Source organism: Trachypithecus francoisi, unplaced genomic scaffold (assembly GCF_009764315.1).
Source record: "Trachypithecus francoisi isolate TF-2019V2 unplaced genomic scaffold, Tfra_2.0 Lachesis_group15, whole genome shotgun sequence".
Lineage (NCBI taxonomy): Eukaryota > Metazoa > Chordata > Mammalia > Primates > Cercopithecidae > Trachypithecus > Trachypithecus francoisi.
In genome coordinates, this window is record NW_022681460.1 from 111,774,212 (window position 1) to 111,825,352 (window position 51,141).

The window sequence follows — 51,141 nt, forward strand, 5'->3', positions numbered from 1 at the left end:
TCTCTACTAAAAATACAAAAACTAGCCGGGCGAGGTGGCGGGCGCCTGTAGTCCCAGCTACTCGGGAGGCTGAGGCAGGAGAATGGCGTAAACCCGGAGGCGAAGCTTGCAGTGAGCTGAGATCTGGCCACTGCACTCCAGTCCGGGCGACAGAGCGAGACTCTGCCTCAAAAAAAAAAAAAAAAAAAAAAAAAATTCCTAACTCTTTTGTGTAACAAGCTGTTGTTCCTATGATACTAAATTTTTAAGTAATTTTTCTAATGTTACAAATATTTAATTTTGTCTTTGTGAACAGTAAAGATCCTTTACTTTTTGATTGTTTCAAATGCTTTGAAATCATTCAGTTGATTGTACAAATCATGGACAAATGCTTAGTGTGAAAATTACGTTGGAAGTATATCTATTGGTTTTAAAAATTCAACAGTAAGGATCAGTAGCTGCAACACCAGAAAGATGGCGGAGCAAGAGCAAATAAAAATCCCTTTGGTTCCAGAAAATCTCCTGAAAAATAGGAAGACTTAAAGAAGGAGCAGTGGAAAGGAAAAGGGTTCAGGTTTAAGCGACTGGAATCATTCCTACATGATTCCAGAAATGTGATAATGTGTGTCTCAGATGACTAAAGTGAAACCTCGTGCCTTGGAAGTGCCAGAAAAACATTCCTTGACCTTTGTTGTACGCATCAAAAGGATTAATGGCGTGAACTTACTGGTGCGGAGAACCATTGCAAAACTTCGCCTAAAGAAAAATTTTAGTGGTGTCTTTGTAAAAGTCACCCCCCAGAACCTAAAAATGCTGTGTTTAGTGGACACTTATGTGATCTGGGGATTTCCAAATCTGAAGTCTGTCTGGAAATTCATTCCGAAACATGGACAAGCCAAGGTCAAGAATAAGACCATCCCTCTGACAGACAACACAGTGATTGAGGAGCACCTGGGGAAGTTTGGTGTCATTGGCTTGGAAGACCTCATTCATGAAATTGCCTTCCCAGGGAAGCATTTCCAGGAGATCTCATGGTTCTTGTGCCCTTTCCACCTCTCAGTGGCCCATCATGCTACCAAAAATACAGTGGGCTTCCTCAAGGAGATGGGCACACCTGGTTATTGGGGTGAATGCATCAATCAGCTCATCTGCCAGCTGAACTAGACCCAGGTGCCAAACTACAGTAAAAAAAATTTTTTTTTTGAGATGGAGTTTTAGCTCTCGTTGCCCAGGCTGCAGTGCAATGACACGATCTCGGCTCACCGCAACCTCCGCCTCCCAGGTTCAAGCAACTCTTCTGCTTCAGTCTCCCGAGTAGCTGGGATTACAGGCATACACCACCACGCCCAACTAATTTTGTATTTTTAGTAGAGACGGGGTTTCTCCATGTTGAGGCTGGTCTCGAACTCCTGACCTCCGGTGATCTGCCCACCTCGGCCTCCCAAAGTGCTGGGATTACAGGCGTGAGCCACCACGCCTGGCCAAAACTGCAGTAAATTTTTATCAATGAAGTGGAAGCATGTGTGTTTGTTTGTTTTGAGATTCTTTATCAAGTATCTTCAGAGATTATTTCCTGCTTTATCTTCAAAAACTGGAAAGGAAGGGTTAAAGAAAAGACAGTAGCTTATGTTCATGGCAAGTACCTCTCATCACAGTCCAGTTCCAAGGAAAAATTCCAGCGTTTTCTACATTGGCTGCCGCCTTGTCTGCTGAAGGAGCCCTGCTTTGTTGCATCTTCCATCCTAGGGTTTAATGTTGGTAAATGAGTAACTCTGGCATTTGTACAAGGCTCCCTAAGACTCCTGGAGCACTCGACCAAGCCCGGGGACATAACTGCATCTGCAGATTCCTGGGGACTTGTTTTGAAAAAGACTTGAAATACACAGGAAGGCCCAAAAATAAATGTTAAATTGTCAAAAAAAAAAAAAATTAAACAGTAAGCTTTCTTAGTTTTTCCTAAAAGGTGCATCGTATCCAAACACTGTAAAGCTTAATTTTTAATGTTAGCACTAAGATTGGTGCAACTCAAGATTCATTATCCGAACTGTGGCAGAAATGAAAAGTGATGCAGATAGTTTTCCTAAATGTGAAAATCTGAAATGCAGTGCAAGAGGTAGCTTGCTTAATTCCTTTCACAGGAGGGATTCGGACTAGAGGAACTTCTTTAGGCAAAGTACATGCATTATCAGATTTGGGTGAATTGTACAGGAGAAAAGTCTTACAGATGCTTGACTGAAGAAGGCATTTCAGTACAGCCCATCTACCATTGCCCAGTGGAGGATTAATACATGAAGGAATCCTAGGCACGTAGCAAATTTGGTTGATGTTTCAAACAGTGCCCTCGCGTTGGTCCCCAGTGAACCCACACAAGAAAAAGCGACAAGTGTAGAAAAGATTCAGAAACAAAAGTATGCTTTTTGTTTGGGTGGATTTCAACTGGGACGAACAGTAAAAACGTGAAGTATGGGCAAAACTTTGTTTCCCACTTGAGGGCACTTCAGAGAGTCTATACAGGAGAGAATTCAGTCCACAGAAAGAATGTGGGGAGAGTTTCAGCAAGTATTTACGCACTAGAAAACCTCTAAGAGAAAAATAACAGGGCAGCCTTCATTATACATGACAGGGAGGAGTAACCAGGAAATGCAGGAGTAAATGCTTCAGTGGCATGACTCAACAAATATTTGGAAAATCCTTTATGAACTCCAATCTTTTGTTACCAATTGTCCATTTGGATAAAAGAGGCTGCTGGGCATTCTTCCACAGACTCACCTGGGACATTCAACACTGTTCTTAGTAGTTTCAAAAGTTAACAGAAACCCTAGGAGTTTTAGTTTTGAGATTTAGTTTGATTCTAAGCCCTCCTGTTCTTCCCCTCCATCTGAGATATCTGAGGTTGGGCATGGTGGCTCATGCCTGTAATCCCAGTACTTTGGGAGGCCAAGGCAGGAGGATCACTTGAGCTTTGGAGTTCAAGATCAACCTGGGCAACACAGCAAGACCTCGTCTCTACTAAAAACAAAAAAATAATAACCCAGGCATGGTGGCACATGCCTGGAGTCCCAGATACTCAGGAGGCTGAGGTGGGAGGATTGCTTCAGCCTGGGAGATTGAGGCTGTGGTGAGCCCAACCTGGGCAACAGGTGAGACCCTTGTCTCAAAAATAAAATGTATCTGAGGTTCTCAAGGTGAGCTCAAGGTTCCAGTCTGCTTAAAGGCAGGGAGAAATCTAGGTCTGGGATGGTCCCAGCACTGTACTTAGACTAGTGCAGGGGAGAGGTCAGGAGACTAGACGGGGTCAATGATACAGTTCTCTGAAATAACCGTGAAGCCACGGTGAGGCTGCTATCTGAACATGCTAAAATAAAGCATCCTTCTTGTTTCCTGGAAATCATCTGCTGGTTTATGGAGGATATATTTGTGAGAACTTTAGTACTAATGTTTAAGGCTAAACCTAGGATTATGTGTTTCTCATATTTCATTTTTAAAGCAAGCCTCAATAGATTTTAATATCATAGTGTAAGTAATCTGTTCTCATATCATCTGATATCATTTTAGTAATCCAATCTCATCTCAAGCTACAGAAAACCCTTCTTCCACTCCCCACCCCACAAATTCCAAGGTTGTTATGAGACATCATGTTATGCGCAGCAGCTGAGTACTGGCTAAGCTATGACTTTCCCCCTGGAGGATTTTCACTCCACAGTTGGAACTGTCCTGCTCCTGCCTCCCTGCCCAAGTTTCTCCCCAGTTGTCTATCATCCCTTAGTCCAGGAAGACAAGACACCTTACTGTCTACACTGATCTGGGCAAATTTGCTTTTGCCCTGTATCTCATCTGTTTTCTGAGGCACAACTCACTGAAGATATGACAAAGGTAGTTAGCAAACCATTCTTTGAAATCTGCACTCACATGAGGGAGGCAATCCCTACCCCCTACCCCCAACACAGCCCATTCATCAATAGAAATGCCTGTTTTGTGCATGAGGCAACATGCCGGGAGACAAAGAATAAGGGAAGTGGGCCAGATAGGGAAGGAGGGTTGTCTTGTCCCCTTGAACTGACCTCCCGTAAGGTTTGTCCCAGACAGCAATGTCTTTCTTCCCTATCATCTACAATCTTGGGAGCTCCTACGTGGTCCCATTAGTGTTGCATCAGCTCAGTTTAGCATCCGTGGGAAGCCAGATCTCTTTTGAGGGTCAAAGGCTAGGTAGAATGAAAATGGAAAGGTTCCAGAGCTCCAGCAGAACAGTCACTCCCCCAACTGCCCTTTTCTAAGCTCTATTAAGATAGGCCAGGTTGGCTAGGTGCAGTGGCTCACGCCTGTAATCCCAGCACTTTGGGAGGCCGAGGCGGGCAGATCACGAGGTCAGGAGATGGAGACCATCCTGGCTAACAAGGTGAAACCTCGTCTCTATTAAAAATAAAAAAAATTAGCCAGGCGTGGTGGCGGGCACCTGTAGTCCCAGCTACTCGGGAGGCTGAGGCAGGAGAATGGCGTGAACCCAGGAGGCAGAGTTTGCAGAGAGCCAAGATTGCGCCACTGCACTCCAGCCTGGACAACAGAGCAAGACTCCATCTCAAAAAAAAAAAGAAAAAGATAGGCCAGGTTATGCTACAGAAACACACACCACCAATGTCTCAGTGGTTTAACAGAACAAATGTTTATTTCTTGTTCTCACAAAGTCCATTATCAGTCTGGAGACTCTCGGGAATAGCCGCCCTCCATGCAGTGGCTCAGTGTTCTGGACTGCTTTGATTTCATGGCTCCTCTCTCTGTATGTGGTTCCATGATTAAGGCAGGAAAGGAGAGCACTGGTCTTGTACCAGCAAAAAAAAGAAGAAGAAGAAGAAGAAAATGAAAAGCTTCAGCCAGAAGTGAGGCTTCTTCTGCTAACAACTCATTGACCAAAACTATTTCATAACCTCGTCTTAGTGCAAGGAGCAGGAAAGCAAAACCATTATTTTTACTGTTCACAAGTTCCATGAGGGGATGTAATTTTGTCTCTTGGCCACTCCTGTGTCCTCAGAGTATAGGACAGTGCCCGGCACATCATAGGCCTTCATTAAATTGACCAGAATGAATGAATGTAGTGCCAGAAAGCAAGCCACACATGATCTGGGAGAAGAAACAGACTCCTGGAAGTCACAGGTTAAGAATGTGTTGGGGGCCGGGCGCGGTGGCTCAAGCCTGTAATCCCAGTACTTTGGGAGGCCGAGACGGGCGGATCACGAGGTCAGGAGATCGAGACCATCCTGGCTAACACGGTGAAACGCCGTCTCTACTAAAAAATACAAAAAACTAGCCGGACGAGGTGGCGGGCGCCTGTAGTCCCAGCTACTCGGCAGGCTGAAGCAGGGGAATGGCGTGAACCCGGGAGGCAGAGCTTGCAGTGAGCTGAGATCCAGCCACTGCACTCCAGCCTGGGCGACAGAGCGAGACTCTGTCTCAAAAAAAAAAAGAATGTGCTGGGTAAGAGCTATGCAGACCAGAGCTCCAGAGTCGGCTGTACTTAAGAAATAATAATTAGTATAGGCTGGGCACGGTGGCTCATGCATGTAATTCCAGCACTTTGGGAGGCCGAGGTGGGCGTTTGAGGTCAGGAGTTCAAGACCAGCCTGCTCAACATGGTGAAACCCCGTCTCCACTAAAAATACAAAAAATTAGCCAGGCGTGGTGGTAGGCGCCTGTAATCCCAGCTACTCTGGAGGCTGAGGCAGGAGAATCACTTGAATCTGGGAGGCAGAGGATGCAATGAGCTGAGATCACACCATTGCACTCCAGCCTGGGTGACAAGAGCAAAACTCTGTCTCAAAATAAATAAATAAATAAGCAGTTTGGAAGAGGTCATTTAACCCCTTTCCTGATATACTTAAGAGCTCTAAAAGGAATGCACCTGAGTCACTGCTGTAGCTAAATAAGCAAGTTGTAAGAAAATCCATAGGCTATACAGACTTTTGGCAATCCATCAAATTTATCACCTGAGGCTGCTGTTAAATGCTGTGCTGGAAAGCACAAAGACAGGTAGAGCTTACAGTGTAGGACAAAACAACATGGATGTGGATTTGCTTATCCTCGCCCAACACTCAGCACCAGTTCCCAAACGCTTTATTTAGGGAACCGTCTCCTCCTGTCTAGATGCCCAGGTCTCCATGCCAAATGAGCCACAGGATCCTGTCTGCAGCACACACACTCCAACTCCCATACAAACGTTGTCTTTTTTTTTTTTGAGACGGAGTCTCACGCGGTCGCCCAGGCTGGAGTGCAGTGGTGCGATCTCAGCTCACTGCAAGCTCCGCCTCCCAGGTTCATGCCATTCTCCTGCCTCAGCCTCCCAAGTAGCTGGGACTACAGGCACCCACCACTATGCCCGGCTAATTTTTTGTATTTTTAGTACAGACAGGGTTTCACCGTATTAGCAAGGATGGTCTCGATCTCCTGACCTCGTGATCCGCCCACCTCGGCCTCCCAAAGTGCTGGGATTACAGGCCTGAGCCACCGTGCCTGGCCAAGTCTCTCATTCTTAATAACAAAGAAAAACCAATTAAAAAGTAAATAAATAAACAAAATTCTGAGTTGATCTTAATTCCCACTAATTTTCTTTCAGGCCTTGGGCAAGTACGAATTTTTATACCTGCTTTATCCTACTGACATTGCAAGTCTAGTTTCTTTTATTGCAGAAAATTCTTTACATCTTATGTTCCATGGCTACAAATTCCAACCCGTTTACCCATGATTCCACTAGAGATGTTTTCTGTTTTCCCAACATCACCAATGAGAGAGGCACAAGTTAGTGCATTAATAGTTCATCTGAAGATTCCCTAGTGGTGAAGTTAACATGATTTCATCACTGTGATAACAGGATCCAAGAGCAGAAGTTGCCAAAAAGTTCAAGAAGGAACTCAAATGATGTTCAACTTTGCAAACCGTGTCCAATGACTAAAGAAAGAAAATCCAATTTCATTCTTGGAACACTTTACATTGTAATTCATTTCTGCCTCATGAGACTATTGAAATTGGTAAGCCTGCTACTGTAAAGAGAATGGTATGCAATTAAACATGCATGTTATTGCTTTTTATTTTGGAAGACCACGCTACAAATTCAGCTATTGGATGTGTTCAAGAATGACTGGAGAGATCAATGCAAAACGAACAATGTTTACTTCTGTGACCACAGAAAACTACTGAGTGGCTGCAGACCAAGTCTTGATTATTTTCTGTGAAACATATGTTTATCCCCCCCATTTTCTGATGTAAAATTTTTCAAGGTTTGTGATTTTTGTTTTACATAAATTTTAGTGTCAAGCTCCATTTGGTGAATGTCTTCAGAATGACACTGGACAAGCTTCTCTTCACAGGTGGAGTTTCTGGTGTCTAAGAAGGCTTGACCGCCTGCTGAAATTTCTCCTGCATATGCTGCAAGTATATGGCTGCTCACCTGTGTGGGTTCTCCGGTGTTTAATAAGGTGGGAGTTCTGACTGAATTTTTTTCCACATTCATGACATGTGAAGGGCTTTTCTCCTGTATGAGTTCTTTGGTGTGTATGTAGATTTGTATTTTGACTGAAGCTTTTCCCACACCATGAACATTTATATGGTTTTATTCCTTGGTGTGTTGTTAAGTGCTTATTAAGATCTGAACTCCATCTAAACCTCTTATCACACTCTTGACATTTATAGGGTTTCTCTTCAGTGTGAATTCTTTGGTGCTTAATCAGGTCAGAGCTAACTCTGAAGGTTTTCCCACATTCCTGACATTTAAAAGGCTTCTCTCTTGCACAATCCTTTTTGTGACGATCCATAAGTTTGAGCAGCTCTTGTTTCCAGGTTGAAAGTTTCTTTCTTTTCTTCACTGGAAAATCTTGGGGCCATTTCCCCACTCTGTGCACATCAAAATGATTTTCTTTGCCTGCTGTTTTCTGGGGAACTTTTACTTTGGCCTTTTTTGATATGATGTCTGTTGATGCTTGTATTTCTAAGTCAGAAAGAGATACAGGCTGATGATTTTCAGTGTCATTTTTGAGCTTTAACCCTGTTGGAATAAACATAATCATCCATCTGTATCCCAGAACAAGAAAATCACAGGAATAAGAAGAAAAATTCAATGATTTTTTTAAAAAAGGAACAAAATCTTAAAATGTTAAGCCCTTGCAAAAGTTCGTATCAAGGCACATTTCTCCACTTCCCATGGTATATTTACCTGTAGGAGATTTTCCGGCACTATCCTTAAACTCCGGGGATACTTGAACCCATGGCTCTTCCCCTTGCTCTAGACAGGAGATCACTTTAGGTTTGGGGAGTACAAACAATGCTGTCAAATGGACAAAATGAGGTCAAGGACTGGTAACTTAACAGTGAACTGGTCCACTAATCCCAGACTGTTTCAGGACGACCAAAGGCATTTTACAATTTGTTACTGCAAATGGTTAAATGGATAGACTCCAAGATCCAGTATCATGTTTATACTGTGCTATACTTATAGGTAGCTATGCAAAGCAGAGACTAAGAAATAAACCTATGGTAGATCAATGAAAAGGATATAGGGAATGGGAATCCAGTACACATTTTCCCTCTTTTGCCATCAATACCCTATATCCAACCAAGGGGGAACCAAGCTCCAGAAGTTGCAGGGAATATAAGCTGGTCTTATTAACTCTTTAGAAGGACTCAGCCTGGATAAGACCAGGTATGGCAGAGCCAATGTGAAGGACGCTGACTTGAGTATCATAAGCACGAGTGATTACTATTATAATTACAGTTACTTTTCATTTAGCCTTTATTCTTTAGCCACAGGCCCTCAGCTAGGATAGATTTCTGCCATTCCTATAGATTACTGGTTCATATGCAGGTATAAGAAATAGACCAAAATCACTTTGTGAAATTTCTCTAATTACGGATTGCAAGGTATGAAACTGTCACTCATGCATTCAACAAACATGTATTGAGTGCCTGTGGTGTGTTAGGCACTGCTGGAGGGCTAGGGATATAGCAGTGAAGAAGACCCCTGATTTCATGGACTTTACATTACAGTATAGGGGTGGCACAATCAATCAATAAACAAAATAATGTCAGGGAGTGATACATGTTTTAAAGAAAACTAAATCATGGTAAAGAGTATTTAAGATTCTGCTCCTGGGAAGCTATTTTAGATAAGGTCCTGTGGGACACCTCTTTGAGAAAGTAATACTTGAGCAGAAACCTAAAAGTGAGTTTTGCCGCATGGCAGAAAAGTATGCAAGGCAAAGGAAAAGTAGAAATGAGCCTGGCGAGTTCAAGTAACAGAAAGATGACCACTGTGGCTAAAGAGGACTGAGTGCACAAGCGCACCAGTAGCAGGACACATGTGCAAAGAAGTCCATAGCAACCAGACCATGGAGGGTCCTGAGGCCTTGGTAAGAAGTTTAGATTTTTCTCCAAATATGGTAAGAAGTAACCACAGCCTTCTGAAGCAAGGAAACGCAACCATCTGATTATGTTTTCAAAAAATCAATCAGGGTTCTGTGTAGAAAACAGACTGTGGGAGGACAAGAGAGGAGGCGGGGGACCTGTTAGAAAGCTACTGACACTGACCTGCTTCAAGATGACACTGGCTAAGATCAGGATGCTGGCAGTGCAAGGAGCTGAAACATGGTTGCAGTCAGGATATGTCAAAGTAGAGTTAAGAAAACTTGCTAATGAATTAACAGTGGGGTATGATGGCAAGATCAGGGTAAAAGATGACAGTACTAGCTGGGCACGGTGGCTCAAGCCTGTAATCACAGCACTTTGGGAGGCCAAGGCAGGCAGATCACAAGGTCAGGAGATTGATACCATCCTGGTTAACATGGTGAAACCCCGATTCTACTAAAAAAATACAAAAAATATTAGTTGGGCATGGTGGCGGGCACCTGTAGTCCCAGCTACTCAGGAGGCTGAGGCAGGAGAACGGCGTGAACCCGGGAGGCAGAGCTTGCAGTGAGCTGAGATGGCGCCACTGCACTCCAGCCCGGGTGACAGAGCAAGCCTCAGTCTCAAAAAAAAAAAAAAAAAAAAAGATGACAGTACTTTGTTCGCCCTGAGCAACTGGATAATGGTGGTGCCCCTTACTGAGATGGGAAAAACATGATGGAGAAGGTTTGGGGAAAGGGAGGGAAGGGATCAAGATCTCCACGTAGGATAAGGAATGAGCATGTCCATTTGGAAAAAACTCCCCAGGTGATCTGGATACACTACCTACACCCTCCCCTACACTGTCTAGTTGAGAATCAGGCCGGGCGCGGTGGCTCAAGCCTGTAATCCCAGCACTTTGGGAGGCCGAGGTGGGCGGATCACGAGGTCAGGAGATCGAGACCATCCTGGCTAACCTGGTGAAACCCCGTCTCTACTAAAAAAAATACAAAAAACTAGCCGGGCGAGGTGGCGGGTGCCTGTAGTCCCAGCTACTGGGGAGGCTGAGGCAGGAGAATGGCGTGAACCCGGGAGGCGGAGCTTGCAGTGAGCTGAGATCCGGCCACTGCACTCCAGCCCGGGCGACAGAGCGAGACTCCGTCTCAAAAAAAAGAAAAAAAAAAAAAGAGAATCAACCAGCTCCTGGAACAGTGAGACCCCCTCACAGGGGTTCATTCTCAGTAAGCTGGGAACAGATTACTCAACTTCTACACAAAAAGAAGGGAGAATCTTTACCTAGAGAGATGACAGTCTCATAGTTTTCCTGCATTACATCATTGTAGAGGGCCTTCTGAGTGTATTCCAGTAACTCCCATTCTTCCTGGGGAAAATATATGGCCACTTCTTCAAATGTCAACAAGTTCTAAAGAAGAGAATGGACTTCAGCTCCGAACTTGCCACTGCAGAAGCAGCCTAACTGGGTATGAACTGCATGGTAGGCCAGGCGCTAAAGAAATTAACAACACGATTTAAGGAGGAAAAAAATAAAAATTAAAAAAAGGCAGGGGAGAAGGTAGAAAAAAGGAGCCAAGGGGTCAGCAAACAGCCTAGGAGGTACCCAGTTCCCTCTGGGCCAAGCCTAATTGTCCAGGGTAGAACCTCTGGGGCTAACATGCCTCAGGGCACATGCTGGGCAGTATGGGTCTTGGGCAGCAGGGAAAGGCAGATAAGGTCATGCTCAGGTAGCCCTACACTGCTGGAAAGCACAGCTCACCTGGGATTGAGGCAAGAGGAGCTCAGGTGCCACTGTCCAGTCTTTGGTGTTTGTCTGCTCAGGAAAGACTAAAATCTGTTGAGCAGGCAAGGCTGTGGGTGGAAAAGAGCCAGAGGGCATTTCTCTTGTTTCTATGAACATCCGTAGCTCATTTCTAAAATATAGAAGATCCTGATTCTTTCTGGAAAGACAGGACACCTTTTTAAGGGTATATATGGTAACCACTTGGTTCTTTGTAAATTAGAACCAAGTGTCTACCAACCCCTAGAACCGGTTCCCCAGATGATTATCCTCGGTTTTCATGAGGAAAGTTAATAAAAAGAGATACGTATATATATATATATGGTTTTTTTTCCCCTTGCATGATATAAATTGTTCTGAGTTAAGCAAAACTTAGAAGTACTCAATTTGAAAATGAAGTACTCAGGAAGCCCAGTGTGCCAAATAAAATTAAACAAGAGGGTAAAAATGAACTTGACAAATTCAACTAACAGCAAGGAGACCAGCTAAGTGGCTGATAAGGACTGAGCAAGGGCTTGAGTAGCAGATGAGGGGAGACAGGTGAGCAGGAACCAGACGGCAGAGTGTTCTGGAGCCCTGATAATATCAGACTTTTTTTTTTCTGAATGTAAGTGACCACAAGCTCTGGAGGCAAGGAAATGTCATGATCTGATTAGGTTTTTAAAAGATCAATCTAGCTTCTGTATAGAAAACAGACTGTGTAAAGGCACAAGCAGACCTGTTAAAAAGCTACTCACGGCCGGGCGCGGTGGCTCAAGCCTGTAATCCCAGCACTTTGGGAGGCCGAGACGGGCGGATCACGAGGTCAGGAGATCGAGACCATCCTGGCGAACACGGTGAAACCCCGTTTCTACTAAAAATACAAAAAAACTAGCCGGGCGAGGCGGCGGGCGCCTGTAGTCCCAGCTACTCGGGAGGCTGAGGCAGGAGAATGGCGTAAACCCGGGAGGCGGAGCTTGCAGTGAGCTGAGATCCGGCCACTGCACTCCAGTCCGGGAGACAGAGCGAGACTCCGCCTCAAAAAAAAAAAAAAAAAAAAAAAAAAAAAAAAAAAAGCTACTCACTCATGTACGCCTGGTTCAAGATGACACTGGCTTACACCAGGATGCTAACAGTGCAAGAAGCTGAGACATGGTTGGAGTCAGGATATGTCAAAGTAAAGCTAAGAAAACTTGCTAATGAATTAACAGTGGGGTATGATGACAAGATCAGAACAAAGGAGGACTGTTACTTTGTATGCCTTGAGCAACTGGATAATGGTTGTGCCCCTTACTGAGATAAGAAAGACATGGAAGAGGAAGTTTGGTGGAAGAGAGAGGGAAGGGATTAAGAACTCCATGTAGGATAAGCAATCAGCACGTACATTTGGAAAAAGCTCCCCAGGTGGTCTAGATACACTACCTACACCCTCCCCTACACCATCTAGTTGGGAATCAACCAGCTCCTGGAACAGTGAGACACCCCTCACTGGGGTTCCTTCTCAGTAAGCCAAGAATAGAGTTTTCAACTACATAAAGGGAAGGGAAAATCTTTACCTAGAGAGATGACAGTCTCATAGTTTTCCTGCATTACATCATTGTAGAGGGCCTTCTGAGTGGGATCCAATAACTCCCATTCTTCCTGGGAAAAATACATGGCCACTTCTTCAAATGTCAACAAGCTCTAAAGAAGAGAATGGACTTCAGCTCAGAACTTGCCACTATACAGAAGCAGCCTAGCCACCTGACTGTGAACTGCATGGCAGGCCAGGTGATAAAGGAATTAACAGAACATGTTTCTTTTTTTAAGTGAGAAGGCAGAAAAAAAAGGAGCCAAGGGGTCAGCCCACAGCCTGGGAGGTACCCAGTTGCCCAGAGAACACCCGGGACTAACACACCTCTGAACCCCTCCTGGACAGTATGAATCGTGTATAGCAGAGAAAGATAGGCCTAAACAGCTGGAAAGCACAGCTCACCTGGGACTCAGGCAAGATGTGCTCAGGTGTCACTGTCCAGTCTTTGGTGTGTGTTTGCTCAGGAAAGGCTATAATCTGTTGAGTAGGCACAGCTGTGGGGGGAAAAGAGCCAGAAGAAATCTCTTTTATCCATAAAATCCTGAGCTCATTTCTAAAATACTGATCCTGACTTAAGTACAGATAGGACACCTTTACACATGTGTGGTGCGTGTGATGCCTGAAGCAGTCTCTTTTTAAGTAAGAACCAAATGTCCACCAGCCCCTAGAACCAGTTCTCCAATTAACCATTTCTTCAGTCTTCATCAGAGAAATAAAAGGGAAATCCCTTTTTCCTCTCATATTTTTCTGAGTTAGGCCAAAATTTGATATCTTAAAATGAAGTACTAAGGGACTCCACCGTATGGTAGGAGATGAAGTTTTTTCTCTTTTATTATGTTTTTCCTGGTACACAATTGTTTTCACATTCTGCCACTAATAGCCCATCTGATCCCAATTCCTTCTGTATTTTATGAGGATGAGGTGACCCCCAAGCCTTCTCACTCCATTTCTTTCCTTCCTCTCCACTTTTCTAAAAACAGAGTTCATGCTATTATTACCAAGAAGAGTTCTGTGGTTTAGCTATTTCTGTTCCCTAGGCCAACTCCCACTTTCATCCACAGTTGGCATTTCTACTGCTGTCTGGAAGGACATCATAGTTGCTATCAAAGCTGGTTTTACAAATCCACAGAGCACGGTATTCAAAAAATGCCCATGACATTTTGGGTGAATAAGCTATTATCACAGCTCCCAGAAGGAAATTATCATGAAGCTCCTTACCCCTCTCATACACGGGCTCAGTCTCTTTATGAGTATTCCTGCTGAGCTGTTCTTGCAGACCCTGGTATGTATTCCAAAATTCTTCATCTTGGGATACGTCCACTGGTTGGGACTCTGCTGGCTTCAGCCTGAAACTTGAGGCGTCTGCTGTTTCTCCCAAGAGCACTGCCTCCTTTCCCAGCTGATGGACTGCAACCTAGAAATAATTCCCATCCTTGTTACTAAAGAACTTACTTTTGGTTTGTGGGGATGGAGGCAGAGCAACAGGTATACAGCCCACATTGTCGGTAGTATAAGACACTAAAAAAAATGACAAAGGCTTAAAGACACTGGGCCACCAATGTTCCACAAATGTCTATACACAAATATGAGAAAACTAGGGTAAAAGGAAACAAACTGTGGTTCCTGCCAGCCCTTCAACACAGCAGATTCTACTCCTCTGTGTATGGTCTAGGTCAGGCCACTGGCAGGGTTGGGCAGGCCACTCATCTTTTTTTTGTTTGTTTTGTGATGAGTTTTGCTCGTTGCCCAGGCTGGAGGGCAGTGGCATAATTTCGGCTCACTACAACCTCTGCCTCCTAGGTTCAAGCGATTCTCCTGCCTCAGCCTTCCGAGTAGCTGGGATTACAGGTATGCACCACCATGCCCAGCTAATTTTTGCATTTTTAGTAGAGATGGGGTTTCTCCATATTGGTCAAGCTGCTCTTGAACTCCCGACCTCAGGTGATCTGCCCACCTAGGCCTCCCAAAAGTGCTGGGATTACAGGTGTGAGTCATTGTGCCCGGCCGGGCAGGACACTCATTCTAATGCTGTCTTGTCAGGCCTTTTCTCTTGACTTCAAACCCACAATTGTGGTTTTCTATCTTCTACTTTTCACTAAAATTCAAAGAAATGAATTTAAAAGTTTTCCTGTCAGCCTAATTATCCCTATAGCCACACGTTTTCAGAGAATTGGGACAGAATGGAGAAAAAAGAGGAAAGAGTGGCTCCAACCTACCTCCAGATGATTTTGACACCGAACATAGGTCCTGCCCTGTATTCTTCCCAGCAGACCTGAGGTCAGCAGATGTGTCGCCACCCACCAAGGTCATACCCTGGCTCCCTACTTTCAGCAGAGCCAAGGAACAACCATTAAGGGAAGGCAGTAGAGGCTTTCATCTACTGTAGGGAGGACATTACCCATCAGTGCATTTCTTCTCCTTGGCTATTCTGTTCGGATTTTTTTTTCCAAATCTTGGTTTCCCTTTTTTCTATGTTTTCTTTTCTTTTGCAGTCTTCCCCTGGTTATTTTTCTTTTTTTTTTTTTTTTGAGACAGGGTCTCACTCTGTCACCCAGGCTGGGGTACAGCCATGCAGTCATGGCTCACTGCAGTCTCCCACCTCAGCCTCCCGACTAGCTGGGACTACAGGCACACGACACCACGCCCAGCTAATTTTTGTATTTTTTGTAGAGACAGAGCTTCACCATGTTGCCCAGGCTGGATTTTTCCTAATATTTAAAAACATTTTTTTTTGAGATGGAGTCTCGCTCAGTTGCCCAGGCTGGAATGCAGTGGTGCGATCTCTGCTCACTGCAACCTCTGCCTCCTGGGTTCAAGCCATTTTCCTGCCTCAGCCTTCTGAGTAGCTGGCATTACAGGCACATGCCACCACGCCCAGCTAGTTTATGTAATTTTTGTAGAGACGGGGTTTCAGCATGTTAGTCAGGCTGGTTTCAAACTCCTGACCTTGTGATCCATCTGCCTCAGCCTCCCAAAGTGCTGGGATTACAGGTGTGAGCCTCCGTGCCCAGCCTAAAACATTTTTTTTTTAAGAGACAAGGTCTCACTCTGTTGCCCAGGCCAGAGTACAATGCTGCAATAACAACTCACTGCAGCCTCAAACTTCTGGATCAAGCAATGCTCTCACCTCAGCCTCTTGTGAAACTGGGACTACAGGCATGTGCCATTAGCCTGGCTTCTTTTCTTTTTTTTTTCATAGCAACAAGGTCACATTACGTTCCCAAGACTGGTCTCAAGCGATCCTCCCACCTTGACCCCTAAAGTGTTCAAAATATAGGCATGAGCCACCGAACCTGGCAATTTCTCCTTTTCTTTAAATGTCTTTCTTTTCCTGTGTTCTCCTTGTGGATCTGCCCTTTTTTTTTTTAAGACAGGGTCTCACTCTGTCACCCAAGGGAGTGCAGTGGTGCGATCTCAGCTCACTGCAACCGCCACCTCCTGGGCTCAGGTGATTCTCCTAACTTAGCCTCCCAAGTAACTGGGACCACAGGTGTGTGCCACCATGCCTGGCTAATTTTGATGTTTTTTGTAGAGACGGGGTTTCACCACGTTGCCCAGGCTGCGCTCAGGGGATCTGCCTGCCTCGGCCTCTCAAAGTGCTGGAATTACAGGTGTGAGCCACTGTGCCCGGCCCCCTTTTTTTTTTTTTTTTGTGAGATGGAGTCTTGCTGTGTCACCCAGGCTGGAGTGCAATGGCATGATCTCGGCTCACTGCAACCTCCCAGGTTCAAATGATTCTCCCTCCTCAGCCTCCAGGATAGCTGAGATTACCGGCACCCGTTGTCATGCCCAGCTAATTTGTTTATTTTTGTAGAGAGAGGGATCCACCACGTTGTCCAGGCTGGTCTTGAACTCCTGACCTCAGGTGATCCACCCGCCACAGCCTCCCAAGTGCTGGGATTACAGATGTGAGCCATTGCACCCGGCCTCCCTGACTCTTTATTACCTTTTATTCTTTTTTTTTTTTTTTTTTTTGAGACGGAGTCTTGCTCTGTCGCCCAAGCTGGAGTGCAGTGGCCAGATCTCAGCTCACTGCAAGCTCTGCCTCCCGGGTTTATGCCATTCTCCTGCCTCAGCCTCCCGAGTAAGCTGGGACTACAGGCGCCCGCCACGTCGCCCGGCTAGTTTTTTGTATTTTTTAGTAGAGACGGGGTTTCACCATGTTAGCCAGGATGGTCTCGATCTCCTGACCTCGTGATCCGCCCGTCTCGGCCTCCCAAAGTGCTGGGATTACAGGCTTGAGCCACCGCGCCTGGCCTATTACCTTTTATTCTGTTTCTAAGTACTTAAGTCCTGTATCCTTGGCCAAGCCAGACTAGGCCCATCACCCTCAATTCACCCTGGCTCCAAAGAGAGCAAAAGCACCTCTCTTTCTCTAAGACCAGGGAAGTATCTGCCACAATGTCTGAAACCTGTGAATTTTTCTGTGGGTCTGTAGTTTCAAGTCCCACCTTAACTGTCCTAAAAAAAAAAAAAGTGACCGAATCCATCTAATTTCTCAACTAACTGCCACCATCGCTACTATATCCACCTGCATCCTATTTCACTGTACATGCCAGGAATCTTTCTTCTCACCCCATTCCATGTTTGACCAGATTCCCTCTGCAAGTGTTCTACCAGAGCCACAGCCTCCTCAATGCTCTGTGGATGGTGCTTCTGCATCTGGGTCTGTGTCTCCCTGGGCAGAACAGTCAGGAACTGCTCTAGCACCAGCAGTTCCAGTATCTGCTCTTTTGAGTGGATCTCTGGCCTCAGCCATAGATGACATAATTCTTGAAGTTTGCTGACAGCCTCACGAGGTCCAGCTGCTTCATCATAGGTGAAGTTCCGGAAGTGCCAGCAAGAGCTGTTAGGATCGAGACTGTCCATTTGAGGAGATTTTTCACTCTGACCGGAGCTCTCTCTTGCAGGTTCCTTGGTCTCCCACAAAGCCCTGATCTGAGGGTCCAAGTACGCAGCCACTTTCAGATCTACCATCATCATTCTACTCTAGGAAGTTCTGTTCCTGTGTTAAGACACCCAATTGGTACCACGTTTGACAAATGAGATCTCGTCTGGTCTTGTACAAAAGCAATAAAAGGATCTTCTTCCTAAAAGCACTAAAGACAAGAAAAAAAAAAGTACCTATCAATAAGAAACTCACATGACCCTCATCACTTGCTACTTATGAGAGATAAAAGAACAGAAAAGATGTCTTGTCTTCCATTCAAAATCAACTAGCAAGTCCTTTGTTTTTCTCCTTTTCTATTATTCAGCTCAAGCACAGCACAAAAAAGACAAATGTCAGTGGACAACTGTCTTTTTATAAAAAGCAAAACAATTTAGGAAAGGTTGGTGGAGAAGAAAATTGGCACCCACTGGCTGAAAGGTATTTTGGGATTTTCCAGGGATTTAACTGGTGTGCCTCCTATCCCATCTTCCCCATAAGAAAAGAATAGGAGAAAATAAGATTAGGAAAACATTCTGAGATTCTCTTAAATTTTAACAGATCATTCCAGTCTGTCTTTAGTAAGGGGAGTACAACTTTTATGACCCGTCATCCTCTTGTGAAGACAGAAGCCTTCACTTTAAAAACATTTTAGGCCAGATGCAGTGGCTCATGCCTGTATTCCCAGCACTTTTGGAGACCGAGGTGGGAGGATCACTTGAGGCAAGAGTTTCAGACCAGCCTGAGCAACATAGCTAGACCCCGTCTCTACAAAACACAAAATTAAAAAAAAAAAAAAAATAGCCAGGATGGTAGAGCACACTAGTAGTTCTAGTTCAGGAGGCTGAGGTGGGAGAGTCACCTGAGCCTAGGAATTCAAGGTTGCAGTAAGCCATGACCCCATCACTGCACTCCAGCCTGGGAGTTAGAGCAAGACTTTGTCTCTCTAATTTAAAAACTAAAAATAAAGGCACCTTAAAAAACAACATTTTAGAGTTTCCATTGTGGGAATACTGGCAAAAGAGCTGACACAGTGAGATCAAAATACAGTAGTACCCTCTTATCCAAGGGGGGTAAGTTCCAGTACATTCTATGAATACCTAAAACCCCCAAGAGCATCTAACTGCATTATACTATTTTCTCTATGTATACATGGCTATGATAGTTTAATTTATAAATGAGGTACAATAAGAGATCAACAATAAAACACTGTAATAAGTTACTTAAAACTGGCGGGGCACCGTCACTCACGCCTGTAATCCCGGCACTTTGAGAGGCCCAACGTGGGTGGATCACCTGAGATCAGGACTTCAAGACCAGCCTGGCCAACATGGTGAAACCTTCTCTACTGAAAATACAAAAATTAGCCAGGTGTGGTGGTGCGTGCCTGTAGTCCCAGATACCCAGCAGGCTGAGGCGGGAGAACTGTCTGAATCCGGGAGGCGGAGGTTGCAGTCAGCTGAGACCGCGCCAGGGCACTCCAGCGCGGGCAGCAAAGCGAGACTCCACCTCAAAAAAAAAAAAAAAGTTATTTAAAACTTAGGAACTGTTTATTTCTGGAGTTTTCCATTTAATACTTTTTGAGGCCGGGCGCGGTGGCTCAAGCCTGTAATCCCAGCACTTTGGGAGGCCGAGACGGGTGGATCACGAGGTCAGGAGATCGAGACCATCCTGGCTAATACAGTGAAACCCCGTCTCTACTAAAAAATACAAAAAACTAGCTGGGCGAGGTGGCGGGCGCCTGTAGTCCCAGCTACTCGGGAGGCTGGGGCAGAAGAATGGCGTAAACCCGGGAGGTGGAGCTTACAGTGAGCTGAGATCCGGCCACTGCACTCCAGCCTGGGTGACAGAGCAAGACTCCGTCTCAAAAAAAAAAAAAAAAAAAATACTTTTTGTACCGCATTTGACAGCGGGCAAGTGAAACCCAGATAAAGTGAGGGGAGGGGGTACTACAGAAGGAAGGTAAAAAAAGTAACCTATTTTCAGACCATGTCTCCCAAGTAAGCAACAAGATGCTCATCATTCTTTTTTGCAAGACACATAAAGGGTGCCATGCAGATGATTCATATTAATTTTTTTTTTTTTTTTTTTTGAGATGAAGTCTCGCCCTGTCACCCAGACTGGAGTGTAGTGGCATGATCTCAACTCACTGCAACTTCCACCTCCCGGGTTCAAGTCATTCTCCGCCTCAGCCTCCCGAGTAGCTGGGATTTCAGGAACGCGCCACCATGCCCGGGTAATTTTTGTATTTTTAGTAGAGACAGGGTTTCACCATCTTGGCCAGGCTAGTCTCGAATTCCTGACCTCGTGATCCACCCACCTCGGCCTCCCAAATTGCTGGGATTACAGACGCGAGCCAACGCGCCCGGCCTATACTCATTTTTAAGTGTGCTTACTTGATCTGGAGAAAATCACAGCTGGTCTGTGTTTACAAAATATCACGTTGTAAGAAAGGATATTTTATTTACAAAATATCAAGTCGTATTTTCTTTTTGTCGCTGATGTTTACGAAATATGAACTCCAATAGGAGTTGGTGACGATGAAAGTGAAACTTTTACTGACTTTACATTTCTCCAAAGGTCATTTAGACTTCTAAATGGGGCTGAGGAGAGCCGTGAGCCTCACTTTTCCTGAAGTAAGCCAGCAGAAACGGCACCGAAATTCTGGCCAGGATGCCACCGGTATTCAAAGAAGTGGCCAGCTCCCTGCTGCCCACTCCGGCTCCGGAAGCACAGAGACACTTTCTGTGTTTTTTTTTTTTTTTTTTTTGAGACGGAGTCTCGCTCTGTCGCCCGGGCTGGAGTACAGTGGCCGGTTCTCACCTCACTGCAAGCTCTGCCTCCCGGGTTTATGCCATTCTCCTGGCTCAGCCTCCGAGTAGCTGGGACTACAGGCGCCCGCCACCTCGCCCGGCTAGTTTTTTTTTTTGTATTTTTTAGTAGAGACGGGGTTTCACCGTGTTAGCCAGGATGGTGTCGATCTCCTGACCTCGTGATCCGCCCGTCTCGGCCTCCCAAAGTGCTGGGATTACAGGCTTGAGCCACCGCGCCCGGCCCACTTTCTGTGTTTTAGCATCAGCAGAAGCTGCTAGCCCTGAGGCTCAACCGACCGCATAACATCGGCCGGACACGGAAATGCCAGCGGAGGCGGTAAAGGGTCTGAGGGCGCAGCTGCAGGCACTGCTGCCCGCCAGCACTCGGATTCGTCACAGCTTGTGTCTGCGACAGGCGTGTCCCCGGGCACTAGGCAAGCGGGCAGTGTCCCAGCAAGCTTCAGCCGCGCCTCTGGACTATAGCTGCGAAAAGCAGGGAGAGAATGCTTTCTCGAGCCCGACAGTGGCCCCGCCTCAGGATCCAGCCGCGCGGCCCGGAAGCGCCGCGGCCGCCGCCTACGGAAAATGTCTGCCTCCCTGCGGCCGCCGCCGCTCCAGCGACTTCAGGATCTAAGCCATAGGGGAAGCCGCTTCTCGGTTACCTCGGCCAGCCTGGCTTCCGTGGAGGCCGCTCCTCGCTTTCTGACGCTCAAACGCAAGCCGCCGCGCGGAAGGTTGCCGATCTGAGGCACGCAACCGCCGTCCGACCGCGGTGCTGCCCTACCGCTGCCCTATCCAGGCTCAGAGCCCGAGAGCCGGCCGGAAGTGGAAGTGACGCTTTCCGAGGGCGCGCGCAGGCCCGCCCTCTGGCTAAGGCGTCTGAGACCGGCCTACTTCATCGCCACAGAAACTGCTGCCGGCCCCGGAGGTGGGGAAGGGTTAACGCCACCGAGTCTCCAGACCCGCGGAAGCCTAGAGGGCCTTGCACCGGCTTACCGCGTGGCTGTCGCCGTCTAGTGTCCCCAGTGGGGGAGGCGTTGCAATGCCACGTCTGTTCTGTGTGGCCGTCGGGGCCCGGGAGCCTCGCCGGGTAAGGGTCGCCGCCCAGCTGCGCGCGCTGCGTCCTCGGGCTTCCCGCGGCCCGGCCGGCAGTGCTCGACCTGTTGCTGGGTTCGTCGTAGCCTCCTCGACGTAGAGGCATTTTGTCCGGATCGGGCCACTCGCTAGCTCAGAAACAACGGCCCCCCGAAGGTTTTGTACCGTTTTCTAGGTCTCGTGACGCATTCCCCACAACTATTTTTTCTTGTGAGGTAGGTTTGAACCTGTGAAATAGGTACTTTTTCTATCTCTCCTTGACAGAGAAACGACCCTTGCTCAGGGTCACATAGCTCAGCAGTGGCGGCGGCTAATCGGAAATAGCTCTCCTGTTGTGATATCCTCTGCGTTTTCCACTCCAGTATTCTTCCCTGGAAAATGGGAACCTTGTTTTCATCTCGTATCTCATGCAGAGCGTAACATAGTCACCTGGGTAAGACAGGCATTCCACACGTATTTACTGAATCACAGTAATAAGAATCTAAGTGTTTTGGGTGTTCGGTGATCTCTGAATTAATCAGTCTGTACCAGTTGAGGGATTATTTAATAAGTCCAGTATGAGTGGTTCCCGAATTACCAGTTTTTGTAACGTCAGCCTATACCAGTCAAGGGACTATTTATTAAGTCAGCTATGTGTAGCCAATGTTACAGAGCTGAGTAAGACGTCTTTGTCCTTAAGCAGTCTGTTGAAAGGACTGAGGCAATGTCATGAATATCACTAACACAAAGTAAGAATAGGACATAAACTGAATTCTGTGAGAACTCCAAGAAAATCAAAGTTGATTTGGGGTTGGGGAAAATTATAAAAGACCTTTTGTCCACAGGGATTTTGTCCACAGCAGGGAATGGAGACATTCCAGGCAGAGGGAAGGGTGGGAGTAAAGGCTTTAAAAGCTGGAAACTATTAGAGTGTGGGATCTTAAGTACGTTTTTACTGAGTTGGGCTGCATTTAGAGGAAGAGTTTTAAAAGTTAGAAAATGAGTTTATGTAGAACTTATACTGGAGTCCTTTGAATGGGAATGAAAAGAGTGCATTTAAGAAAGTAAATCGTGGAGCACCATTTGAGCGTTTTTGACCGAGCTTGTTTCTAGGGCAGTTCATCTAAGGTAAGTTTAAGGTGAGAATGAAGATGAGAGGCCATTGCCAGGTCATTATGCTATTTTTGCTTTTGGATGGGATGGGATGTAACTCATCTTAGGCATAGATCTTGATCCTTTTTAAGTGAGAGAGAAAGATAAACAGAGATTTAATAATGAGTATCTGCCTAAGTCACTTGAATATGTGTCTAAGTGGTTCATTTCCTAATATCTCAGCCAGGTTGGGACTTCATTTCTTCAGAAGTAAGTATTGTTCTCAGTCTGTCAGAACCAGTGGACAGTAACGCCCTCAGCATTAAGATTCTCATCACCTGGCCCAATGCTGAATATATAATTAGAATTTATTAAGTTGAATAAGTGAAGTTCTGCTAGCAGTGCTAAGCAGTGCCCTTGGATATCATTGACAGGCCTGATTCATAACATAGTTAGGAAGTTGGTTAAAGGGAGAAAAAAATGGAAAAGGGATTCATGGGAAAAAGAGGCATGCAAGGCACAAATTGTGAATAGTGAATGAGGGCCACTGATGATTTTCCTTATGTGAGGTTTGCTGCCGTAGTGGCTTATCCTTTGAAGCCCACAAATGTTCCTTGAGCCTTTCCTTTTGGTTTCATTCACCTCCCCCTGCTTGGGCACTGTTTTAGAAATGATGACCATGGCTGGGCGCAGTGGCTCACACCTGTAATCCCAGCTCTTTGGGAGGCCTGTGTGGGTGGATCACTTGAGGTCAGGAGTTCGAGCCCAGCCTGGCCAACATGGCAAAACCTTGTCTCTACTAAAAATACAAAAATTAGCAGAGCATGGCGGTGCATGCCTGTAATCCCAGCTAGTTCGGAGGCTGAGGCACGAGAATGGCTTTAACCCTGGAGGCAGAGGTTGCAGTCAGCTGAGATTGTGCCACTGCACTCCAGCCTGGGCGACAGAGCCAGACACCATCTCAAAAAAAAAAAAGACGGTACAGCTGAGAAGTATTGAAAGCAAATACATTAATTCTGAGACACCCACACAACCGCCATAGTGAACTAAATATTTTTGCTAGGTGACTGGCTGGATTTAATGGTGCTGCTATTGGCTAGCAGATACTTTATTTTTCCACTTACAAGTGAAAGAAGTAAACCAAGATTTATCTCTGAGTTATCACTTACTAATTGCCTTATAGTTGCCTCATTTAGGAAGTTGCTTGATCTTAGCCTGCCATTGGCTGCACACCCTAATTACTACCATATTCTCTTGTAATCTTCTCCATGCTCCATCACTCATAGTTGGCATTTCTTGCAGTGAATGTTAGAGGAAAACCAGTAGTCTGACTCTTCTGGGTTATTAGATGAGAGACAAGAGATTTCTATGGATTAGGCGTGGTGGCTCACGCTTGTAATCCCAAAACTTTGGGAGGCTGAGGCGGGCAGATCACCAGTTCAGGAGTTCGAGACCAGCCTGGCCAACATAGTGAAACCCTGTCTTTACCAAAAAAATACAAAAAGTACCCGGGTGTGGTGGCACACACCTGTAGTCCCAGCTACTCAGGAAGCTGAGGCAGGAGAATTGTTTGAAACCGGGAGGCGGAGGTTGCAGTGAGCTGAGACAGTGGCATCGCACTCCAGCCTGGGTGACAGAGCAAGACTCTGTCTCAAAAAAGAGAGAGAGAGAGAGAGAATTCTATGTAGTTGGGGAATGAATGGGCCACATTCCGCCCTAAATAAGAGGAAGAATAACTGAGATACCAGCCATTTCCCTTATTTCTCTGACATACTTTTCTTTCTTCATAGCACCTGGAGTGGATAAAAGTGGCAGTTTTTGTTTCTTCCCATGAGGTTGTGTATCTGGAATGAGAACCAGGAAATTAATCTAGACTAAGACATTTCTAAGGACCTGGAATGGCTTTGGGGAGCACCAGGAGGACGCGAAAAGAGTATTTGAGGGCCTAGAGGGACAGAAGAGTTTGCCAGCAGGATTTATAAGAAACAATTGATCAGAAACAGCAGCAGAGAAACCTTTTAGATTTCTTCTGTGGAAAAGTTGAGTCTTGGTTCAAATTTAGTAAAATAAACACTGAAGAGAAATCAAACTCTCAAATATAAAAAGTAATTACTTACAATGTAAATTTAGGAAAGCAAATGAAAGGACGGATCTTTAAAATGTCTTAAGTATGGTGAAATATTTGTAAAACTTTTGGGCTCGTCTCTAAGAATTACTGTGATTCTGAAACTTGTTCTCAGAGAACAGTTTCAGTGAAAAATAGCACTTGAGAATACATCAGATGTTCCCAAGAAAGAAGATCTGAGAATGGTAAAGTGCCACTAACGAATTATTTACATACTTATATATTACCTTGGCAAACACAAGAGACACTCAAGTTAAAGCACGGTGCTTGAGAATACTATATTGAATGCAATAAAAGTTGGATTTCATTCATACGTACAACAAAAACTACTTACTTTCTTCTTCACTTCAAGATTTGGTACAACTGTTCCTAAATTCCAACTCTCCATACATCCCAATGGCAGGGTCCTTGTAGCCCTTATCCAGATAGATGAACTGCTGCCCAGTGAGCACTGTATGCAAAGCAATATAAGCACCATTCTCTTTTCGGGCAGTGAGGTAAAATCAGCTCTTTTGGGAAGGGGAGAAGCCACATTGCATCTCTGCTACACACAGAATTACTCTGTCATTGCCTTTGGGTCTTTCACACTCCCTTCTCAAACATCAGTTTTTATTGAAACATTCCACCTGGGTCCTTTCTTGTGAGCACATCTTGTTCAATCCCTCCTCTCTTGATATTGTCCCTTTTCCTGTATTGAGTTAGGGAAAGTATGCAGGTATTCTTGTCATTCCTGACCGAGGCTGTTACATCTGTCAAAAGAGGAGAAGTAGGTGGCATTCCGAAAAATGATCACTCATGGCTTGCAGGACCAAGAGCCAGACAGGACTTTGGAACTGGCAGCTTTCTGAGTACGTAAGACCTCCACCTCTAGACTAACTCTTCAGCAATGGTTATCCCCTTCAGTCCATTATCCTCCAATACAATGCCCATGCCTTCTGGGGCTTTGAGCTGTTTTGTTTTAAAAATGTGGGGGTTTTTTTTGTCAGTTCATTAAGGCTTTTCCCTTTGTTTTTTCCTGTGGGTTGTTCAGAGTTAAATTCAGTATGAATAAGAGAGGGAAATATACAACACTGAATCTGGAGGAGAAAATGAAGGTTCTAAGTAGAATTGAAGCTGGACGATCACTTAAAAGTGTAATGGATGAATTTGGAATCAGTAAGTCAACATTTTATGACATTAAAAAAAATAAGAAGTTAATTCTAGACTTTGTACTAAAGCAGGACATGCCATTAGTAGGGGCTGAGAAGAGAAAGAGGACAACCGGAGCCAAATATGGTGATGTAGATGATGCGGTCTACATGTGGTACCAACAGAAACGCTCAGCTGGTGTTCCGGTAAGAGGCGTGGAGCTTCAGGCTGCTGCAGAGAGATTCGCACAGTGTTTTGGGCGAACAGATTTCAAAGCTAGCACTGGTTGGCTTTTTAGATTTCGAAATCGGCATGCAATTGGGAACCGAAAAGGATGTGGGGAACAAGTCCTAAGTTCAGTTTCTGAAAACGTTGAACCATTTCGACAAAAACTGTCCATGATAATCAAAGAGGAGAAACTGTGTCTAGCTCAGCTATACAGTGGGGATGAAACAGACCTCTTTTGGAAGTCAATGCCAGAAAATGATCAGGCAAGTAGGAAGGATATCTGCCTACCAGGGAAGAAAATAAACAAAGAAAGGTTGTCTGCCCTTTTATGTGCAAATGCAGATGGAACTCATAAATTAAAGTCAATCATTATTGGAAAATCAAAACTGCCTAAAAGTGTGAAAGAGGACATAAGTACATTGCCTGTGATATATAAACCCAGTAAAGATGTTTGGTTCACCAGAGAATTGTTTTCAGAATGGTTTTTTCAAAACTTTGTTCCTGAGGTCCGACATTATCAACTTAATGTTCTAAGATTTCATGAAGAGGACATCAGGGCGTTGTTACTTCTGGACAGTTGCCCGGCTCATCCTTCCTCTGAATCACTAACCAGTGAGGATGGTCGAATAAAATGTATGTTCTTTCCCCATAACACTTCAACCTTGATTCAGCCAATGAGTCAAGGTGTGATCTTGAGTTGCAAACGACTGTATAGATGGAAGCAACTTGAAGAGAGTCTTGTAATATTTGAAGAAAGTGATGATGACCAAGAGAAAGGAGATAAAGGAGTTTCCAAAATTAAAATCTACAATATAAAAAGTGCAGTTTTTAACTGGGCAAAAAGTTGGGATGAAGTAAAACAAATAACCATAGCAAATGCATGGGAAAATCTTCTTTACAAAAAGGAACCTGAATATGATTTTCAAGGCATAGAAGATGGGGATTATAGAGAAATTCTTGAAAAATGTGGAGAGTTGGAAACTAAGTTGGATGATGATAGGGTGTGGTTAAAAGGAGATGAACAAAAGGGTTGTCTCCTAAAAACCAAAGGTGGAATAATAAAGGAAGTTGTTCAAAAAGGAGGAGAAACAGAGAAGCAGACTGCTGAATTTAAATTATCTGCTGTAAGAGAGAGTTTGGACTACCTTCTTGACTTTGTTGATGCCACACCTGAGTTTCAGAGATTCAACTTCACGCTGAAAGAGATGCAACAAGAAATAGTCAAGAAACAGTTCCAGAGTAAAATCCATTCTAGAACTGGTAGCTTTGTGAAACCTAGGCCTCATAATATTAAGGACTCCTTCAGTGGGCCTTCAACTTCTGGTTCTAATCATTAGATTTTGTGTTTAAAGATTTCTACCATTATATGATGTAGGCCTGCTGTGAATTGTCATGTTTTAGCAACTGACATTATTTTGTATATCAGTGCCCATTTATATAATGGTTATAAAATTTACAATTTGAAAATAACACATTTGTGTTTCTTTAAATTTATTTAAATAAATTTGTTTCATAAATTCATTTTTTTAAATTTTACACAAGGATCTGAATAATGAAGTATTGTCCCAGATTATCTAAGGTAGAATGCCTTTGCGAAAAGCATTAGTTTGTAATCATAGCCTACCACAAGGAAACTGTGCTGACTAGTTCTAGTTAGCTTTAAGATAAGGATAGATTAGGTTTTCAATTTAATGATACAACACACTCTGCTTTCTTAACTCTGTTACTACCTATTTAGTGTTTGTTTTCCTCTTATTGTGAAAGTAGCATGCTGATTATAGGGATATATAAAAAAGATAAAAAGCACTCAATTCTATTGACTGACGATATCCTCAGCACTTTGGTGTATACCATATATTTTTTAAATAGGCAGATTACATTGTAAATAAAACCCTACTTCTTACTGTCTTAACATATTTTATGGTTTGTTAATAAGTTAGCATTTATTGAGTATATAGGATTGTATGTATATGTCTTCATAATAATGCCTTCCCTTTTCAAATACATAAGGAAACAGATTTAGAGAGACTAAGTAACAAAGGTCACATAAACTAGTAAATAGCAGAGATGAGACTTAAATTCTATTTAATGCCAAATCTCAGGCTTTTAACCGTCATTCATGCTGCACTATTTCTTCGAGTTTCCCTTAGGTCATTAAAATTTCTTAATCTCACATTTGATGGTTTTTTAATACTCCACCAGGGGATGTAACATATCATTTGAACTACCAGGTCAAAGAGAATGAACTTTTGAAAAAACGTCGATACACACTGTTAAATTGCTTTCACATTCCCGCCATTATTTTGAAAGTACTTCTCCCTATGCACCAATCCCAACATTGAATATTGTTATGCTGTTAGTTTTTGCTAATTTTGTAACCAAAAGAATGGTATCTTTATGGCTGTTCCCTATTTAGTATAATATAAGGTGTCAGGTGAGTTGATATTTGCAAATAATAAGCTTGCTTTGGATAATTAGTTATTGGCTTTCAGTGTTTCCTTTCTCATATATTCAAGAATCTGTTTCCGAGATGCATATTCTATTACACTGGTGAATACTAGGCAATTATAGTATAAAATTAGTGACTAAATACAGTACTACTGGTGTCTACTCTTGCTCTAGTATCTTGCTGTTTTCATTACTGGTTAATGTGAATTTTTCTTTTTTTTTCTTTTTTCTTTGTTTTTTAAGATGGAGTCTCACTCTGTTGCTTAAGCTGGAGTGCAGTGCACGATCTCGGCTCACTGCAACCCCCGCCTCCCGGGTTCAAGCAATGCTCCTGTCTCAGCCTCCTGAGTAGCTGGGATTACAGGCATGTGCCACCACACCTGACTAATTTTTGTATTTTTAGTAGAGATGAGGTTTCACCATGTTGGTCAGGTTGGTCTTGAACTCCTGACCTCGCGATCCGCCTGCCTCAGCCTCCCAAAGTGCTGGGATTACAGGCGTGAGCCACCCTGCCCAACCTGTGAATTTTAATAAAATTTTAATAAATTGAATTTTAATAAAAAAGCAAATGCCCACTTTCCATGTTTGAAAATATACAAGCTATTCTTACTATCCTGAGTCTACTTCAGCATAAAATTTATTCAAGCCTCCTCCAGACACCAACTTCCTCTGGGAATTTATTCATAAATTAAGTAAAATTGGGAAGAATTTACATTCCTTTTTTCTCCTTTCAAATTGTAAGTGCAGTTTTCATTTAATGGAGTTCTCGTATTTTTTATTGTTCCTAGATAGGTTTGTTGTTGCTGTAAGTGGGATCCTTTTTTATTAGTAGTGATTGCTGATATTTTCACCTTGTAAATTCAGTAGTTATCTCTTTTTTGTCTTATTACCCAGAACTTATAGACAAAATGTATCCACATTGCCACTGGGCATCCTTTTTACATTCAGTTTTGGCTTGATTTGTGCTTCCTTGCCTTATTCAGTCTGCAGCCTGGTGGAAGGTGGGAGACCTTTCACATCAAGCAGCTTGACTTTTTCTTTTTTTCAGATTAGCCCATAATGACCGCACGCTGGGGTTGGGTGCGGGTGAGCACAGTAATTACTCTTTGCTTGTTGTTTTGCCTCTTTTGAAAGACCTTACAAGCCTGGGACAGGATGGATTGTGGAAGTGGAGGGGAATGGCAGATGAGGACTCTGGGCAGTTCTCTAGTTCCTTTTAGTTTCGGTCTTTGCATCAAACATCATCATTCTTTTTAGTGATAATAAATTCCTAGAGTGACCGAAAGTCACCCCAGTTTTCAAAAGTACTCATTGATTCTGGAAACTTCCTGTTAACTGTTTCATGTACTAGACAATAAGCATGTTGTTGGAGATTCAGCTCTGAATAACCAAGAAAATGAGAACAGACCACCATGGGATGTGTAAGGACGGGAGCCAAAGTGAGCATAGGGAGGGCCTTTGAGACTTGGATAGCAGGGGAGGTGTCTGAGAGGACGGTGCGTGACTTTTGTGATGGGCTTTAAATTTGAGGCAGGGGCTCAGTCTCTGCGATGTCCCAGGCAAGCTGAAAGGTCCCTGGACTGTTGCCTTGGGGGCCTCTGGCGGAGAAGAGCAGGAAAGACAGGTCAAGGCCAGGGTCCTTGGGGGACATCCTACGATTTTAGACGGGTCTCGGCCCACGTCGTCTTGACCGCTACACTTCCTGGATCTCTCGTCTCTACTCTTCCTCCTCCCTGCCCTGCCCTAGTCCAGCCCCCCTTGACCCTCTGCCTCGACTCTGCCTCTTCAGTTGCCCTGCCTTCCTTTTCTGTTCCCTCTCCATTCTTTCCCGACCCTGTACCAGAAGAGAGCGAACTCAGACAAAAAGAGGAGCCTCGGCCTTTAGACGCTTTGTGGGCCTCCCACTGTTTAAAGAACGGCCCAGCCCCTAGGGCGGCCCCGCGCTTTCCCGGCGCCCGCTCGGCTCTCCCATCGCCTTGCTCGGCCCTCCGCGCCTCCCACTAGACCGCGAGGGCCGGCAGGGGAGTTTTAGAGGTTGCAGGTGCGCCACCGCCTCGAGTCTAGGAGAGCAGACCCCTGCGGCTGTGCGTGCGGCCCGGAACCACCGTACACCACCCGGGCGGGAACGCGGGAAGGAAGGGGAGGGGCGTGATCGTGGCCTCAGGGGTCTGGGCACAGGTCCCGGGACGTCCGCGGGAGGAGGACCGGCCAGAGGGGAGGGAAAGGCTGGGACCGGGCGCAGGGCGGCCTTCGCCTCTGGGGGCACAGCCGAAGCTGAGGGGAGCGGCAGCCCCGAGGGGGCGGTTGGAGGAGGCTCGTGGGCCCGGCCGCGTGTGAGCCGATGCGGAGCAGGAGTCGTCTGCTTTGCCCAAGCCTGAAAAGGGAGTCTCTGGTTCTGCAAATCACTCCTGGGGATTGGAACTTCTCCAAGAAGCCCAGGCACTCACCCTTGTACCGGGTGCTGGGGCTGGGCTCCTCCCGGGAAGCCCAGCAGAGCCGAGAACTCCCTCAAGGGCAGCAGCACCTCAGGAGTAGGGAACTGGCCACCCTGGACGGAATGGAGGGCAAGCAATTCCTCATGATGTCCAAAAGCATAACCTGGACTTCAGAACGATACTCCTTAGTGTTTTTCTTTCCCTTTCTCGCTGCCTGGAGAAATACTACTTTCCTTGGAGCAGGTTGGGGATGCTTGAGAGCCACCAGATTTCTGACGGAATCTTTTGAGACATTTAAGGTGTCTCTGTAGCTAATTGAGAACAGTAACATTAACTGGAAAATCAGAATTTTTTTGTGATCTGAGTCGTTTTTCCTCAACCATTTTGTCGTTGTTGAACTTCACCTAGATCATCCCAGTGCCTCTTCACTGTACCACTCAGGCAAGGTTTAGCTGCTCTTATTAAATATAAGTGTATGATGAGAAGGAAATATTAACTGCCCTTTCAATAACAGAAGTGAGTTTTTAATTGGGAATGCAAGCTAGACTGAAGAGTAAAAGAAAATATTTCAAATAAATAAATGCATTTTGCTTGAATTCATCTACCTATTCCTGAGTTCCTGACCCCCAAAATTAAGTCTCCTAGTGCTAAGAAACGTGCTAGTTGGTTTTCCTGTAACACACATTAAAACACTTAAAATACTTAGTTGTTTCAAATGCATGTGAAACATTTACAACAATTACAAGTTTTAAAGCAGTGATGATTTTGCACATTCCTAAATTGTATCTGTTAATGTAATGAATCTACAGTAAACTCTTCTTTAAAAAGTGCTGAGTCGGCTGGGCGCGGTGGCTCAAGCCTGTAATCCCAGCACTTTGGGAGGCCGAGACGGGCGGATCACGAGGTCAGGAGATCGAGACCATCCTGGCGAACACGGTGAAACCCCGTCTCTACTAAAAATACAAAAACTAGCCGGGCGAGGTGGCGGGCGCCTGTAGTCCCAGCTACTCGGGAGGCTGAGGCAGGAGAATGGCGTAAACCCGGGAGGCGGAGCTTGCAGTAAGCTGAGATCTGGCCACTGCACTCCAGTCCGGGCGACAGAGCGAGACTCTGCCTCAAACAAACAAACAAACAAACAAAAAAAGTGCTGAGTCTAGGCCGGGAGTGGTGGCTCACGCCTGTAATCCCAGCACTTTGGGAGGCCGAGGTGGGCGGATCACGAAGTCAGGAGATCAAGACCATCCTGGCTAACACGGTGAAACCCTCGTGTCTACTAAAAATACAAAAACAGTGGGGCGTGGTGGCAGGCACCTGTAGTCCCAGCTACTCGGGAGGCTGAAGCAGAATGGCGTGAACCCGGGAGGCGAAGCTTGCGGTGAGCGGAGATTGTGCCACTGCACTCCAGCCTGGGGACTCCATCTCAAACAAAACAAAAAGCGCTGCGTCTAAGCCCTCAAATTTCAGATTATGGTGCTAAGACCCGAAAGTTCTTTCATTACAGCAATCAAAACTCTTAAAGTGACTTCTGATGGGTTTTTCTGAAAAATTCAGTGCTTTTAAAACACTTCTTCCAGTCTGTCCCACCTCTGGCTTTGTCGGTATTGTTCCCCAGCCTGACCCTGCCAGGCCTTTTCACACTGCTTAGATGTGGCACTGCTTCTCACCCACCAGTCTTCCTGCTGGTTTCATGTGCAACCTTTGCTAAGGATGTGTGGCTGCTGCTCAGGGTCACTCCACATCTCCCAAGACCCCTTTGTACCCATTTGGACTTAGGGGCTAGAGGTCCTTATTGTCCCAGGGCTAGTCTCCCTTTGACATAAATGCCACTCAAACTCTGTTTTGGCTTCTTTTACAAGACCGCTAGTGGGTAAAGTATTAATGTAAAAAAGTATGTATGAAAAAGCACTAACTTGGACATCTCTTGCAGTGACCTAGTTCTCACAATGCTATGAAGATACAGAGACTGCGTAATTTATAAACAAGAGGTTTAATTGACTCAGTTCTGTGTGGCTGGGGAGGCCTTAAGAAACTTACAATCATGGCGGAAGGCAAAGGGGAAGCAAGCACGCAAGTGAAGGGGAACTGCCACATTTTTAAAACCATCAGCTCTCGGGAGAATTCAGTATCACGAGAATAGCATGGAGGAAAACCGTCCCCATGATCCAAGCACTTCCCACCAGGTCCCTCCCTTGACACGTGGGGATAACAATTAGAGATGAGATTTGGGACACAGAGTCAAACCGTATCAGACTTCATGGGGGCCTGCAGTAAGGGAATCAGACCTGCTCTCTGAAACATGAGTACAAGGGAAGGAGATGTCATCAGTCCCTGAAATTCCTGCCAGTGTGTTCTTAGTGACCTCAGTCAGTGTTAGGTGCTTAGAAGGAAATCTTTTGGATCATCTGTCGACAGTTGGCACAAATTTCTTACATGCCAGGCATGGTGTTGCTTTATGTATTTATTTTCTGTGATGCCATCTCATTAAAACAAGCCAAGAACAGCTACACATGTGAAGTTTGCTGGAAAGGGAACTAGACTGAAGATTGAGTGAAGGGTTCCACTGGAACGCCTTTTTAGGGCAAATACCTGCGAGTCATTTTCTAGCTTCAAGCTGCAGTGTTCCAAGTATGAGAATCATCAGTTGGACCACATCATAAGATCTGTGTGGGTGATGTTACCAAGGGAGGGAGAGTAGATGGAAGGGGCGCTTTCCAGTCTGTCCACATAAACTGCCATCTTAACCAGAGTGCTTTGTAGGAACACCAGCTTTACATTCCACCCAGTTCATGGCATCAGCAGCCTGGCTGACCCTGCACTGCTCCACTGGAGTGTGTTCCTGCTCCCACCACTGTTGATCCTACACTGATCTCTCTAATCCTAAGCCTCCACTTCCCTGCCCTACCCCCACACCACCACTGCCCTCCTCCTGTGAACAAGCTGATTAAGAGGAAGTTACAGAAATGAGAAATAGTGAGATATTTAAAAACTGGCTCAGACAACCAAAGAAAAACTCATACTAAAGTAAGGCAGGGCTGAGAGGAGGAGCAATGGAGTGCTGTTTCCATGACTTCAAGTTGCTATATCCATCAACCTATTGCCAAAGGACTGTTTCTTCATCTTTTTCAACCAAAGAACAGCTGGATATCTTCCTCCAGAGCCGTCTCCTGAGGTGTTTTCCTGGCATCTGATTTCCTGCTCTTAGAATACTCCCCCATTTCCCACAGATACGCACTACTAGAATTGCTATTTCTGATATGCCATTCTAAAATGTAATGCTAGTAATCCCAGCACTTTGAGGCCGAGATGGGAAGAGTGCTTGAGCTCAGGAACTCAAAACCAGCCTGGGCAAATAGTGAGACCCCATCTCTACCAAAACATAAATGTTTTCCCTTAATAATTTTGCCATCCCCTATATCTTCCCACCATTAATAATCAATAACTCAATTATACTGGGACTATCTTTGCTTCCACCCTGGAAACCAGCTGCAAGACCAAAATATCCTGTCCTCCAAGAGTCAGATCTTCCTCAGCTACCGAACAAGAATGGAAACATTCTAAACAAAGAATTGGAAACATTTTACTGCTACAGACTGCAGAAGGAATGAATACTTTCTAGAGACCCTATGACAGCATCACCCCAGCAGCCATTTGGCTTGATCCTTTGTTACCATACGGCAGTCCCAGCCTGGAGGTTGCCAGGCCCTCACCTGCCTCTCCCTGTCTGCTGTCTTGTCAGAATCTTCCTGACCAACCCAGTAAGTCTATGAGAAAGTAGGGCCTCTGACCAAGGCAGAGGGGAGACAGATCAACACTTGGGGTTCCAGACAGAGGCTTTCAATGAAGACTCACACACATGTATGTTTCCTGAAGATATTTATTCCTACCCAAACATTTTCAACAGGGAAAGACATAATCCCTAATTTCCCCCCTAGGATCCACGTTTTCAATTTTCCAGGGAATCTCTCTTTCCTGGAACGCTCTTGTTCCTCTGGAGTCAGGAACAAGACTCCAGAGCTGTTTATTTTTCTCACATGGGTGGGGGAATCTCATTCTCCACAAAGGGTTATCAGACGCCCACTTCCTCTGCCAATTCCTGGGCTGACCTGCAAATTCCACCTTATTATTGCCCTTGGTCCCCTGGTTCCTTTTTGTCTGAGGTCACATTTACATATGTGATCTGCCAATGGGCACTCGTGTTAGGCCGTCGTAGGGCACTTGGTGGCTTGATCTGGACTGCCCATGGCTTCTCCACTGGGGCCTTCAGGACAGCTGCAACTCACAACCAGTCTTTTGTTGACCTTCAGCTGATTTCCGAGGGCACTTGGCCCCTCTTCTTTGGTCTCAGGGGCCCCAGAAGCCGAAATGCTCCTGCTGAATGTCCCAAATGAAGAAGTATCAAAATCATCACATGGATTCTCAAAGTTGTTAAGGTAAACTGGACATCAGGTGCCCAAATCACACCTTGGCTAAAAAGACCAAGAGGGCAGGAGCACCCTGGGGCAGGGTGGACTTAACAGAGAATTCCACCCTGAGGTCACCTCAGAGACTTGCTATTCTTTCTCATGCAGACGGAATTCCTTTTCAGTTTTATGCCAATCCTCTGCTGCCTCTGCACCTCCCTCTCAATGAGCCCCAATTACCTGAAGAATGCAGAGGTCATTTGGTTGGCTGGGCAGGGAATACCAGCTCTTGCCAACAGGCTGCTCTGAATATGCGACCTCACCTGGGGCAAAGAGAAACCCCACTGTTACTAACCCGTGTGAGTTCTCTGATGACTCATAAGACGGGAACTCCGAGAGAAGCTTTCTCCACATTCAGAACATTTATAGGGTTTCTCTCCTGTATGTGTTCTCAGGTGGCGAATCCGATTGGAGCTGTGGGAAAAACTGTCTCCACACTCATGACAGGTATAGGGTTTTTCTCCTGTGTGGATTCTCTGGTGCCTGATCAAGTTGGATCTATGAGAGAAGTTTTCCCCACAAAGGGTACATTTATACGGTTTCTCTCCTGTGTGTGTTCTCTGATGTCTGGTGAGGTGCATGCCCTGCCGGAAGCTTTTCCCACAAGTCAAACATTCAAAGAGCTTCTTCTCTGCCTTGTGGGCTCCATGGTTTGTAAGAAAGGGGGTACTATCACTCACGGCTTCCCCACACTCAGAGAAGGGATAAAGTCTCTCTCTCTCATGAGTTCTTTCGTGAATGACGAGGTGTGAACTCCGAGAGAAACTTTTCCCACACTCGGGACACTTATAAGGTCGCTCTCCGGTGTGAATTCTCTGGTGCCGAAGGAGGTTGGAACTGTGAGCAAAGATCTCCCCACACTCAGGGCACTTGTAGGGCTTCTCCCCTGTGTGTGTTCTCTGGTGCCTGTGGAGGTTGGAGTTGCAGGAGAAACATTTTCCGCAAATGTTGCACTGATAGGGCTTCTCGCCCGTGTGGGTGCGCTGGTGGCGAGTCAGATGGGTGTTCTGACTGAAGCATTTCCCACATTCAAGGCACTTGTGGGCCTCCTCTCCCAGGTGTGCTCTGTGTAGTGACAGGAAACGTGGGTTCCCACCAAAGATTTCACTGCAGTCCACACCCATACACAGCCTTTCAGCTGCATGGATTCTCTGGTGCCTAATTAGGTTTGAGTTGTTAGAGAAATTTTTGCCACACAAGGGACATAAATGGAGTTTCTTCGGCTGCAGTTCCTTCGGTCGCCCCAGTTCTCTGGCACTTGAGGCTCCTGCCAAGGCCTGCTCCATTCCACCCTCTGGAGGAGGCGCCCAATCCCCTTGCTGCCGGTCACGAAGTCTTCCCAGCTCAGGACTCCAGGGCACCTCTCCTCTGGCCTGGTCAGGAAGCAGCACCTGAGGGTGGGTGTTCTCAGAGGACACAGACGGAACACCTTCTTCCAGGTTCTCAAATTTCTCTTCTCCTGGTAGAAAGAGAGACACCAAACCCGTATATTATTTCTATGCTGGAGAAAAGAAAATCCTACCTGTCTGCTGCTGCCTGTTAGGTCCGCGGCCCAGAAGGGCTGCTTCTACCTCAGTCTCCCATCCTCTCCTAAAGGTAAAACACTCTGGAGAAGCATCAGGATAAAGGGTGGGGCCACTGGTCAAGGAATCAGAGCCGAGACCAGTCTTACAATTTTCCTTTCCAGCTGAGCCTCTCGCTTCTGCCCCTCAGGAATTGGTGGGATGGAGCAGGGCTGAGACTAGGGTGGGACAAGTGAGCTCAAGAGTAAGGGCCTCCTTGAACTCTGCACCCTGGGATCCTTACTTGCCTCACTGGGATGGAGAATGGCAGGGGGGAAAGGACATAATGTACCTCTCTGGCAGCTGTGGTGGGCTGGCCCTGCACCCAAATCCTCAAATGCCTCACTCTGCTGGGCACAGTGGCTCACGCTTGTAATCCCAGCACTTTCGGAGGCTGAGGCGGGTGGATCACCTGAGGTCAGGAGTTGGAGACCAGCCTGACCAACATGGAGAAACCCCGACTCTACTAAAAATACAAAAAATTAGCAGGGCGTGGTGGTGCATGCCTGTAATCCCAGCTACTTGGGAGGCTGAGGCAGGAGAATCGCTTGAACCCGGGAAGCGGAGGTTGTGGTGAGCCAAGATCGCACCACTGCACTCCAGTCTGGGCAACAAAAATGAAACTCCATCTCAAAACAAAACAAAATCATGCCTCACTCTTAACTGTGAGAACCTTGCTGCTTGCTGGGCAGGCCACTCGTCTTCATTCCTTACCTGGAGCTGGGCCTCTGGGGCTCAGGCCCTCCTTGCAGCTCTGGACACTGGGATCCCATAGCTTTCCTCCTTGTCCCACCTGGGTGCCTGGGACGTCCTGACTGGGAATGTGAGACTCTGTTTACAATGAAAGAAACAGATTTCTGTATTGCCACTTTCCTCTACCAGGGTAGGGAAACAAAGATAGTCTTGTTCCCTGCTCTCAGTGGATAGATACAGAATGCTCCATAAATCTGACAGCAGATGCTTGGAATATACACAAACTGTCCCCAGTGGATACCTCTAGAGAAAGAAATTAGGGGAGGGAGACAATTTTTTTTGAGACAAGAGTCTCACTCTGTCGCCCAAGCGGGGGTGCAGTGGCATCATCTCAGCTCACTGCAACCTCTGCCTCCCGGGTTCAAACAATTCTCCTGCCTCAGCCTCCCAAGTAGCTGGGATTACAGGCATGCACCACCACACACAGCTAATTTTTGTATTTTTAGTAGAGACGGAGTTTCACCACGTTGGCCAGACTGGTCTTGAACTCCTGACTTCAAGTGATCTGCCTGCCTCAGCCTCCCAAAATGCTGAGATTACAGGCGTGAGCCACCGAGCCCGGCCAGATTTTTTTTTTTTCTTTTTTTGAGACGCAGTCTCGCTCTGTCACCCAGGCTGGAGTGCAGTGGCACGATCTTGGCTCACTGCAAGCTCCGCCTTCTGGGTTCACGCCATTCTCCTGCCTCAGCCTCCCGCGTAGCTAGGAATACAGGGGCCTGCTATCAAACTCGGCTAATTTTTTGTATTTTTAGTAGAGACAGGGTTTCACCGTGTTAGCTAGGATGGTCTCGATCTCCTGACCTCGTGATCCGCCCGCCTTGGCCTCCCAAAGTGCTGGGATTACAGGCGTGAGCCACCGCGCCTGGCTGGAATGTTTTTTTGCAATGAGAATGTACACTACTGTAATTAAAACAACTATAAAATGAACATGGTCAGTTCCTTGAATAATCCATTTAATATCATAAAAGAACCTTGTCTCTACACATAAATACAAAATAGAACTAACTTGACTGGGCAACTCCAAGGAAAGAAAATATAACAGACAATCAGAAAAGGACCCAGGGCTCTAAGAGGACCATGAGATTAAAACCCAGAAGTGCCATTTCTGTGCTGTGCCAAAAAGAAAAACAAAAACCTCCACCTCCAGGAAACATGGACTCCAACAGAAGTTTAATTCCAACAAGCTGTAATCTGATCTTCTGCTATTTAGCAATCTCTCACTAAAAGGACCATGTTCAACTTTGGACATCACAGCAGAAAAAAATAAAATAAAAGGCCAGGTGCGGTGGCTTACGCCTGTAATCCCAGCACTTTGGGAGGCCGAGGTGGGTGGATCACCTGAGGTCAGGAGTTCAAGACCAGCCTGACCAACATGGAGAAACAGTCTCTACTAAAAATACAAAAAATTAGCCAGGCATGGTGGCGCATGCCTGTAATCCCAGCTACTTGGGAGGCTGAGGCAGGAGAATCACTTGAACCTGGGAGGCAGAGGTTATGGTGAGCCGAGACTGCGTTTGCAGAATTAGTGTCAACAAATGTATAATCGTGATACTTTTTAGGCAAACCTGATATATGGAAACAATGTGCAGTGTGTCTTTTTTGTTTGTTTTGAACCAGAGTCTCACTCTCACCTAGGCTGAGGTGCAGTGGCATCATCATAGTTCACTGCAGTCTTGACCTACCGGGCTCAGGAGATTTTCCCCTCAGCCTCCTGAGTAACTGGGACTACAAAAGTATACACTACCACACCAAGATACTTTTTTTTTTTTTTTAAAGATACAGGGTCTCCCTATATTGCCCAGGCTGGTCTTGAACGCCTGGGATCAAGCACTCCTTCCATCTCAGCCTCCCTAAGTGCTGGGATTACAGGCGCCACCATTCCCAGCCTGCAGTGAGTCTTTCTACTGGTGTGTTTCAACATACGTATAATCATAATGTACACGCAGTCTTAAGACTTCCCCCAACTTTTCATTAAAAGAATTTCTCATACATACAGAAAAGTTGAGGGAACTGTACAATATGTACCAGCATATCCTCCACCTAAATCCAACCATATGTCAGTGTGTCATATTCCGCAGGCATAATTTTAAAACTCTTGAGTAACAGTACAAGACATAGGGGCATCCTAATTTATGATTTAGAGCTATACATTGTTTCCAAATTTCCACAAGACCCTCCCCGCTTCCTGAATTTTTATGGTCTGTGAGAGACGATAGGCTGGAATGTTGATCCCACTACCCCTGAAATTTTTGTCTTTGGGGATAAGCCCAGAAACAGTAATGGAGCACAGGAAACACTGGCAAGCTCAGAAGAATAAGCATCTCAAAATTGCAAGGAATTAACCATTTAGAGCCCCCCCAGCATCCTGGGACACTGCATGTGTGTGACGCTGGCAGGTTGTCACTGCATTGGATTTGCTCTGCCCTGGGAAGTCCATATGGCTCAGACTCGCCTTAGGCTCTGGCAGCTGGGATTCCAGTCCAGGGCTGCCTGTGCCAACTGTGCCACAGGCAGCTGGGATTCCAGTCCAGGGCTGCCTGTGCCAACTGTGCCACTTGGCAGATACATGACTCTCATACAGGGAACTTTAGACAAAGGGAAGTCTCCTGTGGAGGCTTCTTGGCAAAACTCAGAGTCTGTGTCCAGGAGGTGAATGAATAAGGGGCAGAACCCTGATCAGAAATGGCGCAGTCATCATCCCTGGAAAAGAAGTCCTTACCCAGTGAGTCCACATTCTCATAACTCTCCTGCACCGTGTCCCTGGAGAGGGCCCTCTTACTAGGATCCTGATGCCCCCACTCCTCCTGGGAGATGTACATTGCCACGTCCTCTAAGCTCTCAGGCAACTGAAACAGCACAAGATCTCCTTTAGCCCCTGATGCACCAAGAACAATTCAAGCAGAATCATGGGTTAAAGGGGCAAAATTCAGGGATGCCAAGCACACGTCATAGGGGAAGAAGGGTGTCAGGTCTACAAGTGAGGTGTGAAAGAGCCAAAGCAGTGGGGGAGACACTGTGGTAAGGGAGAAAGGACCTTCCATGTGGAGAACCCCCCACCCCCAACACTCAGCAGAGGAAGGGTGCTGGGGGAAGGCAATGGAAACTTCCACATCACCTGGGGCCCAGTCATCTCCTTGTCTTCCACGTTCCCTTCAGGAGGAAAAGGAGAAAGCCAGGGAGCAGATAATGCTGAAGGTGACAGAAATTATAATGAGAATGGCATTCCTAACTCTTGGCAACCCAAGGATTATTAAAACACAGTATCCATTCCCCAACACCCAGTCTCTGCTTTTGGGGATGACACTAAACTGCCCAGAGGCCTAATAAACTGATATCCAAAATGACAGGGTTAGAGGGAAGGAATACCAAGAGCAGCACTCCAAACCCCTCATCATTCAAGTGGTTCTAAATTGCCTCTGTTCTGCATAAAAAAGGGCTCTACTGAGACTCCCTTCCCTTCCCCCAGCCCCAGGAGAACCCACACCACCAACTGCAGGTCTTTCATTCCACATGTGTGAACCTTAACCAGAAATTCCTTCTCCTTCGCACCAATGCGACATCCTGCTTGTGTTGGGGGCAACCCCCAAGCCCCTCTTCCCTCCCACTTGCCCAGATAACTGTGCCTCACCCCTGTCCTTTACAGCCTGGGGGTCCCTTTGGGGGCTGGGGCCTAGCAGCTCCTGCAGCCTGGGGCCAGGGCTTCGCTCACTCTCCATTGGCTCCAGCTTGAAGCTCGGTGACTCTCGTGCTGTTTCCAGAGGCAAAGGCTCCTCCAAAAGCACTTCTGTTCCCCGCCCATGGTTTGTGACCTGGGAACCAACCCACATCACTCATCATCACAACAGGGCCCAAGGAGAAGGGAAGTTAGTACAGGATACTGAGAGCAAGCCTTCAACAGAGAACTCAGGCCATCCCTTAGGGCCCAGGCAACAGAAAAATGGTTGACACCAAAGGCTTTTTTGATCCCATGTGCAGGGGGAGGGATTAGGGAAAAGGCCCACTCCCAGAGCACACCTTCCCCACACAGCTCTTAAGATAGACCTCATTCCCTCCTGCTCTCCCCACCTTTCCTAGGTGCTTCTATTCCTCACTACAGGATAAGCTAAATTGGGGTAGCCCTGGGGGCCAATGACCTCAGGGCCTCGGTGCCAAATTATCTTTCAAAGTTCACAATTAACGGAGGCCCAGCTTTGCAGAAGACCAGACCGTAGACCCTAATATAGCAACAGCTAACAAGTACTAAGCACTCATTATAAGCTAGTAGTGTTATCACAACTTTACACGCTGCTCTCCCTCTAAGCCCTATAAAGTATGTTAATATTCTCATTTTACGAATAGGAAAACAGGCCGAAAGACATCAAGTAACTTGCCAAAGTAACAAAGCTAGTACTAGCAGATTGAGGATTTGAATGCTGGCGATCTAACTCCCCGGCTAACACTAACTGTTGCAGGGACACTGCCTCCGCGTGGAAACAGGGCACTCTTCACTGCTTTCTGTTCATTTGGGGATGTTCTTCCCCATGTAAGGTCTACTCAGGGCAATTTACTTGAATTCGACCGGGGACGCAATGTCCCAGTCCTCGGGGCTAAACAAAACCACAGATAAAACAGCTCTCTCTCTCTCACCTGTTGTCTCAGTCTCCCAAGCTCTCTCTGCATATCCTCCACAAGGGTCACCGCTTCTTCGCCGCTCTCCGGATGCAGCTCCTGCACCCTGCTCTGGATCTCCTGGGGCAGGATGGTCAGGAACTGCTCCAGCACCAGCAGCTCCAAGATCTGCTCTTTTGTGCGCATCTCAGGCCGAAGCCACCCATGGCAAAGCTCTTGGAGCCGGCTGAGGGCTTCGCGAGGACCGGCTGCCTCTTGGAAGCGAAACCGTCTGAAGCGCAAGTGGGAGGCCTCAGGGCTCGGCCCTGGGTCAGGCGGGGGCAGCTCCTGGCTCCAGGCGCAGTCCTCCTCCAGCTTCACTATCAGGAGCCCTTCCCGTTCCTGGGAGCTCGGGCCCGACGCCATCGTCGGGTCTCCAGAGCGCCTTAGCCCGAAACCAGCCGTGCCCGCCTACGAAGGCGCACTGAACCCGTGTAAGGATAGACGGCGCCGGCTGCAGCCCAGGGCCGGAGGCTCCCAGTCCACGCCAAGGAGCCCCGCTCCAGCCCAGGCGCGGCCGGCTCCGGCGCCTAGGCCTCAGTCGGTCCCAGGCGCCGCCACGCCGGCCCCGTAGCCCGTCCGTGCCAGGACTTCCCCGAGACAGGAACCGAGCGCCGCGCTTCTCACCCCACAGGGGACCCACGCAGCACTCAGACCTCTGCTCCCACGCCGGAAGTCTCAGCGCGGGAGTTAGGCGTCCACAAGCCCACGGCGCCTGCTCGTGACCAACTTCCGGGTCACGTTTTGCGACCTACAGCGCCCACTGGGTCAGGTTTCGCCACACACTCACCATCTACCAATGAGAAGGGAAGATTTGCCAGCGGGGGCGGGACGAGCGAGGGACCAATTGGAGACGAGAAGCGTGGCCACCGGGCGCGTCCTGAGATTCTGGGAGTGGCTGGGGGCAGGGCCGCTGGATCCAAGCGAAGAAAAGCCAGAGGCGGTTTTGACTGGCGGGCACCCTGGGTTAGAATTACTCCAGAGGGCTTGGGAACACGCAGATCTCAGGGCCACGCGCTCTCCAGTGCGTCCGTGTCGGGGCGAGGCCTGGAAATCTGAATTGTTAATAAGCTTCCCCCAATGAATCCTTCCCCAAGCCAGGCCCCACCCGCTTCGGCTACTCTGGACTGGCTAAAGATGGTGTCACTCGCCCCTGCGGCCTCCTCGGTATCTCGGGGAGGCTGGGGAGGTAGCCGCCCGCCCAATTAATAGCGCTGCGTGGCCTGTGGCGCGGGGCCTGCTGGGAGATGCAGTCCGCGGCGCGCCCTCGCGACTGCGCGTGCGCCCTGGGCGAGGGCTCAAGAGCCGGGCGACTCTGAAGCCCGGAGTCCCTCGGAGACCCCCTGCTGGGCTTTAGGCTCTCTTCTGCGGCTGGACGTCCCAGAGGAGTGCTCAGGGCCGGGCTCGCGGTACCTGCTTCCGATTTTAGACCAGATTTTAAACCTGGCCGAGACGTGCGGCGCCTGCAGGCCATTCTCCAAGTTTCAGTCTCTTGCCCAGCCCAGCAAGGGCGGGATCTGCCTCCAGCTCCGCCGTGGACTTTGATAGTTGGGGGCAAGTGGCAGGAGGGCCGCAGGGCCGATTCCCTATTGGGCGCGGTTGTGGGCTTTTTGTGTGTGTGTCGGTGAGCGGGGCTGCCCAGTTGTGTGGCGGCCCAGGTCCTCCGGGCCGTGAGATCCGCAAATGGAAGCGTCCTGGGATTGAATCTGACAACCAGTTACCGTGTGTTGAGCGCTTATATGCAGATCGATCCTGAAAACACGTTTGTATGAAGCAGATGCTATTACCAGCCCCTTCCAACAGGTGGTGGCACTGAGATAAGTCATTTGCCTGGGGTCACACAGCTAGTCTGTCACCAAAAGTGAGGTTACCATGATAGTAGAGGGTAATATGGGATTGAAGAGGTCGCTTTGGGATGACTAGGTGAAAAGAGTACTGATCCTTTATTTTATTATTTTTTTTTTCCGAAACGGAGTTTTGCTCTTGTTGCCCAGGCTGGAGTTCAATGGCGCACTGCAACCTACCCCTCCTGGGTTCAAGCGATTCTCCTGCCTCAGCCTCCTGAGTAGCCGGGATTCCAGGTGTCCGCCACTACGCCCGGCTAATTTTTGTATTTTTAGTAGAGACGGGGTTTCACCATGTTGGCCAGGCTGGTCTTGAATTCCTGAGTGATTTGCCCGCCTCAGCCTCACACTGTACTAGGATTACCGGCGTGAACCATCACGCCCTGCCTTTTTTTTTCTTATTTTATTCCAGGGAAGATGACAGATCCACAGGCTGTCGTGGCAAATGCGGAGCCAGCGACCCCATAGCACTCAAGGTCCAGATTGGAAAATCTTGTTTGCTCCCTAGGACCATTCTGGTGGTTTTAGGCATTCCTGTTTTTTTGTTTCTGAGATAGGGTCTTGCTCTGTCGCCCAGGCTGAAGTGCAGTGGCACGATCATTAGACATTCCTATTTCAAGAGACATAGATTCTAGACTGTAGCCTCAAAACCACTTTTTTCTGACATTTACTATGTAATCTCAGGCAAATTATGTAATCTCACCAAACCTCAGTTTCCTCATCTATTTTGAGGGAATACTATACGCACCTCACCTCATATCACTGGGTTAGGAAGAAATGAGCTGAGCTACACAGGATGCTTAGAACAGTACCTGGAGTATCGCCCTGTCACCCAGGCTGGAGTGCAATGGCAGGATCTCAGCTCACTGCAACCTCCGCCTCTTGGGTTCAAGTGATTCTCCTGCCTCAGCCTCCTGAGTAGCTTGGATTATAGGCACCACACCCCCACACCAGCTAATTTTTGTATTTTTAGTAGAGACAGGGTTTTGCCATATTGGTCAGCCTGGTCTCGAACTCTTGACCTCAGGTGATCCACCCACCTCAGCCTCCCAAAGCACTGGACTTAGGGTTTTCTTTTACTTGTACCACATGCTCTTTGATCCTATTCCTAGCTTTGAAATCTGATCATAAAAAAATAGCAAATTTAAATGGCATTTCATTTGAAATGCATTTTATTTTTATTAATATGAAATATATTACTTTTCTTCATGAAAAGGTATATGACGCATTTTACTCCACTTATATTTTGATTAAATGTTCTGGAGTTTAAATTTTCCTTTGGATTAACGTTAACCAAACTGTCTTACTAATATTGTTTGATAATGTTAGCATTTAGACGTATTCCTCTATTTGCATATTAGATCACTATTTACCAACCTATTTTTGTTTTGTTTTGTTTTGAGACGGAGTTTCACTCTTGTTGCCCAGGCTGGAGTGCAATGGCACGGATCTCGGCCCACCACAACCTCCACCTCCCAGGTTCAAGCGAATCTCTTGCCTCAGCCTCCCTAGTAGCTGGGATTACAGGCATGTGCCACCATGCCCAGCTAATTTTGTAGTTTTAGTACAGACAGGGTTTCTCCATGTTGGTCAGGCTGGTCTCGAACTCCCGACCTTAGGTGATCCGCCCGCCTCGGCCTCCCAAAGTGCTGGGATTACATACATAAGCCACCATGCTCGGCGTTTTTTGTTTTGTTTTTTTTCAGACCAGTAAACTGTCAGAGATGAGGAGGGAGAGGAAAGAACTTGGAAAAAGGGTACAACCCAAAGAGAAGGCATGGCAGGACACATGGGAGACCACACTGGGGAACATTTTACTAATTTTCTGGATTGATGGAAACACTCTTAGATATTTGTTTTGGTTAGTATCAAGACAATCTAATTCTAGGCTTCAGCTAAAACAAACGTGTAAAGATTGTTTTTGCTGGTTGCCAATCAAACCAGTTCAGATACCAATTCTTTTTTTTTTTTTTTTTTTGAGATGGAGTCTCGCTCTGTCTCCCAGCCAGATCTCAGCTCACTGCAAGCTCTGCCTCCCAGGTTTACGCCATTCTCCTGCCTCAGCCTCCCGAGTAGCTGGGACTACAGGTGCCTGCCACCTCGCCTGGCTAGTTTTTTGTATTTTTTAATAGAGACGGGGTTTCACCGTGTTAGCCAGGATGGTCTCGATCTCCTGACCTCGTGATCCGCCCCTCTCGGCCTCCCAAAGTGCTGGGATTACAGGCTTGAGCCACCGCGCCCGGCCTCAGATACCAATTCTTATTTGAAAGTCTCTTAACTGAAATTAATCCAGGACATAGTTTAACTACCACATTTACCTCTCTCTTCTCTTGGATTCAATAAGAGAATAGTTCTCAGTTTTAATATAGTCAGAATTTTAGGACAATTAACTTGATATTTTGGTTCTAACTTAAATAATTTTATTATCAAAATATTCAAAAAATGAGGTAAAACTAAATCAGTGCATTGACGTTAGCAGAATTAATTCACTCCTGTTCCCAGAGATTGGAAAATAGCTTTGAATTGAGCACAAAAGGATCTTCCCCCTATTTTGTTTTTGTTCTAATGTTTGTTTTATTATTTTTGCAGTAAGCCTTTTGCACTCCTAGATTTTGTTCTAATGTTGAAAAACTGCCTGTTATGCTAGGCTCACTGGCTCACACCTGTAATCCTAGCACTTTGGGAGGCTGAGGCAAGAGGATTGCTTGAGCCAGGAGTTCAAGACCAGCCTGGGCAACAGCGAGAGCCCTTCTCTCTACAGAATTTTTAAAAAATTATCAGGACATGGTAGCACATGTCTGTGGTCCCAGCTACTCCAGAGGCTAAGGTGAGTTGAGCTTGTGCCACTGCAGTCCAGCCTGGGAGACACTGCAAGACCCTGTCTCAAAAAAAGCCAACTGCCTGTTAGAGGCTCCAGGTGAAATAATCCTAATTTAGAAGGAAATGAATATGGAGAGGCCATCTGTCCTGGAAATAAGCCTGAACTCAGGAAAAATCAGTGTGACCCAGACTATCATGTTCCCTGTATTTCTTATGAGCAGTATATCCAGTCCCAAACCCTGACCTGTACTTCCCATTGGAGCATAGAGAAGTGCCATGGGTGCAGGAATAGCAGGATTCCAAAGGAAAGAAACAATGACTTGACTCCAGGAGAGGTGAGTGTTCACTGGAAAGAAACAGGAAGAAAGAAAGGAAAAATTCAGCCTTACTTGGAATAAAAGCCTTTGGGATTCTATTTAGCAGTTTCTATTTTTTCTCTACTACTTTAATACAACTCTTTTTTCTGCCTCTCTCTTTCTCCTTGGACAAGGTGATATCTGCAATTTCTTTTTCTTCTTACAGGTTTTGAGATCAGGAGAGAAAATGCAGATTCTTCAAAGCAGAAGAAATGTCCAACTCTGCATCTATTGTTACTTCAGAGGAGAATAAAATTGAATCATCAATTTTACAAAAAAAAGACTATAAACATTTAGATCAGTAGAAACACCCCAGATTTAGCCAAACTTGTAGATGATCAGAACCTCTCTATAAGCAGAGAAACCTGAGAACAGAACGGGAAGGCAAACTCAGCTCTTAGCTTTTCCTTAGTGTTTAGAAGCAATCAGCTCCCAAATCAGGGTGTCTTAACAACTGGGAAGCCATCCCATATTTCCAGTCTGGGAGGCATTTCCCAGCACTTTGGAAGGCATAGGCAGAAGAATCACTTGAGCCCAAGAGCATGGGACCAGCCAGGACAACATAGTGAGATACCATTTCTACAAAAAAATACAAAAATTAGCCAAGTATGGTGGCAAATGCCTGTGGTCCTAGTTGCTTGGCAGGCTGAGGTGGGAGGACCGCATGAGCCCAGGAGATCGAGGCTACAGTGAGCCATGGTCGCACCACTGCATTCCAGCCTGATACCCTAGAAGCTAATACTATGACACTGGGTTTCTGAAAAAAGAAAAGCTTTGTATTGCAAGTAGACTCACAAGGAGACAAGAATATCAAGCTCAGAGCTGTCCCGTGTTGGCTTTAAGGCAGTTATTTTTATTAGAAAAGGTTCAGGTGGTGGATTCTGAGATTAGTAGGTGATTAGTGGAAGGAAAGAGGACATCTGGAAAGTCCTTGGGCTTTCAGTTATCTCTTCAGGCTATGTAATGGGTCTCGTGCAAATTCAGGGACAGCATGAAACCTGTGGTGAAAATTCAGGCTGTGACATCAGCAAGCTCGTTCTGTGCAGACTCCAGTCAGCCTTATTGGCTCCAACAGATTTCTGCTTGTTGTTATTCTATCTCATAAGGAAGGAATTTCAGCATTTCGTCAGCATTTCAGCAAGTTGTTTCTTCTCTTTTCCAATTTTTTTTTTTTTTTTTTGGAGGAGTTTAGCTGCAATGCCCAGGCTGGAGTGCAATAGCATGATATAGGCTCACTGCAACCTCCGCTTCCCAGGTTCAAGTGATTTTCCTGCCTCAGCCTCCCAAGCAGCTGGGACTACAGGCGCCCACCAACATGCCGGGCCTCGAACTCCTGACCTCAAGTCATCCACCCACCTCAGCCTCCCAAAGTGCTGGGATTCCAGGCGGGAGCCACTGCGCCCGGCCAGCAACTTGTTTCTCATCTGCCATCCTGCAGACTCAAGAATTTCTGTTAGTTACTGATTTCTTTAACTCTTTGGGGCACAGTTTCAGTAGCCACACAGTTTTTAAGACTCCTAGAAAATTAAAATAGGACAAAAATTGTGGTATATTTTACATATCTGCATTTAAATAACATCTTCAACACTCAACACAAGACCACAACTGGATATTTTACTGGTGATAACTTCAAAAATCTAAAACTGAAGACCTTTAATAAACATGAAACCATACTAAATGGCCCCACTTTGTACTCTTTTCCTTTTTTGTAGAGACAGAGCCTTGCTATGTTGCCCAGGTTTGTCTTGAACTCCTGGGCTCATGCAATCCTCCCACCTTGTCCTCCCAAACTGCTAGGATTAAAGATGTGAGCCACTGCACCTGGCTCCTACTTGGTATTTTTATGGTAACTCTTCAAACACCTCTCCCCAGTTAGGACCCCTTTTTAAGAGGAAGGGAAGCTGAAGGTCAGCAGCAAAGGACTAGAGGCCCCTCACCTTGGTCAGTGAATGGGAGGGACACACTTCCATGACCTTGTCTCCTGGGTTTTATTTTTTTTAATAATTTTTTTTTTTTTTTTGAGGCGGAGTCTCGCTCTGTCGCCCGGACTGGAGTGCAGTGGCCAGATTTCAGCTCACTGCAAGCTCCGTCTCCCGGGTTTCCGCCATTCTCCTGCCTCAGCCTCCCGAGTAGCTGGGACTACAGGCGCCCGCCACCTCGCCCGGCTAGTTTTTGTATTTTTAGTAGAGACGGGGTTTCACCGTGTTAGCCAGGATGGTCTCGATCTCCTGACCTCGTGATCCGCCCGTCTCGGCCTCCCAAAGTGCTGGGATTACAGGCTTGAGCCACCGCGCCCAGCGTGAAAATTACTGGCCGGCGCGGTGGCTCAAGCCTGTAATCCCAGCACTTTGGGAGGCCGAGACGGGCGGATCACGAGGTCAGGAGATCGAGACCATCCTGGCTAACACGGTGAAACCCCATCTCTACTAAAAAATACAAAAAACTAGCCGGGCGACGCGGCGGGCGCCTGTAGTTCCAGCTACTCAGGAGGCTGAGGCAGGAGAATGGCGGGAACCCAGGAAGCGGAGCTTGCAGTGAGCTGAGATCCGGCCACTGCACTGCAGCCTGGGCAGAAGAGCGAGACTCCGTCTCAAAAAAAAAAAAAAAAAAAAAAAAAAAAAAATTCACAAACCTGTAACAGCCAAATCTGGGTTTTAAACATGGTCACAGATGTTTTTTGCCACTCATCCCATCAAGAAGTGGGGCGTCTGTCCCTCTGCCTTGTATCTGGGCAGCTTGTGACTGCTACCAATGAAATACAATGAAATACAGATGCGGTGTGGCCTCCAGGGTGAGGTCATAAAAGGCCTTGAAATCTCTATCTTGTTTGCTAGGAGAACTTGCACGTGGAGCCGGTGTAAGAAGTCTAGTTACCCTGAGAACACCATGCTGGAGTGGCTGCACATAGCTGTCTGGTGGAGAGTCCAGAGGTGCTTTTGCTTCTTGTAAAATAGGAAAAAAAGTCAAACAAATAGACACTGCCATTGATTAGTTGTGGATGGTGGTCATATAGGTATTTGTTAGGTTTTGTGTATTTGAACTGAGACAGAATAGGGTCTGGAGGCAGGGAACTGAAAGCCAATTCACCCTGACTTCCTAGAACTAAATCAAAAGAAAAACCGCAACTTTTCCACACATAAGTAACAAAAGGATCACAGGCTACTCCCTTTGCCAATGCCCACCCTTTCTGACGGGCAGATGGTAAATTGAAAGTACCTCTGATTGGGTGCAAAAAGCAACCACTGAAGTGAAACTTTGTAACTTCACTTTTGTGGGCCACCACTTAATTTATGTGGAGTGAACACCAAGTGGCCAATGGGAAACCTATAGGGAGTGTCAGGATCCAAGAAGATTCTACATCCAGGCCCTTAAGCTGCTGCTTGGCCGGCTCCCACACTGTGGCATGTATTTTCAATAAATCTCTGCTTTTGTTGCTTCATTCTTACCTTGCTTTGCTGTGCATTTTGTCCAGTTCTTTGTTCAAAACACCAAGAACCTGGAAAATTTGTGTCAAGACCCTCTACTGGTAACAGAACCATTTCATTTCAAAAAAAGATCAAGGAAAGGGGCATAATTAGCAAGGTTATCTCTGGCTGTTGGTTTGAAGGCACTGACTCCAGCCTCAGAAACAAATCTTATCCAGAAAGGGGAAGAAGGAGGTTGTAGGTTCTGCTGCAGGGAGGTTGGCTGGGAGCATAAAGGGTGGGTCCTCTTGTCTGTCCTGCCTGCTCTAATGTGCT

The 51,141-nt window shown here is 46.4% G+C and overlaps 3 protein-coding genes and 1 pseudogene across 18 annotated transcripts; 2 read left to right on the forward strand and 2 right to left on the reverse strand.

Moving 5' to 3' along the window:
* The first annotated feature begins 435 nt into the window (after nucleotides 1-435).
* On the forward strand, nucleotides 436-1,143 carry LOC117097741 (annotated as a pseudogene).
* A 5,481-nt stretch (nucleotides 1,144-6,624) lies between these two features.
* ZNF75A (zinc finger protein 75a) lies at nucleotides 6,625-21,328 on the reverse strand. 9 transcript variants are annotated; one of them, XM_033235984.1, is made up of 8 exons: nucleotides 21,092-21,230; nucleotides 17,265-17,788; nucleotides 13,908-14,103; nucleotides 13,092-13,183; nucleotides 12,673-12,799; nucleotides 11,117-11,208; nucleotides 8,177-8,287; nucleotides 7,518-8,008 (listed from the first exon to the last, which is right to left on the reverse strand). In XM_033235984.1, the coding sequence occupies exons 2-7, from the start codon at nucleotides 17,670-17,672 to the stop codon at nucleotides 8,258-8,260; spliced, it is 945 nt and encodes a 314-aa protein (XP_033091875.1). In that variant the 5' UTR covers nucleotides 17,673-17,788; nucleotides 21,092-21,230; the 3' UTR covers nucleotides 7,518-8,008; nucleotides 8,177-8,257. The 9 variants fall into 9 exon arrangements, with proteins under 9 accessions (XP_033091873.1, XP_033091879.1, XP_033091874.1 ...); XM_033235985.1 differs by having other exon boundaries at nucleotides 7,810-7,951; XM_033235982.1 differs by lacking the exons at nucleotides 11,117-11,208; nucleotides 21,092-21,230 and adding an exon at nucleotides 20,013-20,345 and having other exon boundaries at nucleotides 6,625-8,008.
* On the forward strand, nucleotides 21,311-27,546 carry TIGD7 (tigger transposable element derived 7). Of its 5 annotated transcripts, none has more exons than XM_033235977.1 (3): nucleotides 21,382-21,519; nucleotides 21,789-21,957; nucleotides 24,386-27,546. In XM_033235977.1, exon 3 carries the CDS (start codon nucleotides 25,764-25,766, stop codon nucleotides 27,411-27,413), a length of 1,650 nt encoding a protein of 549 aa, XP_033091868.1. In that variant the 5' UTR covers nucleotides 21,382-21,519; nucleotides 21,789-21,957; nucleotides 24,386-25,763; the 3' UTR covers nucleotides 27,414-27,546. The 5 variants fall into 5 exon arrangements, with proteins under 5 accessions (XP_033091869.1, XP_033091868.1, XP_033091867.1 ...); XM_033235980.1 differs by lacking the exon at nucleotides 21,382-21,519 and having other exon boundaries at nucleotides 24,386-25,875; nucleotides 25,954-27,546; XM_033235978.1 differs by lacking the exon at nucleotides 21,789-21,957 and having other exon boundaries at nucleotides 21,311-21,519.
* Nucleotides 27,547-34,815: 7,269 nt separating this feature from the next.
* ZNF263 (zinc finger protein 263) lies at nucleotides 34,816-43,679 on the reverse strand. Of its 4 annotated transcripts, none has more exons than XM_033235972.1 (6): nucleotides 42,361-43,679; nucleotides 41,363-41,543; nucleotides 40,850-40,884; nucleotides 40,454-40,580; nucleotides 37,696-37,812; nucleotides 34,816-36,878 (listed from the first exon to the last, which is right to left on the reverse strand). In XM_033235972.1, the coding sequence occupies exons 1-6, from the start codon at nucleotides 42,745-42,747 to the stop codon at nucleotides 35,710-35,712; spliced, it is 2,016 nt and encodes a 671-aa protein (XP_033091863.1). In that variant the 5' UTR covers nucleotides 42,748-43,679; the 3' UTR covers nucleotides 34,816-35,709. The 4 variants fall into 4 exon arrangements, with proteins under 4 accessions (XP_033091863.1, XP_033091862.1, XP_033091864.1 ...); XM_033235971.1 differs by having other exon boundaries at nucleotides 40,850-40,923; XM_033235973.1 differs by lacking the exon at nucleotides 37,696-37,812 and having other exon boundaries at nucleotides 40,850-40,923.
* Between the last annotated feature and the right edge of the window lie 7,462 nt (nucleotides 43,680-51,141).

What these genes read in the sequence shown, in the direction of transcription:
- ZNF75A (XM_033235982.1), bottom strand. Translation starts at nt 17,672, where the DNA reads ATGATGATGGTAGATCTGAAAGTGGCTGCGTACTTGGACCCTCAGATC. An exon ending in ACATCTTGCCTGAGTCCCAG is followed by an intron (nt 12,800 to 13,091) that starts GTGAGCTGTGCT and finishes TCTCTTCTTTAG; the next exon opens with AGCTTGTTGACATTTGAAGA. An exon ending in TGCCGGAAAATCTCCTACAG is followed by an intron (nt 8,009 to 8,176) that starts GTAAATATACCA and finishes TTATTCCAACAG; the next exon opens with GGTTAAAGCTCAAAAATGAC.
- TIGD7 (XM_033235978.1), top strand. Translation starts at nt 25,764, where the DNA reads ATGAATAAGAGAGGGAAATATACAACACTGAATCTGGAGGAGAAAATG.
- ZNF263 (XM_033235971.1), bottom strand. Translation starts at nt 42,747, where the DNA reads ATGGCGTCGGGCCCGAGCTCCCAGGAACGGGAAGGGCTCCTGATAGTG. An exon ending in AGGAGATGACTGGGCCCCAG is followed by an intron (nt 40,581 to 40,849) that starts GTGATGTGGAAG and finishes GTGCTGTTTCAG; the next exon opens with TTGCCTGAGAGCTTAGAGGA. An exon ending in TGAGAATGTGGACTCACTGG is followed by an intron (nt 37,813 to 40,453) that starts GTAAGGACTTCT and finishes CATTGTAAACAG; the next exon opens with AGTCTCACATTCCCAGTCAG.